At 35.2% G+C, this 60,948-nt stretch overlaps 1 protein-coding gene across 3 annotated transcripts; it reads right to left on the minus strand.

Annotated features, from left to right (window-relative positions):
* Positions 1–33,490: 33,490 nt before the first annotated feature.
* Positions 33,491–54,702, minus strand: ANXA1 (annexin A1). 3 transcript variants are annotated; one of them, XM_063637009.1, is made up of 14 exons: positions 54,562–54,702; positions 53,493–53,555; positions 45,746–45,825; positions 45,544–45,652; positions 44,925–45,019; positions 43,973–44,086; positions 43,453–43,543; positions 41,336–41,415; positions 40,665–40,721; positions 38,515–38,608; positions 37,539–37,634; positions 36,171–36,229; positions 34,731–34,853; positions 33,491–33,833 (listed from the first exon to the last, which is right to left on the minus strand). In XM_063637009.1, the coding sequence occupies exons 2-14, from the start codon at positions 53,524–53,526 to the stop codon at positions 33,777–33,779; spliced, it is 1,089 nt and encodes a 362-aa protein (XP_063493079.1). In that variant the 5' UTR covers positions 53,527–53,555; positions 54,562–54,702; the 3' UTR covers positions 33,491–33,776. The 3 variants fall into 3 exon arrangements, with proteins under 3 accessions (XP_063493079.1, XP_063493078.1, XP_055128220.1); XM_063637008.1 differs by lacking the exon at positions 54,562–54,702 and having other exon boundaries at positions 53,493–53,593; XM_055272245.2 differs by lacking the exons at positions 53,493–53,555; positions 54,562–54,702 and adding an exon at positions 52,316–52,440.
* Positions 54,703–60,948: the final 6,246 nt, after the last annotated feature.

Raw genomic sequence — 60,948 nt, forward strand, 5'->3', positions numbered from 1 at the left:
TGTTTTTAAAAACTCATAGTCTCCAGAAGAGAAAGACTTATGAACTGGTGACTGATGATATACAGTAAATGCTTAAAAACTCTCAATAAGTAGTTTCTGATTACTCAAATAAATTAGCATCCTCCCTGTCCCCATAACCATTTTCACTTTTTCCCTACGCCCTTCTCTCTCTTTATACAGCATTGTTAGAATACAGCATGAGCAGTGGGTACGGGTCAGAAGTTACATGTTGGGGCAGTTCTCCCTTGTCATCTTTGCAGTGAGAGTAGGGGCTATTTGGTCCACTTGTTTAGCATAATGTATTTGAGACCAAGATTAAAAGTCTCACTTTGGGAAGACACATGGAAAAGACAATACAAAAGAATTAGCTCAAATCCATAATCACTGCTAAGAAAACAGCTTAAAATTGGTGTTCCACGTGTGGTGGGAGAATAGCATCAAACTTATTAGTAAGGGAGATTGATTTATGAAAGAAATGACATGAAAATCTTCCCTTTTTTTCTAACTCATCTTCACTCATTAATAATAAAGGTGTCTAGGGAAAGTCCTCTTCAGCAATCAGGGATCAGGAAAGTGCTATCTATGTCCATATGCATTAAAGTGAGTCCCTTGCCAGATTAGCCCTGGTTCTTCATATGTGATTAAGTTAAATAACTAGACAGATAGACACACAGATGTGGAGATATATATAGAAAGATATAATGAACTCATAACTATTTGCCTACCATCAACAACAAAAATAAAATAAGAATTACTTTTAAACAACTAGGAATTATTTCCAATTTAGCTATATTTTACCAAAGGTCTATGGTAGGTCTTGTGAAGGGAACAGAGGGAAAATAATTATACTATTGCACGTAGTGTTGTAAGACCATTAATAATGTGGCCATGATTACAGCTAATGATTGTAATTTAAAGACATCTCATGCTAGGAACCAGGTAGAAGGGGGGGAAAGTGGCTGCCACTGTTAGCTTGAAAGAAATGTCATATTTTCCCTGAACAGCTTAATATTCTGTTGGTCAGATATAAACCACAATTTGTGCCCTGGGGAGTAAGAGCTGGAGGAGAGAAAATTTAAAACTACTAGGAGTTTCTTGAATGGATAAGGACATATTGTGCTTATATGGTTATGGTTACCACATTGCCATGGAAGTCCTCTCTAAATAAGTGACATGGACAACAAGAAAATCATCATTGCTCCCCCATTTTATTCAACTTCAGACAGCAAGAAAAATAAGTTATCTACACCTATGAACATATTTACTCACACACAAATATACATACACACATACACACACAGACATAAGCAAGAAGATTTTAAACTTCTGTACAAGGCCATATGTGGTACCTATGTCCCTGACAGTTTTCAAAGCCAGCCACTGATAAAAGACAGGGAATTTATGAATAAAGTTGAATTACAATATATTCAACTTCTACGCATCATTGCCAAAGACAAAAGGATGAGAATCAATTCAGAAAATAATGTTTTAATTTTTCCTTTCATTATTTGTAACAACCTTTTAAAAAGTAGCAATAAAATAACCTTCCCATTCACCCATTTGTTAGGCTCAATGTACCAAACTCACAAACACTACACATTTTCCATGTTGTAGTATCTTCTGGCAGTATCTTTAAAAGGAAAGAAGTTTAGAGTTTTATGTGTTTGTATAATTTCGAGGATTTTAATTGTGTTGAGGCAGGGGAAAATAAGTAAGAGCTTTAGCAAATTCCCCTATTTTGAACTAAAAGGGAAGTAGTCTAAATTAATACGTTGAAGTCAAAGCTATCTTTTTCTCTCCTGAGTATGTTCAGTACCTCACACTAGGCTAATAAAATGTTGCTAGAAGCAGTCATTAGAGAAACTACTTTACTAAATAAGAATGTAAATAAGAATGAGTCACAATTTGTAGTGTATCGATTGTTTTAAGGGGATAGTTCAAAGTACAGTTTACATAAACCAGTTGAAGACAATCCCAACAAACTTGTTTACATGGTAAAATCCAGCCATAGGCTTCTTTAACTAGAGAGCTAAGAGTCTAAAAGTTTACAGACACTTACATAGCAAACCTAATACAAATGTTTCATTGCAATAAACACTACACATTCAATTCTGATAATATTTCTATTTTACCTGTATTAACCAGATAAAAGAAGCATTGGTAATTTTCTACACACAGATACTACTACCCTTTGTTAATATTTAGCACAGAATAAATAAATACCTCTTGTGTAATTTTGTTCCTGCTATCTAGGCCTATAAGAATATCATAAAGAGTGAGAAGTAGAACTTCCTCTGAAAAAAAAAAAAAGATCAACATGGTGATCACAAATAAATGGTCCTTCTGGAAATAAAGCAAAACAAAATAACAACAAAAATCATCTCTTTGCCTTCTAAGGAATAAATCTAAATATATTTTTGTTTTTAAGGTATAAAAATCATGACCTCAGAGACAACAACAACAACAAAATCTGTTGCAGTTGTAGTTATGATCAAGTGTCTATGAATCAATTCATGGTAGGATAGAGATGCGAGGGAATTAAGACAGCACCTCTCATAACACGATTCTACTAATCAAACTAAGAGACCAGGTGGCCAGCAAATGCCAAGAATAAGGGCCTGATGTCTGCCCTTTTTAGGACATTTGTGTTAAAAAGCAAGGTAATTTTTAAAATTTAGAACACAGCTGTGCCTAGTCAAAGCAGAGCATTTAAGGTGTGCAATGAAAAATTTCCCTTGACAGGCATGGATAGTAAATACTGTTACCAGATCGATTCAGGATAACTTACAACTAATTCTACAAAAGTAATTTTCAAACTCATACAAAAAATGTGAATTATTTTTGTTATATATTTTTAAAAACACAAATTCCCTCTACTTTGGTGTCTTTTTCATTTTAATTTGAATTTCAGAGGATGTTATACAGCATCCAGGCTAACACCAAAGAAACAAGAGGTGAAATGATTTGCTTAGTCTTACAAATATTTGGGAGCCAAACTGGGCTATCCTGATTTCATCTCTAAAATAACTTAGTCTAGTGACTTTTTGTTTTTGTTTTTGTTTGGTGCAGAGATAGAACAATAGCTAACACAAATAGCAGCTTACATTTCCATTTTTTTTCTCATCAGTGTCACAGAATCATCAACAATTAAATGTCCTAGTATAAATTAAATTAAAATAAACAGCAAGCCAACAAAATGAGTCTTTTACTAAATTGGAGAGAGTCTGAAGAGTGTATTTTGAGCATTTAAGTGTAGTCTTTGGCCTTCTCTACTAGAATGGGAAGGGAGAGTCAGGCTACATAAATGTCAACTCTGGTAAAATTGCCAGTGACATGGGCACTTCAGTTGTTGAGAAGTGTACTGAGTCTACCAGTTCTTTTTAAACCAATATTTAACAAAGCTTTCTGAAAATATTACGTATGGCATGTATCCGCCTATGACATGTGGCTAATAACAACAGATATAAATTTAACTTGGGAAATTAGGTATGAAGGGCATACTACCCATTAATAATTTGTATTATTCAACTCTAGCAACAATACACAAGTAATTAGGCATGACATAGTCAGTAGACAGTTTTGACCACCACTGCTGTCACAGTCAGTGGTGCAATGCAAGAATTTACAGGGAGGAAGGTGAAAGTGTACCTTTTGAGATGTTGTTGAAGTGCTGGACAGAGATCTTCCAAGGGCCTTGATATTGAAAGGAAGCTCTCGTGCATACAGGTCGTTACATAGGAATGAAGATGGTGGTAGCAAGGAAGATATAGAACTGCATTATTGCTGAGAGAGATATTTTCATTAGAGAAAAAGGTCAACAGTGGTTGGGTAACATTACTGAGGAAGTATAAGGTTGTCATCTACTAGAACTGGTTATTATCAGTGGACAACAGCCCAGCAGTTGATAATATTGAGGGAGTGCATAGAAGTAACGATGACAGTCCTCTCATCAAGAAACTTATATTCAACATGAAACATCCACAAACAAGAGTCAATAATAAATACTAGTATACATGGATATAGTTACAAAAATTGTGCTGAAGATAATTATCATTATTGTTTAGAAAAGAAGTTTAACATTAACAAGAGAATAATTAGAATGAGTTGGCCAAATAGATTTCAAAATGATATTCAAACGAGGGAAGTGTATCTAAATTGTTAGGTACAAGTATGTATAGGCAGGAATGATCACAGTTCACAGTCTTTTAGAGGGATTTTGAATAGATTAGCCTAAGCATTACATTCTAGACTGTGAACTGTTTGATTGCCATGTTAAAATTGACGTTATTCTCTGGCACATTATGCTGCCCAATAGAACTTTCTGTGATGCGGAAAAGGCTTTATATCTGAACTGTTCAACATTGTAGACACACACAGCTATGGAGCACTTGAATGAGTAGTACAACTGAGAAAGTGAATTTTAATTTCATTTAATTTTAATTAATTAAAATTTAAATTTAAGTAGCCACGTGACGCTAGTACCATCAGTATTAAATAGCAGAGCTCTAAAGACTAGGAAGTCACTATAGGTTTTAAGCAGAGAATAACAAGAGAAAGACAGTGTTTTAGGCAGATTAATTTGGCAGATGTGTTTAGGCAAGTCTGGGGGATGAGGGAATGAGAAGTACTCCTGAGATTGTATTGAATTTATGAATGATCTGAAAGAATTGACATTTTTAAAACAAGTCTTTCAGTGATGAACGTGATGTATTGCTCCATTTACTGAAGTTTTTAAATATCTCTCAACAAGGTTTTATAAACTTGTAGCAACGTAGTTCATAATAATAAAAATACCAAAGCAACCTAAATGTTTATCAGAAATATAATGTATATAAAAATTATATTTTAGAAAAGGTGAACTATAGCTGTATGCAACATGATTAATCATATTAGATAAATGAAGTAAGACACAAAATGATACATACAGTATTACTCAATTCAAAAAAGATACAATAACAGGTGAAACAAAAATGTATTGCTTATATACATAGTAAAACCATACAGCAAAACAAAGAATGGCTTATTATAAAAGTCAAGATGATAGATTCCTTTGCATGGAAGGGATGGAGTTATAACAGGATTATTATTAACCTGATTACTTCTTGATCTGGGTGGTGTTACTGCAGGCGTTCACTTTATAACTATGACTTAATCTGTAAATATATGTTATGTACTTCCTAGTTATGTGTATCACAGTAACCCAAAAAAAGAAGTTGAAATAAATGTAAGAAAAAAGTAAAGCAAAATTAAAATAATAACAATAAGGCAGAGACAATAGGTGGCAATCTCTTGTAGCTCTTCCCATTCAAGAGGAAGAATACTCTATTACCCTACCCTTTGATTCGAGGCTGGTTTTGTGATTTACTTTGGCCAATGGGACATTAGCAAATGTGACACAAGCAAAGGCTTGAAAAAGGTTTTCACATTGGAGTTTGCCTTTTCTTGTTGATTTTGAACCCCAGCTGCCACTTGACAAGGCTTGTCTACTAGATGTTTGTAGACACATGGCTTGATATTTCTTTCATCTCAGCCAACCATTAGACATGTGAGTGAAGCCATCTGGGACCACAGCCCCAATTGTCCTACTAGCTGATTGCAGCTGTATGAGGGAATCAAGGTCAGACAAGGGGAGGAACTGCTGACTGAACATTGCCAAATTTCCAAACCATAGAATTGTGAACTAAAAATGAACCTTTTAAGTCACTAAGTTTTGGGTGGCATGCTTTCTGTTATGAATGCAGCAGAATATTTAGATATTCCCCGGTATCAAAACAGAGCACTGTAGTACAGTTGGTCAGTGATTCTGAATCTAAGCATTTTCACAGTAAAGGGGAAAGAGAAAACACACTAAAATGCATAGTTTTCATTTTCTGATCAACATGCACCAACAAAAGGCAAGGTACATTTTTTATGCTGTACAAAGTTATCAGTTTTCTTTAATGTTATGTACAATGATGTCAAAGGCTATAGATAACTTGCTTATATATTAAAATCATGGGGGTTATGAAAATTTGCTATACATTGGTTGTAATTTGTGCTTCTTGACAGTCTTTCATTATCCTATTTCACACATGCATAATTTCATATGGATGATGAGTCTGCTCTTATTGGTTGGTATCAAAATTTCCAGTATTGAGAAGATTCTGAAATTAGATGAGCTTGCTAAAGCAAAAGTAATAATAACTGCAGAACGTCTGACCCTGATCAGTAAAGGAAATCTCCCACCTCTCCCCAAAAAACCTCACAAAAAATAATAAGACTTCAAAATAGATACATGTGTTAAAAACAAAAGGAGTGCTAACTTGAGTCAGAGTTCAAAGTTCCAGGTATTTTATCAATTTCCAAAGAATATCGTCCCATGTGAAATTAACATTGGCATACACAACCTAGATGTCTTAGGAAATAGTATAGCAATTAAAAGAAAGATTAAGATTTTTCAGGGTTATAGACTTTGAATACAAGAAACTCTAGGGGCAGATAGAGGATTTAGAAGAGAAATCTTGCCTGCACTTTCTGCAGCTTTCCTATATTTGCTATTTATTAACTTCCTGAATCCTTTTAAGTGCTTTTCAGCGAAAGACTCAAAAAAGACTGTTCTATAGGATTGTTTTGGGAGTAACCAGAATGAGGGGATACGAAAGCTGCCGCATCTTGGGAGAGAAAAAGATAGGATCCTGAGGAAATGGGGAGAGTGTGATCTGTGGCAACTATAGAAAGAAAATAGAAACATTCTGAATATGAGAGGCCTGGGCAAAGGTAACCTTGGGGAGCTCTTCTAGACCTGAAAAGGGAATGTAGGGCTGAGAAGTTGTGTGCAACTTCCTGACATGTTAGAAAACTTCAATGAGAGCCCATAAAATAATTAACCATAAATGCTGAGAAATATGTACACCACAGTACCTGTATCTTTGCTTTATTCTAGTTTCTGAATCAGTCCACAGTCAACAAAAATATATTACTCTTAAGTTAGTAACACTGAGCACACACCCCAGATGTTTAGCTAACTTCTGTTTATTTACCTATGAGTATGTCACATGCATCATTGCATAGTTAAAAAAATCTTACCCTTACCTGTTTAAATAATATTTTTACAAGAATCCATATTGTCCCCTGATTAATTTCTCTATCACCATTAATAAATTAAAATTATATTTATAAAGACTCTGTGGTGTAAAACTTAAGCACCAGAGAATGGTGTAGGTAGGCCTTCTTTGAAATCTCTTTTCTTCCCCTGCCCCCACTAATGGATTTAAGATGATTAAATTGCAAAAAGCACGACAGAAAGGTGATGTTTTGACAAAATGAGCTGGGTTGTTTGGAAGCAGCCCTGAAGCAGTAGCTTGGAATTGGGGGCCTTATGGATTTCTCCATAATGCAGATAGAACTTCATGATATATTTAAATCCTTTTCCGCAAACATTTCCCTGATTTGTTGCCAAGCCGTCACTGAATTTAGTAATCCAGACAGATTACCATAGGGGTCCTATTTTTAGGGTCCTTCTGTTGCTGTGGCAGTTGCAGCTGATCGGATTACGGTTCTATCCTAGCCATGTAAAATGCTTTGATGCTTCAAGAGAAACCTGCACTCAACTCTCGTAATTACAATGTCAGACTCATAGCTGGAAATTTCACTCTGAATTTTTTTTGTAGCTCCATTGCGGCCAATCCATTATTAACTCATGAGATGGCGTGTTGTCTTTTAGTTTTGCTCTGTGTCTTTCAAACTAGCTCACTATTATGTGTATGTGTGTGTTGGAAGGGAGGGTGGGTGATAGTAAATGCACACAGTGGGTCACAGAGGACATATATAATTTCTGATTCTGAGTGCAAAAAAAAAAAAAAAAACACAACCCAGACATTACTGTCTCCTATAAATGGCAATATCTCCATCTAGTGGTGAAAATTACCTTAATTGTCTTTACTGTCAGATGAGAAAAAGCTACAAATTTGTCTCAGAACATAATTTGTATTTTACCTTCACAATACAAATGTTTTCCCAAGAAGAACAGATGTTCGTCAAATCAAATTGGACCCATCCCATGGCCTTTGCAAGGGAAAAAGTAATTCTATTTACCTCAAAGGAAGTTTGTCTTCCACTGTCACCTGATACCTGGGTACACAGAATTTGTCCATAATTTTTTTCATGGTTTTTTCTTTTACAAGATATTGGGAGGGAAGTAGTGACAAAGTGTAATGAAACAACAAGCTGAATGAATTTTATATGGATTCTTGTATTTGATCTAAGAAGTAAATTACTCAGCCAATTTCTCATCTCTCATAAAACTATTTTTTCATCAATTGTATAGCAATTATGCCACAGTAAACTAGTATACATTTTTCACGTATATACAAAGAAATAATATTTTTTCTTTGAAAAAATAAAAGCTAAAGCAGAATGTTCAGGTTTTCCCTATTTTATAACTTATTGCAACCTCAACCAAAAAAAGCTCTTGCAACATGAAACCAGTTATTTAAGGCTTTTACGAATGCTCTTGATTGCATTTTCGTTATTGTTAATGCAAGTGGGAAATTGTTTTAACTAATATTCCTACTCATCTCCAATTATACAGCTTGTACTCACACATTTATTTAGGTAAATATAAATATGGAGTCACCAGGTAGAAAACCAGGAGAGTGAAGGCGGCCTCTGGGCACACAGCAGAGCCCGTTAGGTGGCAGCACGCACACAGTCTCAGCTTGTTTCAAATCCTGCTGCTTGTACTTGGAGCCCCTGAACCCCAGGTTTGTTTGTGTGCCATGGCAGTTTGGTATCTCCAGAGGGACTGAGTCCAGTAACTCGATGCAACAGAGTCAGATCTTTCAATCCAGAATGCCAACTGATTAGTGTAAAATTGAATGTATTTTTTTTTTTTTTTCTGATTTGTTAATATTGGAACGTCTTACCCAAAGAACCTGATGTCAGGGTATCTAAGAATTTGAACGCGTTTGTGGCCTGGACAAGTGTTTTATCCAGCTTATGTCAAAATCCAGTGACTTTTTTCTGTCCAATACTTTCTTCCCTCCCTCTTTCCCCATCTCCTTCCTTCTCTTCCTCCTCCTCTTTCCCCTTTCCTTTTTCCTTCCATTTTTCTTTTTTTCCTTCCTTTTTCTTTTCCTTCTTTCTTTCCTTCCTTTCTTTTTTCCTTCTTTCTTTCTATACTCCTTCTTTCCTTTGATCTTTCCATCCTCCCTCTCAATGCCCTTCCCTGGCTTCTTTCTCTTAATAATAACACTAATAAGATTAATAGCAACAAATAAAAGGGAAAAATATGTTTGTATGTGCCAGTCTCTGTCGTAAGAACTTTACTGACATTATCTAATTTAATCCTTTTAACCTTAACTATTCTAACCTATACATACAGTAGGAGTAAACTGAGGGATGCTTTCATTGAGTAAATTGTTCAATTTATTAATTCAGAATATATTTTTTGGACACTATGTAATCAGGATGCAACAGTGATCAAATCATATAGATGTTCTCAAAGAGTCTGCATGCTGGACAGAAAATGAACAGTTTAACAAAAAATACTATGGCTTGTGATGTGTCATGAAGCAAATGAAAGGAGTGCCATGATGAGACAAAGATTAGAGCTCTCTTTTTTAATAAGGTAGTACATATGAATTGTACATTTCATATACATATGTACAAATCTAGGTTATAAAGTAACTGTATTCTCAAGATCTGGAGTCTTGCTTATGTGGACAGGTTTTGAGCCTGGCAGTTTTAGACTTCTTGGACATTATACTTTTTCTTATGCATTATAGCCCTTATGTTTATATTTTCCTCATCTTTCCTTACTTTATGAAAAGATTAGGCTGTAGTTACCTTAAATAAAATATAGCAATCATACTTTCTTGAACTACACCCCTATTGAACAATATGGTTCTTCAGTGACATATTCACAGATGATATCTCACTTACTTGTATAGATGACTAATCTCATCCATTATGTATTAATTTATACCTTAATTTTAAGTTATGAGGACTTTCCTATATTTCTCCATACCTAACATTTATGTGTCTATGCACACACACATTATATTTTAAGAAGAAAAAATTGAGTTTAAAAAATGGATTTATAGCCACCTGAGAAAATATACAATGTCAAATATAACCATTTTGCTAATTTTTTGTAGTTTAAAATATTTGTTATATTATTTTGTTTCAAAAAATTAACCCTTTGGTGCCCCAAATTCACTATCCTCAATTGACATGATACAGAAGAAATAAGCAGTAAGCATTATAAATGTGAGGGTATTGAAAATAGTGATGAAAGAAGGAAAGTGTAGAATCCAGGTTGAAAATAGCAATATTTAAACTGCATGAAAGAATATCATTTTTTATTGTAGCATGGTTAAAACTTTAAAGATATTCTTCAAAAGAGATTCACAGCTTTAAAATAGTCAATGCTTTCATTTATTTTCTGCACCACTAAAGCTTAAGAATGCCTGTCATATTAAAATTTCTTGGTAAAGGGACCACACACAGTGGCTCATACCTGTAGTCTCAGCACTTTGAGAGGCTGAGGTAGGCAGATCACTTGAGCCCAGGAGTTTGAGACCAGCCTGGGTAACATAGCAAAATCTTGTCTCTACAAGAAAATTTAAAAATTAGCTGGGCATGGTGGCTCATGTCTGAAGTCCCAGCTACTTAGGAGGCTGAAGTGGGAGGATCACTTGACATGGAAGATCAAGGCTGCAGTAAGCCAGGATTGCACCAGTGCACTCCAGCCTGGGTGACAGAGCAAGACCCTGCCAAAAAAAAAAAAAAAGAAGAAGAAAGAAAGAGAGAAAGGGAGAGAGGGAGAAGAAAGAAAGGGAGAAAGGGAGAAAGAAAGGGAGAAAGGGAGGAAGGGAAGGGAAGGGAAGGGGAGGGGAGGGGAGGGGAGGGGAGGGAAGGGAAGGGGAAGGGAAAGGGGAAGGGAAAGGGGAAAAGAAAGGAAAAAATTTCTTAATAAATAAAAAATAATATTTCACATATCATCACACCATTAAAGGATTATTAGGGACAGTCAAATTATATAAAATAGAGTGTTTGATGTGCATTACAGAGAAACCATAAGGATAGCATTACCTAAGAATCAATGGATTTTCTGACCCCATAGTGTCTAGTGAGTAATAGCTGTTAAATACATATTTCTTGAATGTGTTAATAAATAAATGGAAATTAAAATTTCTCATGTAGATACAGTTATAATAGTCTCAGAAAAGGAAATATTCATATCCAGTGTATTCATTCAGCAATATTTATAAATACAGGTATAAATTATATAGATAACAAATATATAATATCAAAAGCATAATAAATGAGAATATAAAAATAAACATAAAATATACAAAATATGTGTGTATAAATATATATTAAATATACATATGTGTATATTGTATATATTGAATACACAATATATAAATATCTGTGTATATATACACATCTATACATATATTCTATATACATACATATATTAAATATATATATATTCAACATATATATTATACATATATATGTACTGCTCTTTCTAACTTCTAGGAGCTATATAGAATCTCAAGTTTTAGTTTTAAGAAACAGGGCTTTCATTTTAATGGAGAAGACATATTAATAACTTACTACAAATTAAACAGTTTAATTTTAATTATCATAAGCTCCAAGAAGAATTTCAAGAAACTAGAAGAATATAGTAACAAGGGTGATTCACTGTTGGCAATCATTGGTCTAAAGTAATAAAAAGCTAATGAGTTATCAAAGACATAAAATGTTTTTAACAGCCTCCAAGAATCAATTTAAGCCCTAGCCCTAGCTCTAGGGGCTCAGATTTTCAGGACATGTTTATTCCTGTTTTATATTCATATAAAAGCAAAAAGTAAAGTTCAAATTGGTAAAATAATCTAATAATGCTATGGCAATCAAAAAGACTGTACTCTCTCCTCTTGTCTGAATAGTATTAGAATTAAATATTTTAGATTCTACTATAAAGTAGGCAAGCAAATTAGATAGCAGTATTGGGTTAATGTAAATTTCCTGATTTTGATAATTTTACTATGATTTTGTAAGAAAACATGGTGTTTTCAGAAAACACACGTTTAAGTTTTCAGTGGCACAGAGGCATCATGCCTAAAAGTTACTTTTCAATAGGTCAAAAATGTGTGTGTGCGTGTATGTTGTGTGTGTGTGTAAAAAGGACAGAAAAGGAGTAAAATATTAAAATTTGAGGATCTGTGTAAAAGCTATCTCAGAATTCTTTGTTCTATTTTTACAACATTTCTGTAAGTCTGAAATTCTTCAAAATAAAAAAAAAATACAAACAGTGTTTGAAAAATCATACTGAGCATGGTTCCTGGCACATAAATTCTTCATGAGTGTCAAGCTTAGATTCATAGTTTTCACTGAAATTATGAATTCACCACTTACGTTTTAGTTCTTACATTGCTATAAAGAAATACCTGCAACTAGGTAATTTTTAAAGAAAAGAGGTTTAATTGGCTTACGCAGTTCCACAGGCTGTACAGGAAGCATGGCGCTGGCATCTGCTTAGTGTCTGGAGAGCATTCGGGGAACTTACAACGATGGCAGAAGGCGAAGGAGAAGCAGGCACGTCTTACATGGCAGGAGCAAGAGGGAGTGAAGGAGGAGGTGCCACACATTTCTAAATGACCAGATCTCACGAGAACTCACACACTGTCATGAGGATGGTACCAAAAGGATGGTGCTAAACCATTTATGAGAAATCACCCCCATGATCCAATCACCTCCCACCAGGCCCTGCCTCCAACACTGGGGATTACAATTTGACAAGCAATTTTGTGGGGATACAGATCCAAACCATATCAACTTGATATGACAAAAAAAAGTAAATAAATCTCTGCCATTCAACTTTTAATTCACAAGGTAAATTTTTAATTCACAAAGTAACAAGAAAAATAACTGTGTGTTATATTTAGGTTAGAAAAGACACTTAGAAAAGACACTTCACGGTGATGCTTATAAACTTTTAGTGTTTTAGTTTTTTAAAAACTGACCTGAATACAGTTTTCCTTCCCTTCTTATTACATACCCAAGAAGAATAAATTATTCACAATGATAAAGGCAAGAAAATATACCATCAACCGGCCACTTAAATGTTAAATTTCTATAATATGGAAAGCTGATAAAGTCCTACTGATGGATAAATTAGAATTTAGAAAACAACAGGAAACATGTGCTTGAGAAGGCAGAAAAAAAAGATGAGAGCAGGGGTTACTGTCAGAGTAGTAAGTAAAAGGCTGAACACAGAATGCATTAGCCTCCATGTTTGCAGCTGGCTGCGATATATACACCCAAATAATGGGATGGAAGGAGAAGGTAGACTTATAGATGTCTATTCAGCCATAGAAGGGAAGGCTAAGAGATTGCAAAGTTCCTGTCCAGGGGCCTTGATGTTATTAAGCCTATTGGTCAACCCTACAACCATGCACCTCTAGATCTCTTGCTGTGAATGGCAAATAAATTCTTACCTACTTAAGCCATAATGATAATCAAGTTTTCTTTTATCTGGAACCAAAAATATTCCAGAACTGACCCAACTTTTGGATGTGTAAATGCAATTATCAGAAAAATTCAAAATAACTATGTAATTAACAAATAGTTGTAGGAGTAAGTAGGGCCAGAAAGATTGAGTAAGAAAGATACTATCTTCATCTTTTGCAATAGGGCTCTTAATATATATTTTTAAAAGTTAATGAATTAAGAAAGAAATTTACATGTTTGCAGTAAGAATTACTGAGTTGAGCTACCTATAAAAGTAAAAATACGGATTTTTCAAATGGATTTACCTGGGACCGTGGTACTTTCTCAGGTAATGTAAAAATGAATTAGAAAAAAATGACATATGCATTTCAAATAAAATAATACAAATGATATATGTTGAGACTATGAGATGAGGGAAGATATCATAGAATATGGTATCTGATATCATTTTCTTAATTTAGTAACATGTTTATATTTATTTGTACATATATTTCCTTATGGCATTTATAAAGAAGGGAAGGCTAAGAGATTGCAAAGTTGCTGTCCATACTAGAAAATATTTTCTAGTATGTGTTTTGCAATTTTTTCTCAAGAATAGACCAAAGAAAATCAAAAAGTTTTTTTCTTCACACAGCTGACAAAGAATAAAATGTTCACAATGGAAAGAAAATACATAGTCTTTGGGAGCAGATTTTTTAAATCCCTGGAAATAAGTAACTAAATAATTGTCTGATTTCATATGCTATTAATAGGTGATTTTTCCCATCTGCCTTACATTTCCATTTGTAGTTATCTTTTTTCATGTCTTCTGACGGTGTCAGGTTCACACCCTCAATTTGATGTTAGTGATTTTAAACAATTGAAAATCACCCTTGAGCGTGTGACCTGGCTTTGGACAATCTGCAATAAATCCGAGAGTCACAGCACCAGGAGACAAGCAGCGAAGAGTATTGTATTTAAAAGCAAGAATCATTCATCTAGGGACTGCGATTTGCCAGACTTTTCTCTTAAAATTACTGAGTTCTAAATGAAGTTATTCATTCTTATTGATAGTCTCTATAGTTAAAAGCCAGCAAAATGATCCTGCCAGTAAACATCACTGTTTTCTTTTGTTTGTTTCCATCCCCAATGATCAGCACTGGCAGCAATCAGTGCCCTCACTACATTTTCATTTATTACCAGTGCAGATGATGATTCTGTTAAGAGGTTGTCATGCTTTGTCCATTTCTCATAGGCACATTCACTTTTCCAATAGGCACAAAATTCACTTTGGGATAGAAAAGGAGGCAGGATGAGCTTTAGTTCCCCAGGGACAAGCAAGGGTTCAACAGGTCACTAGATGTGCAGGGCTAGGCGTCTGAGAAGCCACTGCTCACACATTAGATTTGAAGGACATAAATGCAAATGAAAGATTAAAACATACATGTGGATGATATCATGTGGCCATTAGTAAAGCAAATAGACCACCCCATACAGTATCAATAAGACAGTAATCAAAGGAAGCAGAACACATGAACCCATGTAATATGAGTAATGACCAGAGAACTAGAAGAGAATCAGAGGATAGAAGTCACTGAAGGAAGAGAAGACATAAGAGATCCTGTCAAATATAGTAAAAAAAATTTTTTTAATGATTATTTTCTTAATTGATAAGGTCATTGATGATTGGCCAATATTATTTCAGCAGAGTAATGAGGAGTAAACAGGAGTGAAGTGGAATTGGTCACTGAGATGTACTCTTTTAGGAAGTATGAAAGAGAAGAGTAACATCGTTTGGCTCTCTGTCCCCACCCAAATCTCATGTAAAATTGTAATTCCCAATGTTAGGGGAGGGAACTGGTTGGAGGTGATTGGATCACGGGAGTGGATTTCTCCTCACTGTTCTCGTGATAGTGAGTGAGTTCTAATGAGATCTAGTTGTTTAAAAATGTGTAGCACTTCCTCCTTTGCTTTCTTTCTCTCCAGCTCTGCCATGTGAACAAGGTACTTGCTTCCCCTTTCCCCTTCTGCCATGATTGTAAATTTCCTGGGGCCTCCCCAACCATGCTTCCTGTGCAGCCTGCAGATCCGTGAGTCAATTAAACCTCTTTTTTTCATAAATTACCTAGTCTCAGGTAGTTCTTTGTAGGAGTGTGAGAATGAACTAATATAAAGACACAAGAATTATTTGTGTGATTTTTTAAATTCTATGCTCTATTAATATTTTAATTGATGTATAATAATTATACATATTTATGGGGTATCTGTAATATTTTGATAATATAGACAATGTGTAATAAGCAAATAAGGCTGTTTAGGATATGCATCACCTCAAATATTTATCAGTGTGTGTGTGCGTGTGTGTGTTGGGAACATTTCAAATATTCTAGCTATTTTGAAATGTACAGTACATTGTTGTTAACTATAGTCACTCTACTTATGCTATCAAACACTAGAACTTATTTCTTCTAGCTAACTGAATGTTCATACCAATTTAACCAACTTCTTTTCACCCCGCCCACCCTTCCCAGATTCTGATAACTATTATTCTACTCTCTATCCAAGTGAGATCCACTATTTAGCTCCCACATATGAGTGAGAACATGTGATATTTATTTGTCCTTCTGTGGTTGGCTTATTTTACTTAACATGATGACTTCTAGTTCTATCCACGTTGCTGCAAATGAGAAGATTTTATCTTCTATTAGGAATAGTATTCAATTATGTTTTTATCTATTTATCTATTGATCACATTTTTATCCATCATCCATTAATGAACACTTAGATTGATTTCATGTCTCGGCTATTATGAATAAACTGCAATAAACACGGGAGTGTAGGTAATTCTTTGATTTACTAGTTTCCTTTCCTTTGGAATAAATACCCTGTAGTAAGGTTGCTGGATCATATGATAATTTTACTTTCAGTTTTCTGGGAAATATCCATACTGTTTTTCGTAATGGCTATACTAATTTACATTCTCACCAACAGTGTATAAGTGTTTCCTTTACTTTGGATCATCTCTAGAATTTGTTAATTTTTTGTCTTTTTGATAATAGCCATTTTAACTGGAGTGAGAAGATATCTCACTGTGATTTTGATTTGCATCTCCCTGATGATTGGTGATGTTGAACATTTTTTTCAAATATCTGTTGATCATTTGTATATCTTCTTTGAAAATTGCCTATTAAAATTCTTTGCCCAATTATTTAAAAATTATTTGGTTTTTTATTTGCTGTTGAGTTGTTTTAGTTCCTTTTCTATTCTGGATAATATTTCCTTGTGAAATAAATAGTTTGCAAATATTTTGTCCTATTCCACAGCTTCTCTCTTCACTCTGTCAATTGCTTCCTTTGCTATGCAGAAGCTTCTTAGTTTAATGTAGTCTATTTATCTATTTTTGTTTTTGTTTCCTGTGCTTGTGAAGTCTTGGCCATAAAAACTTTGACTTGAACAATTTCCTAAGCATTTCCCCTATGCTCTCTTTTAGTAGTTTTATAGTTTTAGATCTTATGCTTAAACTTTGTTTCATTTTGAGTTGATTTTTATATAAGGTGAGAGATAAGAGTCTAGTTTTATCCCTCTGCATATAGAAATCCAGTTTTTCCACTGTGAAGAACTGAAGAAAGTGTCTTTTCCCCAGTAAATGTTCTTGGCACCTTTGTAAAGAATGAGTTTGCTGTAAATACATGAATTTATTTATGGGTTCCCTATTCTGTTTATTGTTCTATGTGTCTGATTTTAGACCAATATCATGCTGTTTTGGTTACTATAGCTTTGTAGTATATTTAGAAGTCAGGTAGTGTGATGCCTCCAGCTTTGTTCTTTTTGCTCAGCATTGCTGGGTCTATTCAGGGTATTTTGTAATTCTATACAAATTGTAGGAATTTTTTTCATTTCTGTGAAGAATGACACTGGCATTATGATAGGAATTGCAATGAATCTGTAGATTGCTTTATATAATATGGCTATTTTAACAACATTAGTTCTTCTGATCTATAAGTGTGGCATGTTTTTCCATTTATTTGTGTCCTCTTCAATTTCTTTCATTAAATAATTGAATGGAAATTTTACAGTTTTTCTTTTTTTATTTTTATTTTTTTAAGTTCTTTTTTTTTCTTTTTTTTCTTTTTTATTATTATACTTTAGGTTTTAGGGTACATGTGCACAATGTGCAGGTTTGTTACATATGTATCCATGTGCCATGTTGTTTTGCTGCACCCATTAACTCGTCATTTAGCATTAGGTATACCTCCTAATGCTGTCCCTCTCCCCTCCCCCCACCCCACAGCAATCCCCGGAGTGTGATGTTCCCCTTCCTGTGTCCATGAGTTCTCATTGTTCAATACCCACCTATGAGTGAGAACATGCGGTGTTTGGTTTTTTGTCCTTGCGATAGTTTACTGAGAATGATGTTTTCCAGTTTCATCCATGTCCCTACAAAGGACATGAACTCATCATTTTTTATGGCTGCATAGTATTCCATAGTGTATATGTGCCACATTTTCTTAATCCAGTCTATCGTTGTTGGACATTTGGGTAGGTTCCAAGTCTTTGCTATTGTGAATAGTGCCGCAATAAACATACGTGTGCATGTGTCTTTATAGCACCATGATTTATAGTCCTTTGGGTATATACCCAGTAATGGCATGGCTGGGTCAAATGGTATTTCTAGTTCTAGATCCCTGAGGAATCGCCACACTGACTTCCACAATGGTTGAACTAGTTTACAGTCCCACCAACAGTGTAAAAGTGTTCCTATTTCTCCAAATCCTCTCCAGCACCTGTTGTTTCCTGACTTTTTAATGATGGCCATTCTAACTGGTGTGAGATGGTATCTCACTGTGGTTTTGATTTGCATTTCTCTGATGGCCAGTGATGATGAGCATTTTTTCATGTGTTTTTTGGCTGCATAAATGTCTTCTTTTGAGAATTGTCTGTTCATGTCCTTTGCCCACTTTTTGATGGGGTTGTTTGTTTTTTTCTTGTAAATTTGTTTGAGTTCATTGTAGATTCTGGATATTAGCCCTTTGTCAGGTGAGTAGGTTGCAAAAATTTTCTCCCATTCTGTAGGTTGCCTGTTCACTCTGATGGTAGTTTCTTTTGCTGTGCAGAAGCGCTTTAGTTTAATGAGATCCCATTTGTCAATTTTGGCTTTTGTTGCCATTGCTTTTGGTGTTTTAGACATGAAGTCCTTGCCCACGCCAATGTCCTGAATGGTATTGCCTAGGTTTTCTTTTAGGATTTTAATGGTTTTAGGTCTAACATTTAAGTCTTTAATCCATCTTTAGACTTCATGTCTAAAACACCAAAAGCAATGGCAACAAAAGCCAAAATTGACAAATGGGATCTCATTAAACTAAGCTATGGGTTTGCTATATATAGCCTTTATTATGTTGAGGTATATTCCTACTATGCACACTTCTGATCTCTTTGTCCTGGGGCAGCCTCCCTAGTGTGCCTCACCACACATTCCCTGGGATGTAGGACACTATGTTGGCTAAAATGCTGGAAACCCTGTCTCACTGCCTGCTCTAACCAACATTGTGCTGCTGCAGCCCTCTAGGTGAATGCGGAGGGATGTCAGTGGTTCTCCAGAGATGTGGGGATGGATGGGACTGTTGGGCCTGAGGGAAGAAATGCAGTCTAGTGGGAGCTGAGTTCTCAAACTGATGCCATGGTGCCAACTTCCTGGGTCTCAGTGGGTGAGTGTGACTCAGCATTAATTCCCTCTTTGGAGTAATGCCATTGTATGGACTCCATATGAATTCCAATGTTCTCTTTTAGATGTTCTATTCGATGGGTGTGCGGTTATGTACTGCATTGGTTGTTCTTTGTAGAGGAGACGAGTGCCAGGCACCTTTATTCAGCCATATTGAAGCCCCCTCCCATCCATTAATACTATGCAAGGTAAATCCGAATTATCCTTCTAATGCTTTATTACAAATAAATATTATAAATATATTATATAACATAATTCTATATTTCCACAGTGTATATATGTGTATGTGTATATACGCTATATATATAGACATATATATAATATATACTTCTTACCCATTGTTGACAATTTATTTTATATTCTTTAAATTTTTTTCCCAATATTTTTCATGCCTAGGGCTTATGTGTCCTAGGTTAGATTTCAGACCTTGTGAAGCAGCAGAACATGCTTTTACATTTTACTTTTACATTTTATAATACAGTACTTTTTCATTTTTTAATTATTTGCATACACTTAGAAGGAAGTTTTAAAACATTACCACTAGATGGCAGAAAAGATCAAAAGTTGGATGAAACCAGAGGCAAAAATTTTCATGAGTGATCATTTAAAATAAATATTTATTTTTATCTTTTATTATAAATTGAACAATCTATGATTATATAAATTTATGGAGTACAAAGTGGTGTTATAATTTATGAATACAGTGTGGTATAATTAAATTAAGCTAATTTATATATCCATTACCTCAAACAATATTTTTTTGTGGTGAGAACATATGCAATTTAAATTTTAAAATGTACAATTCTGTATTATTAACTATATTTCTCATTCTATGTCATAAAACTCAAAAGAATGTTTTCTCTTTTCTGAGATGTTGTACCATTTGACCATCATCTTCCCATTCTTCCCACTCCCTGGTCTCTGTAACCACCATTCTGCTCTCTGCTTCTATGAGTTAAATTGTTTTGGGCTCCACACGTAAGTTAGAACATGTGGTATTTGTCTTTGTTTCTGGCTTATTTCACTTAGCATAGTGTTCTCCGATTTCATCTATGTTGCCACACATGAGAAAATATCTTTCTTTTTTAAGGTTGAATAGTACTTGATTGTGCATATGTACCACATTTTCTTTATCCACCCACCTGTGCCTGGTCACTGAGGTTGATTCAAAAACTTGGCTATTGTGAACAGTGCTGCAATGAACATAGGAGTGTAGACATCTCTTTAACAAACTGACTTCAATTTTTGGGGGTGCATACCCAGAAGTGAAATTTTCGGATGATATGGTAATTCTTGTTTTTGAGGAACCTCCACCAGTTTTTTACAATACCTTTATTAATTTAAATTTCCATCAACAGTGTACGAGAGTTGAAATTGTACGTTTAAAATCATTATAAATTATATTGCCACGTACTATAGCTAATGCATATCAAAAAATATGCTGACATACTTGGGAAATCTATGGAAATACTGAAGTCAACAGATTAAAAATTTCAGCCTAGTAACGCTATGCCTGTTTCTATCACAGTTGTGTCTTTTACAGCTCCCTAGAGAAAAACTTACAGGCTTTGTACAGGATATGAGAATCATGTTGAAAATATTATAGTTCATTTCTGTTCTTTCTGTCAGAAAATATGTTCTCCAAAAAGTGCAATAGATAAATTTCTTTATTTAGTATTCTAACATTCTTTATTCCAACACTTTCCTCATTTTTCTAGAATAATTGGCTAATATCAAACAGTATTAAGACAGTACATCATCATTCTATAGTAAATATATTTACTAGCTGAGTTTTTTTATTTAACATAATTTCATGGTTCTTTGTTTTTGTGCCACCATTTTATTGGAGAAAGGTTATACTGTTCTTTACTGTCAAATATGAGTAGTTGTGATAGGATATTTTAGTTATTAAGGCTTTGCACTCTGAACAACACCATTTAGGCCCTTTAATCAAAACTCAAAGGATACTTTTAGCGCCCACATAGACATATTCACCTCCTACCACAGAAGTAGGATAGTTTGGTCAAGAACCCAGTGAATCAGAAATTCCTCCTCTCAGCTCTGTTTTGATGTTATTTTTCACTAAACAACCCTCATGATGATTTACCCATTGTTTCACTGAAGTGGGTAATGCTGTCCTTAGCTTATGGTGGCAGCAGAAGCCATGGGCATATATTAGATTAGATGCTATTTATTTTTGTTTTTATTTTTTTGCAGATGGAAAATTCTTAAATGTTTTAAAAGAAGGCCAAAGAGAACCAGTAAAGGAAGATTTAAAGTATGAAGGAGCAATAATATGCCCCCACCAATGTCTTTTCCTACTAAACTCATCAAAACAAGTCACAGAGAAACAATAGGCAAAATGTATTCAGTTTTAAAAAATCTTCACTTAATACATGGTTTTATTGCAGTGTTCTTTTATATAGGAAGTCAAATTTGTAACTTTTAAAAATAAATGAGATTTTTGTTTTATTTGTTGTCTCAAAAATTTTTACAAAACTCACTGAAAGCATAAATACAGATTTTTTTGTACATTTAAAATAATTTCAGAAAAACTATCATATATGGCTAGGACATGCATTTACTATGAATCACAGCTTATATGTACAGCAAATGTACAATCCTTTTAATTTGTCTTTGGTTAATCTGGCCTTTCTAATCTCCCTAGTTTTCATACACTAGAAATAAAAATAACTTTGTGTCTTACCTTATTTAAGATCTGATGATGACTGTCCTTCTTGGAATAATAGCAGTCTCTCACATGCCAGTTAACCAGCTACAGACTTTGGCCTCCAATATCAAGGATCCCCCAAGTGGAGAAGAGATGTTAACAAGCAAACAGTAGAGTCAGAAGACACTGGGCCAGAGATGTCAACCCTTAAACTCTACAATGATATCCGTCCCCCTGTACACACTTCCCAGCCAGGGAAGGGAGAGGTGGAAGAGAAATTGAAAACTAAGCTTTATTTTTCTAAACAGATGAAATTGAAAACTAAGCTTTGTTTTACTACACAAATTGAGAAATAATAAAAGATAAATTAACAGAGCTGACATGGTGGTGCATACCTGTAACTCCAGCTATTCAGGAGCCTGAGGTGGGAAGATCACTGGGACCCAGGAGTTTGAGACCAGCCTGGGCAACATAGTGAGTCCCTATCTCTACCAAAAAAATTAAAAATTATCTGGGCATGATGGTGCATACCTGTAGTTCCAAATACTCAGGAGGTTAAGGTGGAAGGACTGCTTGAGCCCAGGAGTTTGAGGCTGCAGTGAGTTATCATTGTGCCACTGCCCTCCAGCCTGGATGACAGAGCAAGACCCAATCTTAAATATGTAAATAAATAAATAGTAAATGATCAGATCAGACTAAAAGTCATACTAGATGACAATAGAAGTTAATGTCTCCCCTCCTTGAGTGTCAGTACTCATTAAGGAGAATAGATTATTTTTAAGCAAAAAAAGAAACTATATTCAAGGCCATCTTCATGGATGTAAAATCTGCACACACTCACAGGGTCCTATGCTCAGAAGAGCCCCACATTTGATTTAATAATCTACTCTCATCTTCTTGAAATTAGTAATTTTTTATAGGGGCCCCCATATTTTTATTTTGCATTGTCCCCACATGTCATGTAGCCATGTTTGACTATATTTTCTTGTTTATTTTTCTTGCTTTTTTCAAATTATGATGTGAGTTCAAATTGTTATCCCACTACACACAAGCCAAAACCTTGTATTCTTTCTACCTCCCTTTCTTCTTTCTTTTTCTCTTGAGAATTAACATACAATTTAGTTTTCTCTATGTAGACAGATTTTGTGTGTGCTTCTTTGATAATTTTCTTCTATAGTAATACATTTAGAAAGACTAATCTAAAAGAAAGATACACAGATGATAGATAAAACAGGATAAAGATAGCTAAAGTATAAAGTTGAGGCATTTGAAATCAACAGCTGGTTTGCATTCTGCCAACATGGAGTTTCCAGTGGTCACAATCTCCATGAAAATGGAATGACAATAATCATTTCCAGTTAGACCCCAGAGACTAAAAGTGTATTTCCATTAGTCTAGCCAAAACCAGTCTGCTCTCCAGATGGGTTGTTTGGTTGATGACTCAGCTTAGGGCTAAACCTGAGTTTTTTATAGACTCCATGGCTGGGGCCTAAAAAAAAATAGTAAAATTATTAATATGCAGATATATGAACAACATTTTCATTTCCTTTCTTTTCTCTCATATCTAATTTTTTGCATTCTACTCTTTTTAATAGACACATTCTTTACTCCTACATTGGAGTCATTTGTAGTTCCATTATGCAGAAAAGAACAGCCTATAAATAAGCTTTCTACTACTTAAAAGATTAACTTTTTTATTATACTTTAAGTTCTAGGGTACATGTGCACAACGTGCAGGTTTGTTACATATGTAAACTTTAATCTGCAGTGAGACAAGAATATAATGCATATAACCCATAACTGAGTTTACTGCATGTGAAAAATCTCATTACATTTTTCTTTGCAATAGCTGGAAATGATCTAATGTTTCAAATAATATAGGATATTTCATAATGCATTAACTTGTTAAAGGAAAGTTTCTTGGTTGGAAATGCATTATAAGCTTCTTACAGTAGCAGCACCTACTATGTATTAATATTTACAGAGTGCTTTCTGTGTGCTAGATGTGGACTATCTAATTTAGTTTTGATCATGACCATCAATATCCTGATTTTACGTATGAGCAACCTGAGTTACATAATCTGGCCAAGCTCCACAGCCAGTGAGGAGTCGGGCTGGGATTTGAATCACATAGCCTAATTCTGAGTTAGGGCTGTGAAGACACTGAACTCCTCTGAGTCAGTCTTCAGGGTCAAAAAAGTAAGCAATGATAATAATTGTAAGAAGGCATGTTGTTTACACATCAAAGTCAAAGAAAGGATTTAGCAGGTGGGTCACTTGACTACTGAGTCAACCTCCCACATCTTTACCATTGAAGTTAAGAAAAAAGGATCATTTCCACATGACTGCATTTTGGGTTGCCAGTTACTAAAAGCCCTTTCTCTTCCTGTATTTCTGGTACAGGCTGTAGCTGGTACACAAACTCCAGTCCAAAAATTCCTTCTCAGATCATTCTGTCTTCTGTACAGCAGTTGGTAGCAGTAGTAGTAGTATTTCACTGATGAGAAACTATCACTTAAAAGAGGCAATTACTGTCTTTGAGGTCACTTAATCAATAAGTGGTGGAGGCTTGATTCAAACTCAGATCTCTCTGACTCCCAAGTCACTATCCACTCTGCTCCCATACTATAATGAATCCTTAGCAAATACATACAAATGTTTTTTCCTTCTTATTGGCTAGCAGTGTTTCATGGCTTTTGCAAAAGAAAATAATCATGATTAATCTCAATCTTCATTTACTGAGTATAATCTTCAGCACAATGTAGCTAATACATTGAACATGGCTTGTCAGCATCCCCCAAAAAATATTGCCCAAGGCGATTATTTCTTGTGTTAAAATAATAAGAATATGAGAACCATGGCTTTCTTTTTTAAAGTAACTATGATCTACGAATTTTCATAGCCACTCTATGGAAGATAGTGCAAATGAAGTACAAAGAATGTGATTAAATATATTATTGTCCTTTATACAGGGATAATAGTGTTTCCTCTAAATGGTTGCAATGATCTCTCTGTTCTTCTCCAAATCGTCTAGGACTTCACTACTCACCCTTTGAGAGGTGGAGTCTAATTACTGTTGCTTCGAAACTGAGCCTGTAACTTGCTTGTAACCAAAAGAATGTGACACAAATCATTTGTGATTTATGAGACTAGGTGGTAGAAGATGGTGTAGCATCTGCCTCGGTAGCTGGAACACTTGTAATGAAGCCCTAGGCTGCTGCCTCAGTGGGCTTACTTCCCTGAGACTGTCATGCAGGGAGGACACTGAATCTAGTCTCCTTGGACAAGCCCGGAGATTATTACATAAAGAAAGAGATGCCTGGCCAGCCCTCAGCTGCTCCATCCTCCGTTTTCAGCTTCAGCCACCATTTGACTGCAATTGTAAGTGATTCCTTTAGCCAGAACCACCTGTCAGGAAGAGATAGATTTGGATATATTTCCCTGCAGAGGTCTTGGTGACAGCAGAGTGGTGGTCTCCTGATTAGGATGTGTGAGCAGTGAGAAAGTGGCTGTATGTTTGTTTCCCTCTGCTTCGTGTACTTCGTAACTCCTAAATTTCTTGCCTAATTCTCAACCTGGGCTTCCAATCCTTCACCCACTCTGAGTCCTTTACTCCAACACTCTTATATGTTTCTATAAGTTCTTCTTTCATAAGTCCGCTCATCAGTTTCTCTTGCTTGCAACCAAGGACTCAACTGCTACTCCTCACAGTTAAGCTTTTAGAGGCCTATTGATTCGTATCAGCATACTCACATAATCACCTAGTTTTTTTCTGAGTAAAAGGATTAGTTTAAGGAGCCACTTAGTCATCCCTTTTAGAACTGTATAAAATTTTTGGCTAAGTACATAAATTATTTTCTCAAATTATCAGATGTCCTATAAGAAAGCATTTTGAGTGTTTTCATAAAAGTATTCATGTTTCTATAAATTAAAAGACAATACAGGTTGCAATTAGGTGTCACTAGATTAAAAAAAACAAAAGACAAAATTCATTCAACAAATAGATGGTGAAACAGCTTTGCTTAGTTAACATTTGTTCCCAGAGCTCTTTGTGTGTCACAATGAATACATAAATAACAATACAACTTTCAATTTACAGAAAGTCAAGAAAGCCTAATCTTTGGTTTGTGAATGTGGAAGAATGAAGGAACGGAGACCAAACAGCAGATATAGGTAACACATATATTATTGAAGGAGTTGTAGAAATAGTAGCGTTAGATTAGTGATTCTTTAAACCCAGTGTTCAACTGAATGTAAAAGGGACATTCCAGGGGACCAGAAGAAAGCTGTGTCCATGGTGCTTTCCTGATCTTTCAGGCCCTATTTTGCTCTCAATCTGTCTCACATCAGTCTGGATGTTGTCTATGCTCAAACCTTCAATACAGTTTAGCAATGATGTTCATTCAGCTCATCTTATGATTAGCAAAAAAACAAAATGCTGAAAACAAATGCTTCCTGTCAATTGGGGCTATTTTGAAATGGTAGAACCACTCCATCCCTAAGGGATCTTACAGAAGCATGCTAGTCCTTGATGTAAAGCAACTTTCCTGCTGCAGTTTTGGCCCTGGTGGCTTCTCTAGAATGGGTCTTTTTCCCAACATATTGGACTAACCAAGAAAAGAGAGCTAGAGAGAACATATAACACAGAAGTGCTCTAGTCTTGTATACTTGGTATTTGAGTATAATTCTTGATGTCCACCAAATGCCTTAGCATAAAGAATAAGCACTTTGAGCTAACATGTAATAGCACAAACTATCATTTTTTGTCATAATTTTACTAAGTGCTAGCTATTGTACCAGCCAATAGCAATACAATAAAAGGCAAAAAAAGAAGAAAAGAAATAGTCTATGCAAACAACCTGTTTGTATTCTAGAAGAGGTGACAAATATTAACTAAATAATAGCTTAAATATAAAATTACAACTCTGGCATTTAATATAGTACAGAGATATGTAGTGTTAAAAGGGTCTATGAGATATTTGAGCTGATATTTGAAGAATTAGCAAAATTAACAAGAATGAAATGAGAAAAATATAGTGTTTAGGCTGGAGAAGTCCAAAGCCCTTGAGGCAGGAGGAAGCATAGACAGAGTAAGGCTTGTAGAAAGCCAGTGCAGGGGAATACAGAAAGTGCTGAAAAGTATGCTGCCCAAAGAAGATGGACAGCTGGGTGGAAGCCATGCCGTACTGGCACTAAGCTGAGTAACCAGTGAGACTGGCATTTTGTGGAACCACAAACAAAAGCTTCTCAGTATTGTAAGGTGCCACCCAAGGGGTTGCATGGGGTAACCACATTAACATTTGCCATCTGGGCAGAGCAAAATACCTGTGACAAAACATAGACATTAGTCACTCAGCTTAGTGCCCGTATTGAACTGGCAAGGCTCACACTTGCCCCTGGTAAGGCTCTGTCATCTTTAATCCATTCAAAGTGGATTAAAGAGGTTTCAACATGTGGTCTCTGGGAAAGATGGCTGCCCTTAGTAAAAGAAAAGATAGGAAAGGGAAAGGAGAGAAAGAGAGAGAAGAGCATAGCCTGTAATGAGGTAGAGAAGGCAAGTAGCTCAGGAGGGCCAGAGAAAGACCCACCCATTGTAGCAACACTGAATCAAAAGTTCAGGTGGTCGCTTGTCAGTTGTGAAGGTATCTTTTCCAGGGGTCCTATCAGCTCTCAAGTTTCCCCCTTTGGGGAGGAAAAAGCCCCCCATGTCCCATGATCCTGTACACGCCTAATCCTTTCACCCATAGCCATCAGCAAACAGTGCAAGGCAGATTAATCCGCAGAGAATAGTGGTTAACATCCCATAGTGCCAAATCCATTTTTAACAAAGAGAGACTTTACTGAGAGGGGCCTCTAACCCCCTACATTTTAGGAAGCACTCTAACCTTCCTATGCTGGTCCTCAAACCCAAGTTTGGTCAAGTGTCCTTGCCTTTTATTCACACCTGTAATCCCAGCACTTTGGGAGCCCGAGGTGGGTGGATCACTTGAGGTCAGGAGTTCCACCAGCCTGACCAACCTGGTGAAGCCCCGTCTCTACTAAAAAATACAAAAATTAGGGTGTGGTAGCACATGCCTGTAATCCCAGCTACTCAGGAGGCTGAAGCATGAGAATGGCTTGAACCCGGGAGGCAGAGGTTGCACAGCCTGGACAACAAGAGTGAAACTCCGTCTCAAAAAAAAAAAAGGGGGGGGGGTGGGGGGACTTTTAACCTTCTTTGTCTTAGGAGAGACTCTCCTAAGTTGGGCCTCTAACCCAATCCCATCCTTTACTGGAGTAAAATGTACCCCACCACTTACTCAAAGTTGGTGCTGCAATCTATTTCCTTCAGGTCGGGGGTATCTTCAGTATAGTCCCTTCGTGGTCACCAGGAAGATGTTACCAGAAAAGGGTCCTGATCCAGACCCCAAGAGAGGGTTCTTGGATCTCACGCAAGAAAGAATTTGGGGCAAGTCCACAGAGTAAAGTGAAAGCAAGTTCATTAAGAAAGTAAAGAAACAAAGAATGGCTACTCCATAGGCAGAGCAGCCTTTTCTCCTAAATCTTGACAATAAATATATTTCTTTCTAATATTTGACATTTACAACTCTCAAGTATTTTTTCTTTAAACCTAACCATTTAAAGGGAATATGATATCAAAAAAAGTAGAAAATATGCAATTGCCTTTCATGGCCTTGTTTGATTTGCCAAAAAAAAAATTCGCTGTATCTATAAGCAAAGACAATATTTCTATTTTTTACTTTTTAGGTAAAAAAGTACTTATTATTATATATGCTTCCTAGATTTTTATATATTTGAAAATATTATTACCATTTTGTTTAAGAGATTCTTCACCGATTGTACAGAGTTTCCACTACTCCATGCCAAAACCAACTTCTTTTATAATAGTATCTTGTAACAAGACCTGGCATCTGAAGCAGGTTCTCATTTGGTTTCATTTCTTCCTCATACCTATGGTCTTTCTTCTCATAATTTTCTTCCTGTAACTTTAGTGAAATGGATCCATAGTCAGAAAGCCTGTGTTCAAATTTGTGTTTATTCATTCACCTACTGTATTAACTCGGACAAGTCAAGAGAAATCTGGAAACTTTGATTTCTTCATTTGTAGAAAGCAGATAACACCTCCCTCCCAGGTTTATTTGAACACTGAATAATATTTTTGTAAAAATGCATCTAATTATAGTTCTTAGGTCTTAATTCTCAATACAAAAGATAATTAATTCATTCAGGAATATGAAATGCCACTAGCCATTCAGGTTTTTGCTATTTTGTAGCCTTTCCTTATTCCATTACTCTCTCTTGATTTACCAAAGCGCTTGCTATGTGCCTATATATTACCCTTAATACATTATACCATCATCTTTTGCATAGTTTTTTTCTCCCTGGCTATATTACGAGCTTTACAATTAGATAGCTATTTTTAATAGACTTTATTTTTATAGAGCAGTTTTAGGTTTACAGAAAAATTGCACAGAAATTAGAGTCTCCATACACCCTTTCTACCTTTCCCTTATTTTTCCCTTGATACATTATTAACCAATATCCATAGTTTACATAAGATTCATTCATTCTTTGCATTGTACAGTTCTACACGTTCTTGGAAATGTGTAACTGTCATATGTCTACCATTATAGTATCATACAGAGTAGTTTCATTGCCTTAAAACTGTTCTGTGCTCCACCTATTTATCCCTCCCCCCTTCAACCTAACCCCTGGAAATCATTGATCTTTTTACTGTCTCCACAGTTTTGTCTTTTTCAGTATTTTCAGTATTTATATAGTTAGAATCATGTAGTATGTAGACTTTCAGACTGGCCTCTTTCACTCAGCAGTATGTGTTTAAGATTCTTCCATGTCTTTTGCTTGATAGCTCATTTCCTTATATTATTAAATAGTATTCTACTGTTTGAATGTACCCAGTTTGTTTATTCACTCACCTTTTGAAAGGCATCTTGGTTGCTTTTAAGTTTTGGAAATGACAAGTAACCCTACTATAATCATTTGTGTGCAGGTTTCTTGCTTGTGGACATAAATTTTCAACTTGTTTGCATAAATACCTAGGAGCATGATTGCTGGATGATGTAAGACTGTGTTTAGCTTTGTAAAAAAAAAAAATAAATAAAAATGAAAAAAGCCAAATTGTTTTCCAAAGCGGCTGTGCCATTTTGCATTCACACCAGGAATGAAAGACAGTTTCTATTGCTTGACGTGGAATGGATTTTAGTTATTCTAATAGGAGTGTAGCAGTGTCTCATTGTTTTAATTTGCAATTCCTTAATGATATATGATGTTGAGCATATTTTCATATGCTTATTTACCATCTTTATATCTTCTTTAGTGAGGTACCTGTTCAGATCTTTTGCTTATTTTTTTAAATTTTTTAACTTCTTTTATTGTTCAGTCTTTAGAGGTTTTTTTTATATTTTTGTATATCAGTTCTCTATCAGATATTTGTCTTGCAAAAATTTTCTCCAAGTCTGTAGTTTATCTTTTTAGTCTCATAATAGTGTATTTGCAAAGAAGAAGTATTTAATTTTAGTGAAATTCACCTTACCATTTTTTTCCATGGATTATGGAAAGCTATATATTTTTATTTTCTAAAATTTTGCTTTTTACTACTACTTACTGAGGTGGCTCTCCTATTCATTTGTGTATCCACTTACCTGTCACCTTGTCTAGAATTTATTCAGGAGCCTTCCAAGTAGTTTTGATAAAGTAAGTAAGTTTAGCACTTTCGGAAGGTATATCAGACAGAGCCCTAGAAGGAAATGGCTAGTATAACAAGCTGGACATCTGAGGATTGTTTTAATTACGGGAGTACTGAGGTGTACTTCCTTAGAGGTGTGGGCAAGTTAAGAGAACCCACATGCAATATAGCAGTATCCACGGACCAGCAGCAGCAGGAATCCCAAGTCTAAAGGGCAAGGAGAGGAAATAGTTGAGAGCGAGAGCCTCAGACAAGGTGATACCTGATGGAAGTTGTGACTGTAGAAGAACACAAATGTTAATAAGTCTCCAGAATCAGGGAGGGAGCAGGAGTACCTCCGCCTCATCTCCCAGCTCCTGCCAGGTTCTTCCATAAGCTGAATTCAGCCAGAAATCAGAAGGCAAGAGAACCTGCATGATAAAGTCTTCAGAATCACATATCAGAGCAGAACAGAAAAGAGCAAATGATGGGCAGGGAGGGAAAGAGGGCAAAGAGAGAGTAAACAGCTCAGGCAGTTTCTTTAAAATTAATTGGAAGTAGGAAGATGTGGGGATGCAGTCTGAACAAGGTAGCTCTCTTACTGACTGGCAAAAATTTTGGCCAGGCGCAGTGGCTCATGCCTGTAATCCCAGCACTTTGGGAGGCTGAGGCGGACAGATCACCTGAGGTCAGGAGTTCAAGACCAGCCTGATCAACATGGTGAAACCTCATCTCTACTAAACATACAAAAATTAGCCAGGTGTGGTGGTTTTTGCCTGTAATCCCAGCTACCCTGGAGCTGGGGCAAGAGAATCAATTCAGCCTGGGAGGCGGAGGTTGCAGTGAGCTAAGATCACACCGTTGCACTCCAGCCTGGGTGACAAGAGCAAGACTCCATCCCAAAAACAAAAAAACAAACAAAAAACACCTGGCGCCGATTATTAGAATAGTGCTGACAAAAGTATCTTGATAACTTCATCCTGCCTTGTTATAACAGCTCCAGGTTCCCTCCGATTTCCCACATAGGTACTTCTTCCAAATCAAGCATACAAAGGCAATATGGTATATAATAAAATCCAGAGGCCATAAGAGGCATCATATCTGTCAACCCATTTGCCAATATGCTGTGCACCAAGTAGTCGTGACTATAACACCTGATACGCGGGACAGGTGTGTGTAGAAGAAAGTTAAGGTCAGTGATCAAGACAAGCTACAACCAGGTGAAGGAGGGTTAACTCTGAGTGCAGCTCCAGGTGATCAGAATATCCCATGGCCAACCCAAGTCTTCTTTTTTTTTTTTCTTTTCTTTTGAAATGGAGTCTTGCTTTGTTGCCCAGACTGGAATACAGTGGTGCGATCTTGGCTCACTGCAAGCTCTGCCTCTCACAACCCAAGTCTTTTGAGGATGAATAAATTGTTACTACCTTTATCCAGTTCTACCTAGTAAGAAGACGCTCACGGGAAAGTAATTCTTCCCATTGCCTTTTTGAAAAAAGAGCTTATACCATGGCTGATGCTCTCCTTGAAATAAAGAGCTTAACTAAATTGATATCTATCATCTATTCATAGAGAATGAGAAATTGCAAGGTTTTATATTTTCATTAAATATAAATATCAAAAATTAAAGACCAACACAAATGTGTCCAATTGTTTTTGACAAAAGTGCAAAGGCAAGTTAACAAAGGGCAACCTTTTCAACCAACAACAAATGGTGCAGGTGCAATTGAACATTTATAACGACGCCAACAGAAAAAGAACCACAACCTAAGTCTCTCCTTTTATACAAAAATCAATTCAAAATGGATCACAAATTTACATGTAAAATGTAAAGTCATAAAATTTTTAGCAAAAAACATGAACAATTCTTAAGGCCAAGGGTTAGATAAAGAGCTTGTAGACATGATATCAAAAGTACAACTATAAAAGAAAAATAAATAATAAATTGGATCTCATTAAAATTGAAAATTTTTACTTTGTAAAAGAACCTGCTAAGATGATGAAAAGACAAGCTATAGACTACAACAGAATATTTGCAAACCACATATCTGATGAAGGACTAATATCTAGAATGTATAAAGAATTTTCAAGATTCAACAATAAATAAAAAATAAGCGGCTGGGCACGGTGGCTCATGCTTGTAATCCCAGCACTTTGGGAGGCCGTGGTGGGTGGTTCACCTGAGGTCAGGAGTTAAGGCCAGCCTGGCCAACATGGCGAAACCACATTTCTATTAAAAATGCAAAAAAAAAAAAATTAGCTGGGCGTGGTGGTGGGTGCCTGTAATCCCAACTACTCGGGAGGCTGAGGCAGGAGATTCACTTGAACCTGGGAGGTGGAGGTTGCAGTGAGCTGAGATCACACCAATGCACTCCAGCCTGGGCAACAAAGCGAGGCTCTGTCACAAAAATAAATAAATAAATAAATAAATAAATAAATAAATAAATAAATAATAAGCAATGCTAAAAATACAAAATAGTGACAACTTCAAATGCTGGCAAGGATGTGGAGAAACTGAACCACTGTTAGATTTATGGTGGTAAAGTGGAATAGTATTACCACTCTGGAAAACAATGTAGCAGTTTCTTAGAAAAAGTAAACGTAAAATTACCATGGAACAAACATGAGAACTTTTTACAAGTATTGCCATTTCATCTTTATACTAGTTAATGAAATATGTAATATATCAAGTTGTTATAATGCTAGTGCAATAAATTTATTATACAGAGACACAATCTCAATAGTCTGTACACATACTATAAAATGTAGTATCCCTTTTCAAAAGCTGTTAAGTATTTTCTTCAATTCAGAATATGAACTCTATTTCATTAAATAATTATAATCTAGGATTCAGGCTTCTATCCCTTAATGTCAAATTAAACCACTGAATTACACGTAAAAGAAAATCAAAATAGAAGAGTCAATGACACACCAATTGTCTTGTGACGTCATTTTATTTTCACCTGCATAGACATCTTTCTCATGTATTGTTACTAGAACAACTTGTATAGGGTTTTATGGTTTGGGGTAAACATTTTTAAAAAATGAACTTATCTCTATTATACAGAGTTATAATATAAAAATGATTTAAAGACTATATTTTTCAGCATGTAGGTAGCTACACTGTAATCCTGTTGAAGAAACTTTCCTATTTAAGCTTATAGGATGAAAATATATAATTAAAGTCTTCTGATCATAGCTTGAGACCATCAAGGGAATGTTTAGTTTCCTCCACAAAGAGCCACCAGGATTTTTTCATAATCTCCTTTGGTTTCATCCTGTTGATTAAAAATAAGTATACTTAATGTTACTCGAAACCATAATTCTCTAATTTTTTTTACTTATAGAAGAATTATTTTTAGACTTAGCCGTAGATGAGATTACACATTACCAATCACTTAATTAAACAGTATGTAGAACAGATAACGGATTCTTTTTATCATTGCATAAAAAAGCAATAGCGTTCAAGACTGAGATTACAAACTTTTCTGAATTAATTTTGTTTTATATTAGTGCCATTATTTTCTATGAATGAAATATCACACAGAATTAAATAAGTATAACACAAAATAATCTCATATCCTATATGAGGAAATACCTGATTCACTCACCAGAAGAAGAGAAACATATAGTGCCTGTAATTTTCTCACGTTTTCTGGGTAGATTTTAGTTATCCAACATAACTAATTAATTAAATTTAAATAGTTATCTACCTTTCAGTAAGTCCAAAACCCTTGACTGTTCTTTGTCTTGTTATTTTAACATTCTTATGAGACAACATGAACATAAATTTTAAACATTTTACATGTGATAAAATTAAGATAAATATTTTGAATAGGAGTTTCTAATCCTCCGACCAATATTAATGGCAAAATAAACCGTAATGTCTATCTACCCTAGGGGGAACACTAGAATATTTTGCTTGCTGAATTTATGCGTGGGAAACGAAATGTTTCCATGACTTTGGTTGAAAAATGTACCTAGTATTTCAGTAGAGAACTCACTACTAGATTTTACCAGTGAAAGTTCAATTTACTCATGAAGTATACACCATAATATATTAAATTAATCTTACATATTGAATTTATAGATACAATAAGTCAACTCTTCTCTTTGAAGATCTTGCAAAAATAGCTTTCATTTGTTGGGATGGCATTAGAGGAATCACAACATACCAGGATGGCTTGGCAAAGGGAGATACCATACATCTTCTGATAGAATGCTTTGATATCATTCATGTCAATTTCAGAACGGGAAACCATAATCCTGATCAATGCCTTATGGCGAGTTCCAGCACCCTGGCCAAAACAAATGAGGGTGTCTCTTATATTCAGAAAATACTCTCATTAAAGAACATGAATTTTAAAGTGATGCCTTCTTACTCTTCCATATAATTTCTATAGAGAAAGTAGCTATACACACACACACACACGCACACACACACCTTACACAAATGGTAATGAAATTAAAATAAATAATCCTCCACATTAGCAGTAGGTATAGAGAGCTGTCACAACTTCCTAATTCATCTCTCACCATCTGGTCTCTACACTATCCAATAATTACAAAAAAAGGGAACTTCTAAACTGCAAATCTAATAATCTAGTCTATCTATTTAAAACACCGTCAGTGATCTTCTGTTGCTCTTAGGATAGAATCTAATCAGGGCTTATGATATCCTGCCTAATTCTTTTCAAGGCTTACAATATCCTGCCTAATTCTACCATCTCTTCCACTGTGCACCATCACTCTATACTTACTGTCTTGAGAAGGTTCTGTTACCTTTTGCCTTCAAGCCTGTGTGTGGGTTACTTCCTCCTCTTGGACCACCCTTGCTTTATCCCCATCTCTTCCACTCTTGCCCTCATCTGGCTCATTTCTATTCAAACTTCAGGTCTTAGTTTAGCTGACAGCAATGCTACATGGATTTCCAGAGTCTGGAGTATATGTCCCACTTTTCTCTTCCATGGCACCAGGTATTCATCATTACCCAACGAAATATCACACTAGACTATCACAGAAAGGGGGCAGCAACTATGCTAACCACTACAGAGCAGTACCTAGCATGTCTATCATTTCATAGATGCTCCTTCATATTATTCAAATAGTTAGAACTTTCTCTGTCTCTCTCTCTGAAAACCTCTTTATTTTGGAGCTGCAAAGAAAAAAACGAAGATAACTTCGTAACTATTCATTTGTGGGCGCAAAATATCAGTACAGAAGAGGTGCCTTGTATAATACCATGCATGTCAGAGAGTAAAGTTAAAGTGACATAGTTGATCTCAAATACGTCATTCTACATCCTTAATCATAGAATGACATTTCGAAAGCTTCAACTATTAATCTGTGGCATGAAAGACAGAATAATAAAAATGACAAATCAGACTCATAAATCACTTACAGGCTCACTTTACAATCTCACCTGTAAAAAAAGGCACAGAATCTAACAAGTTTATTCTAAGAAGGTAGTGTATTACCTCTTCCATCAAATAGAACAATGATTCTCATTAATGGGAAGATATTAAATGTGTGATTGTCAAACAATATGAGGTTTTCTGTTCTTTCTACAAATAATTCTTCCTCTAAGCAGGACATATAAGTAGAATGGTACATACTTTCATGGCTTGATGAAGCTTCTCTGCAAAGAAAGCTGGTTTGCTTGTGGCACACTTCACTGTAAGAGAAGAAAATTTTAGTTGATGTATTTACCATGAAAAAAATGAAATATGCATATGAAAGAAACAGGAAATACAGAATTTTGCCAGCAGTATTCTATCCCTCATCATCATTCTTCACCTCTCATCTCCCAATATAGGGCAGTTAACTTCTGAGAAGGTATTTGTGACTCTCTAGATGGTGGTTTTGAATATTCTTTCCCCTGACGATCAATTTTTTTATTACCTTAAATACATCTCAAGAGCAACTTCAGTAGTTAGCGCTATCCTACATATATTCTCCTTGGGAATGGAGAAACCACTAGGTGTTCAAGGCTATATAAATACTTTATTTATGTTACTATAAGAACATTTTAAAAGAATACCCTGTGAACAACAGACATTGCAGACTACTAGAGAGGGCAGGGAGAGAGGGGGCATGGGTCAAAAAGCTACTTATTGGGTACTATGCTCACTACCTGAGTGCAGTACACCCATAGAACAAACCTGCACCTGTACCTCTGTGTCTAAAATAAGAGTTGCACAAACAAATAAGTAAAAATCAATCAATCAATCAATCAATCAATAAAACACTCTGGGATAGGATGGGCTTAAATATAAAGCAGAATCCAAATAATACTAGCACATGCCAGTTCATAGTGTTCTTCATCTTGTTGAGATCTATGGACCAACAGCATTGGCATCAATGGGGAGCTTGTTAGAACAGCAGAATCTAAGCTCCACTCCAGACCCGGGGAATCAGAATCTGCATTATAACAAGCTTTCCAGAGGATTCAAGTGCATAGTAATGTGTGAGAAACACTGCTTGAGAACATAGGCTCCCCAACCCTGACGGTTGTCTGAATAACCTGGAAGATCTTTAAAAAGTACTGATTTTTAGAAGCCAAATCAGACCCATTGAATCAGACTCTCCTGGACCTGCCCAAGATTGTACAATTAACAAGCAGTAGACCAGGACTTGAAGTTACATTTATCCAGATGTTACATTTATTCCAGATCCCATGCTCTCAATGACCATTCCGAATTGCCTCTGTGGTGTGCCCAGCCTGGTACATTGTTTGATATAAGTAAGTGCTCAATAAGTATAGTCTATCTCTCTATATTTTTGAAAAGGGGAATAATATCTATTGTTATTAAGGTTATAGTACTTTGCCAATCTTTTATGTTGCTTCAGTGGAAACAGATGCACTACTTCTGATTGTTTTTCGTTTTCTTTTATTGGTTTTGTTGCTGTTGTTGTTAAGTATAGGATAGCATTGAAAATACAATTTCTAGTTAGAAAACTCTTCCAACTGCCAGACTACATACCGATAGCTGTGAGGCATTTCTCAATGTCACCTTTCAACTCCAGGTCCAGAACTTTGTTCATGTCATGCTTACTGTACTTGGTGTATTTCTGAAACACTGAATATTAAATTTAAACTAAGATACATACAAAACATCCTTTTCTTTAGAAAGCTTTAGCAAAATCAAGGCAACTGACTCAAAGAATTTTTTAGAATAACAACTTTGGCTACATCTTTTAAAGCAATATACCCAATTAATCATAACATGAATACTTCATCCTCTCCTAGGAATGTAACTCACATGGCCATTTTGGTATTCCTGTATATTTTGGGGAAATGTTTGCAAATGTTGACAGTTATTAGAAATGGCACGTGACTGACAACAATAGCACTTCCTACAGCAGTTCTAAGAGCCATAGCAAATAGATCTTCCCTTATGTAAAGACCTGTACACCAAATTTCTGTTACATTTAACAGTAGAAATCAGTATACTGTTATAAAATGATGAACTTTGGTAATCGTCATAACTTTTCCATTGCCTTCACTTCCAAGAGGCCCAGATCTTGCACTCAAAGGCCAGGTCTTTTTCTGAGTTTTGTCTTGTTGTTGTTTTTCCAAAGCACCTGCATATTTCTTTCTTCATTCAGCTCTGAGGGTTTTTTGTTTTGTTTTGTTTTTCTTCATTCTAATTTCATTTGTTCTGTTATGCATGTCTTTTCCCACACATATTCCAAATCTTTTAGGGGAGTAAAAGCAGTGGAAATAACAAAATTATGTTCCACATGCCCAAGTCACAAAATGTATTAAATATTATAAAGTAGTGGCTCTACAAAATCGGCCAAATTGACAAATAACAACAATGGGTCAGGAACACGATATCTGTTTGATACGGGAGAGATATTGAAAAAGGGTTCTGTTTTTATTTTCCCTTATTTGTCATCAAAAAAGAAAATTGCATCTTCCGTAAACAGATTCCAGAAAAAAAAATTTATTGTTACCTCTGCGAAGTTGTGGATAGCTTCTGGTGGTAAGGATGGTATTGAACACGTTTACGTCTGTCCCCTTTCTCCTTTCTCCTGCTTCGTACAAGGCCTGTCAAGAAACACAAAAGTAAACACTTTACTATCTGCTGAAATGATATCTGCACAATAATGTTAGACCTTGTCAAAGATTATATAGGCAATCGCTTTGTGCCCAATACAAAGTAGTCAACAATAAGATTGCAAGTTCTTTAAAGATAGGGACCTTATTTTGTTTGTCAAATATCTTCCACAGTTTCTCTCAAGGTGCCTTGTAAACACTAGAGTCTGAATATATGTTTGCAGAATAAATGTTTGCTGAACTAAATTGCTTTAAGATTATGCTCTATAGTAAGACAACTCCAAGGGGATCTCTAAAAAGATTTTTTACTCTGTGTTATTCAAAGTAATTATCAGCAAATGTTACTTATAAATCAATAATTCAACCACAACCTGGACCTTGCATTTTGATGTTAGAATTTCTGGATTCAAATTCTGACTCTGCAATTTCAAAGCCATATAATCTTAGACAAATATTTCAACCTTACTAAATGACAGATTTTTTTTTCTTTTATATATTAAAAATGTAATCCCTGCCCTATTGTCACAAGCAGTCTTTATTAACTTTGAAATGTTAACTACCATCATTCTCTTGGGTCACACTGATCCATGTAGCCTCCATAAATATATATTAAGAACCCTGATAGTCTTAAAATGGAAAGCAAATTCAGAAATGTCAAAAGCAAATAAGAATTTTTTATTATGGGCAATTATTCAAATGCTAACTCTTGTTCCTTAATATGCTTGAACAATTTCTATTAAACTGATAAAACCTCCAATGTATGTAAAAATTATTTTGCACTTTTCAAGCAAATTGATCTGATATGTATGCATTTATTGAACAAACAGTTTATGAGTGCCTATTATGTGCATGATAATGTACTAGTATAGCAGAAGTGGATGGGGGTGCACAAAGAAATCTCTATCCTTAGTGAAGCAGTAATGAATTCTCTAGAGAATACTCTTCCATGAGAAGGCATAATGCAAATATTAGTTGTTTGTTTGTTTTAAATGGAAATTCCAGGCTTTAAAATGGTATGATTTTTCTTATGTTGCCAGTGGTTTGGCATATAAATAACCAGCAATGTCACTGAAACTATATAAAACAATATGTTAGAAAGTATATATTATTATAATTTATCCTATACTCTTATTATATCATTGCAGTAATATTTTGACAATATAAATTGACATCTATAAACCATTCCAAAGTTCTCTGTTAAAAATAACGTTAAATATGCTTACTCTTTCCATTGCACATCATAAAAAAATTACATTTCCCCTTCTTATACCTAGTACAATGAAAGGTCAGAGTTTTTTTTAACAAACAATTCTTGGGAATGACAAATCAAATTTGTATTGTCATTCTTCAGTTCTCTCTGGTTTTATGAATAATGAGAGATATTGAAAACTTACAAAGACTACATTTTTTCTCTTTTGGGCTACAGAAAGACATGCCTCATTCAGAATGAACATTAAGAAGCCATTGGTCTCTCAGAAGATCTTAGATTTGCTTTCACAGGGCATCATGTGGTAGCCCCACCTAAGGTAGGAAGATGAACTACAGCAGTATTTTTTTTTCTTATTTAATATATTTTCTTTTATTATTATACTTTAAGTTTTAGGGTACATGTGCACAATGTGCAGGTTTGTTACATATGTATCCATGTGCCATGCTGGTGTGCTGCACCCATTAACTCGTCATTTAGCATTAGGTATATCTCCTAATGCTATCCCTCTCCCATGCCCCCACCCCACAACAGTCCCCAGAGTGTGATGTTCCCCTTCCTGTGTCCATGTGCTCTCATTGTTCAATTCCCACCTATGAGTGAGAACATGCAGTGTTTGTTTTTTTGTCCTTGCGATAGTTTACTGAGAATGATGGTTTCCAGTTTCATCCATGTCCCTACAAAAGACATGAATTCATCATTTTTTATGGCTGCATAGTATTCCATGGTGTATATGTGCCACATTTTCTTAATCCAGTCTATCGTTGTTGGACATTTGGGTTGGTTCCAAGTCTTTGCTATTGTGAATAGTATAGCAGTATTTTGTAAGCGCTTCCTTACCCTGGCATCTGAATCAGCCAAGTCTTCATTCACACCAAAGTCCTCAGATCGGTCACCCTGAAAGAAATCCCATTCTCTTGTAAGCTCTTCTCTAGCATGTAATTGCATGATTTACTTAATTCTCTTAAACTCAGATAAATAATATTTTTTGAGAAAAAGATATTCTATTACTCATTTCTAGAAGGAGCTCAGATCCAAGATTTTACCTGCGATGGTTTTAGATGTTCTTCCCCTCCAAACCTCATGTTGAAACTTGATCCCCAGTGTTAAAGGTGGGGCCTAGAGGGAGGTATTTGGGTCCTGGGGCTGATCTCTCATGAAGAGATTAATGCCATCACTGGGAATGAGTTCTTGCTCATGAGAAGCACGAGAGTTGGTTGTTAACGAGGCTGGCACCTCCCCATTCTCTCTCTTGCTTCTTTTCTTGCCATGTGGTCTCTGCACACCCCAGCTCCCTTTCCTCTTCTGTCAGGAGTGGAAGCAGCCTGAGGCTGTCACCAGACATAGATGCCCAATCTTGAATTCATCAACCATCAGAATCCTGAGCCAAATAAACCTTTTTATTTTTAAAAATTACCTAGCCTCAGATATTCCCTTATAGCAACACAAAATGGACTAAGAAATTAGTCTTTATAAAACAAGAGGCGTTTCCTAAAGTATCTGAGTTGTACCTTAGCGAGAGAAAGCAAAGCGTTCCGAAAATCTCCAGATGTGTCTGAGGTTATGTCTTTGGCCAGATCTCTCTTCAGTTCTGAGAAAAAAGAAAAATAGATTTTATAGTAAACCAGTGATTAATAGTAATAAGAATATCTGACATCTCTAAGTTGGTTGAAAATTCACAGTGCCACAGTGTTCAATGACTTATGGAACACGTTTCAAAATATTATCATTTTTAAATAAGAAGAGAAAAATTAAAGCAGGTAAATTTTTGGATCATTGAATTTATTTCATATGAAGCAATGGGAGCAATTTAGATAATACTGTGATTGAAAACTCACAGTCATAAAGCTTTTGTTAAGAATAAATTGTGGAGATACACCTAATACTAAATGACGAGTTAATGGGTGCAGGAAATCAACATGGCACATGGATACATATGTAACAAACCTGCACATTGTGCACATGTACCCTAAAACCCTAAAGTATAATAATAAAAAAAAAAAAGAATAAATTGTATAGGTATACATTAGTAATTAATTCTGAAATACAACATGGCAGAATTTAAGCAATAGAATGAAGAAAATAATTGTTTAAAAGAACAAAATGAGGTACTTGCTTGAATGTAAATTATTTATTTAGTTTAAAAACTCTAAATGTCTTGTAAGTAATGCATTTTGATGATTTATGTGTGTGTAAACACTTCTGCTTAACTACATAAAATAATACTGTAATAGGAAAAATTAATTGAATTTATAATTGACTAGTGCTACGGTTTTCATATTGTTTGTTTGGCCTTGCCAAGTCTCATGTTGCAATTTATTCTCCATTGTTGAAGGTGGGGCCTGTTGGGAGATGTTTGGATAATGGGGGCAGATCCCTCATGAATGGCTTGGAGTGAGTTCTCATTCATAGTTTCTTTAAGAACTGGCTGTTGAAAAGAGCCTGGCACCTCCTTTTCTCTTTCTCCCTCTCTGCACACATCTGCTTCTGTCTGCTTTCTGCCATGAGTAGAAGTAGTATGAGGCCTTCATCAAAAGCAGACACTGGTCCCATACTTCTTGTACAGTATTTCCTTTCTTTTTACATTACTTGGTCTCAGATATTTCTTTATAGCAACACAAACGGACTAAAACAACTTGAAACTGGGCAATGTAATGAACTATCACTGGCCTATATCTTGGCCATATGAAAAATATATAAACACTTATTTTTATAAACTATGTTTTATCAAACAAAAAATAATCATTATTATTATCACTGATACATGGATCTAACATAAACATTGGTAATTAAATAAGAATCTCAGAAAATGAGGTTTAAAAGCTTCCTTATTTTTATTCTTTTATTAAATTCCTCTGAAAACGATATGCAAAAGCTATTGTATTCTCCATGCTTGGTATGAGAATCAAGCAGAAAGATCTTCTATATGCCATATATTAGATTGGGAAAGCAAAAAAGCCAGCAGCTCAGGGAAATGAGAGAAGGAAAATGGTAAGAGACTTGCAATTACCCTCTTTTGAGTGTTGAGCACATCATTTAAATGAGATGCTTCACTGGAGAGATAACATAAGCTAAGACTAGTCTTTTATTCTTTGAATTTAACTAGAGATAAAGAGTGAGTCGCTTATATTCATAACGATAAAGTTAAGGTTTCCAACAGAGAATTATAAGCACCTAATTCTTTACTTTTTCAAGGACAAATGAAGAACATTTTCTTAGAAGATTTTTTTGTTATTATATAGTCTTTTCAAAGTAAATGACATTGGGACATTTTTATAAAATACATTCCAGAATAATAGAAAAGTGTTTTTCAGAAATTTTTAAAAATTCAGTGCTCTGAATTGAGGTTTCCATTATAATCGTATGTGGCCATTTATCCTAGAGGAACATTTTCTATTAAAACGCAAGCTTGATGCAGATTGAGACACCATCTCCCTTGTCAGCAACCTAGCAACTCAAGCGTTGCCTGGTAACAGCATTTAATAGACATGTGCCAAACAATAAAGAAACATTTTGATATGTAGTGATCCTAAAGCTGCCATAATTAACATACACATTCAATTTTAAGAAAGTATATTAGATTTCCTTTTCAACTAAGGCATTTGGACTGTTGGACATTACAACTTACCCTCTCTGTAGACCCTGTTGATGTCTCTGATTTCTTTGTTAGTTCTTGATGCCAAAATCTCAATTAGAGTATCTTCATCAGTTCCAAGGCCCTAAATTTGAAGAGAAGAAAAGGATAAATGTAGAAAAAAATCTTCATGCAAGAGGATCAACTAGTTTTTGGTGTTCCAAAATTTGTTTGACTCTGTCATTTAGTAAATTTCACCCACAACATTTAACAATTACAATAAGCTCTATTACATTGCCCTAAAACAAAACAAGTTTATCATCAATATTTTGGGTAAAAATAAAAATGAAAATATATGACTCATATAGTGACATGACATGGAAGGTGTTAGTGCCAACATTTATGTTTTCATGTATATATTAATTCCTTCATTGAGTTATTAATTTATGTATTCTTCAAACTCCCACTGATTGACAGGCACTGTACTAGATTTTGAAAATAATAACATAAGCATAAGTGACTTGCCCAATACATCCTCTTGTGGAAAGGAGTTTGCTTAAATTGGGTGATTTACCTTCATGGCAGCACGAAGTTCATCAGCATCAAATTGCGCTGGAGTTTTTAGCAGAGCTAAAACAACCTCCTCAAGGTGACCTGTAAGGGCTTTCTTCAGTGTTTCATCCAGGGGCTACAAAAAAAAGATTAGAATCAGGGCTTCCAATAAGTAACATGCTAGGTTAAAAAATGTGGTGTTACCTGACTTTAGGTCATCGTACAACTCATCCCTAAACCCAACCATCTTTTAGAGCTTCTTCCCTTCACATACAAAGTGTACCAAATATTTTGAAACATTATCTTACTCTTCTAGATCTAGAGGGATTAGAATAAAATTTACTGAGTTCATCGATAACTTCTTAAAGCATAGGGTTAGTAATCTTATATACAGGGGAGAAATCACAAAGATCAAAACACAGAGGACTGTGTGCTGACAGAAAATAGAAGGAAAATTACTTTTAAAATAATATATTCACGTTCCCAAACTTTGAGGTTTGTACTTCTCAAATAATAAGCAGTATAATCAGATATTGAAATTATATAGTTTTCTAATTTCATTGCTTTAGAAAACTACTCGTATTTGGTATAAAAGACATAAGGCTTATTTTTAAAGTAGAATTATATAAAAACTTTAGGCATTAAACAGCTCAGTTTAAATATTAGTACATTTCAATCAGACCATATTCTTTATTGACAACAGCAATCTTGATGTTTACGTTCAGATTAAAAATTTGTCCCCAGAGCACCACATCTGCAAACAATATACACCGAGATGACTAATGTATAAAAATAGGAAATTTGATAAAATGGATTAAATTACAACAAAGTGGATAAACACTGCAAGCCCAATCATAGATGTAATGAAAAAACAGTGATTAGAAACTTAGTGAACTAGGTAACTGTGCTTCCGAATCCGTGGTTAAGTATAAATATGCTGAAATTAAATATCTAAATGTACCACTCTAACTTACCTTTCCTGTTTCCTGGAGATATGCTGCTTTGATCTGTTGACGCTGGGCATTGTTTCGCTTAGTTAGAATGTCAATGATGGTTGCTTCATCCACACCTGGAAATAAAGGGCCAACAGCCTTTAACATCAATTTTCTTCATCATCAATTGACATAAAATAATTCATTATCGAGATGCTCCAAAAGAACTTCTTAACAAATTAAGAAATATAAATTATATATCAGCCTAGAAAATCGATGCTATACTACATATGAAGGAAGCACTTGGGAGAATGACATTTCATTCGAGTGAGAAAGGAAGAGACAATTAACTTTTCCTGGCCTCAGTGTTGCAGTGTTTGATCCTAGTTGCAACTCTATATGTGAACAGAGGTTTTAATTTCAGCATGGAATTTCTGCTAGAAATGAGCCAGTAATATCTGCTGTAACAGCAGAGATTCCACTGATTTGAACACAATTTCCTCAGTGTTAAGTAAATAATTATATCTTCATTTGGCAAAGAAATTTTTTTATCTTCAAAATGAAACAGATTCTTTCCATTGCACATGTCTGTTTTTTGATAGTCATTCAAATAGCCGTTCTGAAATGTCCAGGAGGGAACTGTTTTGAGGAAACACGTTACCTTTAACCATTATGGCCTTGTGCAAGGCAGCGACATCCGAGGATGGATTGAAGGTAGGATAGGGGCTCACTGCTGATCCGGGACCACCTTTGGATGACTTCACAGTTTGCTAAGAATGAGAGAGAAATAAATTAATGGCCATTTACTTATATTCATTTTTATTTCAATATTATAATCATAATTTTATTATCACTCTACTTACAACATATTCCTGCTCTTCATTTTCAATAAACCAGGCCTGCTTGAGGAATTCTGATACCATTGCCATTTTTGGAAAAGTGTCTAGAGAGAAAACAGGTAGATGCTTTTACAAAACAAATGCACCACACACAACCTCTCCTTCCTCACCTCTTACATACATAAGAGGTAGCATTAGAGAGTAGCCTTGCTCTTACTTTCCAGGATTAATTACACTTAGGAGCATAACAAAATGTAAGACATAATTTTTTTTAAAAAGAAGATTTTATACTTAAAATGAAACGATACCCTCCTCTCTGAAACTGAACTCTTTTTTGGCATATTCAGTTCTAAACTTTAGAGATCAGACAAGTACTACAAGTAAGCACACAGGCTGAAGAGAGGAGTTTGTGGTTCACTGCATTGTTCTAAATTTATAGACCACCCACCATATGCCAAGCACTAAGAGTACAAAAACATTGAAATATCATCTTAAGTACCCTCAGGACTTAAAGCTAGTGTGTGCTCTCCATAGGAAAACATAAAGGCTAAAGAAACTTCTTAGAGTAGGCCCTGGCTGACCCAAGCCTCTCTTTCAATGAGTCAAGATTAACCTGGCAGAAAAGTTAAAGAAGCAGCTTGTCATATTTGGGAAGCAGAAGAAAGTTTGCTGGAGCAAGAAATGTTGGCAGAAGCTGAAACAAGAAGTTTAAATGTGTCCACAAAGCTTTGGGAAAACATTAATGGGTTTCTTTCTGTTTGCTTGTTTTTTTAAAGCAGCATGGTTTCATTTATGTTTCCGAAAGACCATTCATCCTTTATCATGGAGAATGGCTAAGAGGTAGACAAGATGGAGGATTAGAACACTATTTAGAAGACCATTAGACCATCTACGTGGAATTAATGAGAGCCTGTACAAAAGTAATGGCTAGATGAAAAGCTTAATGATTGCTTTTTTTTTTTTTTTTTTTTTTTTTTTTTTTTTTTTTTTTGAGATTTAGTCTTGCTCTGTCTCCCAGGCTGGAGTGCAGTGGTGTGATCTCGACTCACTGCAACCTCCATCTCCTGGATTCAAGCAATTCTCCTGCCTCAGCCTCCTGAGTAGCTGGGATTACAGGCACCGGCCACCACGCCTGGCTAATTTTTGTATTTTTGGTAAAGAGAGGTTTTCACCATGTTGGCTAGGCTGATCTTGAACTCATGACCCCAGGTGATCTGCCCGCCTCGGCCTCCCAAAGTGCTGGAATTACAGGTGTGAGCTACCACTCCCAGCCAATGATTACATTTATAAGGTAAAATAATTTGTGCCAATCTGTACCAGTGAATTCAGATTTAAAATTTTACTTGTAAAAAGATATCCAGGTGATATTTCTCTCTGAATAATTTAGTTTCCTTTTCTATTTCTTGATATAAAATTACTCAGCATTGAAGTAATTGCTATCTTCACATTTCTTCCTATTTGAGCTGTCTAAAGAGTAGTCCTACATATTTTTCCACCCAACACAAAAAACCCAGAAAAGGATTATTTTATACTGGATTTTTTTGTTGTAACAGGAAGCCTAGAGGTGAAATTGTAACATGCATGTTCTTTTGGCAAACTCTATCTTAAAGGAAATTTCTTGAATTGCTACATGACTTGGCAATATTTTTATTTAATGAGACATATTTTTAAGATCTTAAGTATATTGAAAATTAATGTGTTCTCTGTTTTGGCCACACACACACAAAATGCCATCACAGATCCTTTTAGTCTGGGGATGTTTTTCAGAGGCCTTGCTCAAGGTCTACACTGATCTGTCTGTCTATACCATTCTGTTTCACCCCTCTAGAGACTACTCTCATGAATGTTTGTGAGAGAGGTTGGGAGAATAATCTTGGCAGTTTTAAATTCTTGATATGAAGATAAATGACTCATGAGGTATAAACTGATTCCTCAACAGCATGTTCAGACAAACTGTTTCAATTTTCACCTGCTAAAAAGTAACTGGAATTGCAAGTAATAACACTGAATGCATGAAGAAAATAATATCCAAAGCAGAAATCATCCCCACTTAATTCGCATGGGATTGCTTTTATTACTATTCTGTCATCTGTGAGAAGAACCAATACTTTTTCCATTCATTTAAAGCAGCCTCTTTCCTAAATTTAATTGATATATTTAAAATTGTTTCCTGATAAAGTAACACCCTGCAATTTTGCACAAGGTTTTAGTTCCCATTACAGTCTAGTCTGATGCAATTGCGGTTGCCACATGGAGTTTCGTATTCCAACTTCTTAATTGGCACACCCAATACTTTAAAAGCAATTCTAGCAGCTTCAGGCACTCAAAATTTCCATTTTCATCATCTCATCCAAGCCTTCGATAAAGAAGAATCATCAAAATGAGTGTTATAATTCGTCACTTGGCAAAGTACTACTCCATCACTTATAAAAACATGTTCATTAATTCCATTCTTTTCAATTAGCAAATAAAAACTTCAAAAGAAAGCAAAAGAAAGACTAAAGATATTGTCCAGTCTAATGTTAAAGGTGTATCTGACAACTTCAAAATAAACTTTATAAAAACTTCAATGTACTAGTTTTTTTTTTTTACTTCTAAAAGCCAGAGAAAGCCTAGGAAAAGGTAATATTAATTACATAACACAAGATAACAAAAGTAAGTGGTTTAAGTCACTTATTTGAAAGAGAGAGCATCCCTAGAGGAGACAGCTTTGTGATTTCTATCTTCTAAGTTCCTACGTTCTAGCCTGAAGTGTTTGGATAGACTAAAAGCATAATCTAGGAAAGAAAAGCAGCCAATAGAGAATTTTCTTCAAGAAATCAATTAGAGAAAAATGGAATCTGAATTCAGCCAAATTCACCACTAGCTCTTAGCAAAGATTAAGACAGGAGCATCAAGGCAGGATATAAGAAATTGCTCTAAAGGAAACAGATTTTATCACATGCAGCTGGTTAAGGGTCCAAAGCCAACTGCACATATTAACTGAACTTCTGAATAATTATAATACAACTAACAAATACCAAATATATATTTTTTAATATATTGGCCAAATTCTATCCGTAAGCCATTCTGACTCTTCAATACCTACACTCTGCATGAAAACCTGCCTGAGCCAATGAGTTCATGAAAGGTTTGCTTTTTTCTATCTTTTTGTTTGTAGTGTATAAAGCCTGCAATAGATTTTAAAGAGCCTGTTCTATCAACTTACAGATTTCAACTAACTCAATACAGATTTCAACTAACCAAACATAAGCTCTAAAACTAAGTTTATTTCAGTACTTAGCATGAGCTCATTGAAGGTGAAATTGGCCATTTATACATAGGATAATCTATAAGGAAATTAACAATATTTCACATTTCTTCTAATTAGTGGTCTTTTTGTGAACATGCACTGCCTACCAATGTCAGCTTATCTGTGATTTGAATGTATAGCTTTCTAAAGAGTAGCAATTTTTTTGCATATTTATGTGTCCTAAGAGAGAACCCCCTTCATTTTTCCATCTCTCAGCCTCATGAAAGTCTACCTCTAGAATTTGTGACAGAGGAAGCTGAGTTTTGTGGTTGATTATATCTTCCTGGTTACAATCTAGAACTATCAGAGTTTTGCAATGATAGTAACAGCAATGACTAACCCTTGCTTGGAAAACTAGCCTTTAATCATTATCCTCAGTTTCTATCTGGGAAAACTGAGTATTATTTTCAAGCAGTCTTCCTGCTGGTAGTGGCAAGAATGGAGGCATAAATCCATCCCTTTTGATTCCAAAGTGTTATATATTTTGGCTGGGCATGGTGGCTCACACCTGTAATCCCAGCAATTTAGGAGGCCAAGGTGGGCAGATTACTTGAGGCCAGGAGTTCAAGACCAGCCTGGCGAACATGGCGAAACCCCATCTCTACCAAAAGTACAAAAATGAGCCAGGCATGGTGGTGTGCGCCTGTAGTCCCATCTACTCAGAAGGCTGAGGCAGGAGAATCACTTGAACCCAGGAAGGGGTGGAGGCTGCAGTGAGCCGAGATCGTAGCACTACACTCCATCCTGGGCGACATAGCAAGACTCTGTCAGGAAGAAAGAAAGAAAAAAGAAAAGAAAAAAAAAGAATGAGAAGGGAGGGAGGGAGGGAGGGAGGGAATTAGTGACCAAAAAGAAACTGACATGATCAGTGTTCTTTTTAATCACTCACACCTGACAATCAAATTCATTAACAGTCAACTTGCGCAGACCGTGGCAGGTTTCACCCCAGCCTTAGGGAGTTTATTTTTAAATGCATTGCCTTGTGCATAGTTTTTCCTCAAATATATATTTCACAAGTCCTTCCCACACCTTCCCTGGTGAGAGAAAGCAATTAAGACTACACAATGGCATGACTTACAGAAAGCAATTTATGAAAGGTAACCTCATTAATGTTTTGCTTCTAGGCTTTTCGATAGGGTGTTCTTCTTGCCTGGAATGCTTGTTCCTCCTCCACATTCACTTCCCTTTGCCTAATTAATTGCTACTTCTAAGTGAGGCATCAGCACTGATCTCATCACATTCTTCAGAAACCCTTCATTAGTTCCTCAGCTCTGGATTCGGTGACCTTCCATGCTCTCCCAAAGCATCCTAACTTCACCCCTACACCAGCCCCACCATTCTGTATTATCACTTTCCATTGGCTTATTTATATTCCCCAGCAGCAGGCCATGAGGCCTGCGCTAACATACAAATAATAATATTCATTATGTATATACTTCCAATCCCTAGCAAAATGCCTGGAATTTAGGATGTTAATAAGTATTATTGAATGAATATCATGTATCATTGCTAATATTTTAAAAAACGTATCTACATTAATTTAACAAACATTTTCTACCCACAACTCTAGGATATAAAATACAAATTGAAGTATACTGGTTCTTGATTATCTGGCGATCTGACCTCAAGAAAAACATTTAGCTTCTCAAGAGGGTTTTCATTTATAAAATAAGAATGTTGAAGTAATTAGCATCTAAGATCCATTTACAGCTCTGAAGTGCCAATCTTAAATATTACTTCAAGTAGATGAAGATGAAGAAAATTAGCATAATGAAGGAAGGCATTGTATAAATTGGATTGTTCTGAGCTTCCTGATGAAATTCTGTCCAATTTTAAAGGAAAAGGAAATAGTTGATTTCAAAAAACTGTTTTTAGTTTATCATTGAAAAAAATAGGTTCACTGGTTTAGCTCTGATTTTAAATGTCATAAATTAATAGGTCTAGAGAGAGCTAACATCATATTCAGAAATCAAACTTTGCTGACTTTCTGGTTGAAAAAGTATTTAATAAGCATGAAACTCTGACTGGTTCCTTAATAATGTTATTATTAACTATTTTGTCAACATCTGTTAAATGTTGGCTATGTGCCAGATGCAGTTGAGCTTGGAGCTAGGGTGGTAATGTCACTTTTGGGGAAGAGGCCATTTCAGAATTATGAAACCAACATTTTACCACATTTGAGTCATTTGCAATGTGCATTCTCTTACAGCTACCAAAATACTCCTGTGGAAAGAGGGCAACATTGCTTTCTCAAAGTTTATACAATCTTTTAGATATAAGCAAGGCAAGAAAAATTCCATCCTTGTTAATTAGCTAGCAGTGAACATAAGAAATCAGAACAGTTAATAAACATTTAAAACGAATGAACAGAAAAATCCTTGAAGGAACATGTTTAAGAAAAAAATATCCAGATATATGATTTGTAATCTCACTTTTACAAATATATCCAACACCAGTAAATACTCTAGTTTTGCTTTGTGCTTTTCTAAGAAGTTTTATGGCCATTAGCTCATGCAACAATCAAGTGGAATAGCTGTTAGAGGGCCTCACTGACATTCCCCTAGGATAATGTATCTGACACTACCCAGAAAGTATTTCCCTTCTTCTTAGGTTTTCCACCAGCACTTGAAAAGCCTGTATATGACACAGAGCCTACAAGAAAAGGAATGTGGCCACACCCTCTTTAAATGAAACAAGTAATAAGCGAACCTTCTTATTTTAAATAGCATGAGCAAATATAACATGTATTTTTAAATGTTTATTACAAAGAGCATAATTACCACTTTGAGGTCTGACTCTATCTTGTTTTCCTTACAAAAGAAGAAAATAAATTATGAAAGTTCTACTGTTTTGAAACAGTTCCCTGCAACCCACTCCTGTCACTTTTGTTCTTGCCCCCAAAAAGCAGCCCCCATCACAATTTCTCTGTAAAACACACACAGCTCTTGGGAAGAAATATTTCAAGGGGAAGGAAAGGAAAAACACATTCTTTTAAGGCTACCAGAGGAAAAGCACATTCTTTCCTTCTTTCTCATGGTAACTTACCAAGAGTACAATGAGCCAGTATTAAGCAAACTTATCATATTTTTACTTGTATTTGCTAACTAAGTAGAACAAAAACATTGTAATTTGCGATTCCTAAAATATAAATATCCAATGTAATTCTACAGAAAGATTTATGAATGACTTATCATGTTAAATGCAACTAACCTTAAATCCTGTAGAAGCAGTAACATTTAACATAGTGATGAGAAAAGTTTTCAAAACAACCAAAACTAACTAAAAGGAAAACCAAGACTTACCTTTATCTCTACCTTCTTGCAAAGAACTAAAGAGAAATTCTTCTCTGAAGATTTCACGCTAGCAGTGGAGACTTGGGCTTCTGATTTTATAGGATTTTAAAGGAAGCCACACCTAGCAACCAGAAGTTAGTAATTGGCTGCCTTCTGTTTGAAGTACATGGCTCAGCTATGTCCAAAAACAAAGGGAAACAAGTCTTGCAAAACTACTCACTAAACCAACTCAGCTGGCATTACAAAGGAAAAGAAATGGAAGGACTGATTTTCCCCCCTCTTTATTTCGCACTTTTATTTCCAGATGGGATATTTATTTTGCACTTTTATTTTCAGAGTATACATCTGCCCCAGTCCTAATACCAGTGATTGGCACACTTTTATAGTTAAGTAGGTTGTAGACTAAAAAGTATGTTACCTTCAAAACTAAACAAAAAAACAAACAAAATCTTACATTTCAATTCCACCTCCATCACTTATTATTCTGTGACTTTAGGGACATATTTAATTTTAATGAACCTGTTTTTACTTTTGTTTTGTTGTCTTTCCCCCCACTTTTTGTGGAGAATGGGGTCTCATTATATTGCCCAGGCAGGTCTCAAACTCCTGGGCTCAGGCTATCCTCCTGCCTCTGTCTCCCTAAGAGTTGGAATCACAGGCGTCAGCCACCATGCCTAGCTGTTTTTACTTTTGTATATAGGAGCATTATCTAAGTTGTCTACCCACTAGAATTCTTGTGACAATGGAGAAATAACATATATTGGTAAATTTTAACATTACGCAGTACCAAATGATTTTCTATTTATATTTTTCTTGCCTTAAAAAATAAAAGACTTTTGTTCCTAGATATAGCTTGTTGTTATAAATAAGAAATATAGAAGTAATAAAGTTCCAGATTGGCTCAAAATTTTGAACAAAGGTAATGCCAAAAATTTGATCATTATGACGTTCAATAAAAGCATTGACATCACAAGGCCTACCTACATTAATTCTTGTAAATAGAGTCAGTTACATAGAACTATATATATAAATTGTAATATAGATCACTTATATATACATTTTGATCCACATAGATCTTTGACATTGTAGACTAGTTGAACAACAAAACAAGGAACTAGACCTATAAAATGAAAGGATTAATGGAGCAGCAACTATTACAGAACACATTCCATAAGAAATTTCCCACCTGATGAAGGAAAATTGGTTCTGGTAACTTCCATAGTGGTTCATTTTCATTCTTCTTGAAACACTACAAAGTATTATATGATGTTTCCATTAAAGTGCGGAAGTGTAAAATCTCATAGCATTGTGGCTCAATTTATGCTGCATTTAGTGGTTTGTTCTTTTTCCTCTTTTCCTCATAGATATTTCAGGTAAAAAACAACAAGTTTAGGAAGTTAATGAAAATACTTTCTAAAGATTGGCAGTATTTTATAATACATTCTAAGTTCTTGATGCCAGTATCAATGAAGTCAACATATCCTGAAGCAGGACAATCATCTAATCTAAATATTTAAGAAAATGTCAATATATGTTTTTACTATCATATGTGTAAGTGGAAAATTAATTAGTTATCTGCTAACAAGTTAATTTAATTGATATTATTGCAAATTGATCTTGACAGATGTAGACTAACTTTCTAATACCATATTTATGTCATCAGGTGAGAAGGAATAGGATGATTATACAAAATCTAGTTTTTCTTTTTTTCTTTAATTTGCATTTGTATTCCCAACTCTGGTAATGGAACTATTGGAACAGTCCTGCACAGTGATGCTTTTGTGAAATGAAAAAAGTCTACTTACTTTTTATAAAATATAACAACCTAGAAAACATATATAGTCTCATTTTGTTTTGTTGCTGCTATTACCAGTGCCATAAACTGAATGGAATTATTTTATATGTTTGGATTTGTAATACATAAGCAAACCTAAAATATCAACAATAAACATGGTAATTGTAGCAGAATTAAGAAAAAAAAGTGAAAAGAATGTTTTTCCAAAATTAACTTCCAGCTGTAATACTAAAGGCAAGTGAAACTCCCAAACATAACAGAAAAAGAAAGCCACTAATCATCTAGATATATTGCTGTGAATAATCTGTCAGAATCTTTTTCTCCACACAATAATAATGTCGAGTAGATTTATGGAAATAAAAGAACAAGTAAAATATGTTATCATTAACAGTGAGGGGATAATCATGGGTTAAATGCTTTCTGTGGGTGAAACGCCACATACTCCAGAGAAATGACTCACCACTCTTGCTGCTTCTAGAAGATGATGAGTCATTGGCTCCACTTACTTTACAAACAGAGAAAATAAAGAAAGAGAAAGAAAGAAAAAAGACAGTTAAAATCAATCTCTATATGTTACGTTTTTCACAGCATGTTTATTTTCACTCATTTGGTTTAGAATCTGATAGTGAAGAGGAAACGAAACAAAACAAGGGGAGGAAATATGGAGTCTCTCACATACATCTCATTGTGCATAAGACTCTTGCAAAATATCTGATCTTAGTAAGCTGTCCCCTCATCCTTTACATTTAACTCTATCTAAGCATTACTTGTTATATGGAAGAAATAGTATATTCTGAATGATCAAGAACAGCATTTCACAGATATTCCAAAATCTCCCCACAGCTTCCTCATACCCCCTATCCACAGCCAACAAAAATCATTATTTTAGTGTGTGTTTCTCATGTGTCCCCAGGTCAAAGCATTTTGAGAGCTAGTATTCTAAATGTTTTCCCTTTGCCTCTAAACATGGCAAATAATTATCACACACACATTGAGTTCCTGAGATTATTATTATTATTCCTCAGTTATTCACATGAATTAAAGACAGAATATTTTTTCAAATTTTACTCTTTAAGGTTAATGAAGTAGTCATGTGGGTAGCTAAAGCCAAAGGGAGGTACCTTTGTTGGACTTCACTTAGGGAAAAAGATCTTACCTCCCTGCCTCTCTATATTTCCTTTTGTGGGTGGAAAATCTTAGAGAAGATAAAAACTCAAATTCAGTGATGGCTTAGTATCTATTACTGTGTGACTTAGGAAAAGTCAGTGGATGACTTGGTGATTCAACTAGTATACTTCCAACATCAGGATCATGCTAGGATTAGTAATTTTGTATTTCACAAGTTATTTTTTTAATCCCTGAGTATAGTATCCATATCCCTCTCTATATTATTCTAAAGTAAGAGAATAAGACCTTGTCACATTCACTATAATGACAAATTTTACTTCAACACATTTTTAAGAAGTTTTACAGAAGGAAAATGAAGATATGTGTTAAGGTCAAAAGGTCAAACTCTGCTTTCTAGGTTCCAGCTGTTTTAAAATAAGTCCGGCAGTTTCTTACAAAGATAAACAGAGCCTTACAATGCAATCCAGCAGTTGTGCTCCTAGATATTTACCCAAATGAGTTAGGAAACATGTTTACACAAAAACCTGCACATGTATGCTTATAGCAGTTTATTTATAATTACCAAAAATTGGAAGAAGTTGAGATATTTTTCAAGAGGTAAATGAATACATAGATTATAGTACGTTTATATAATGGACTATTACTCAATGATAAAAAGCAATGCTTTTAAACCAGGAAAAGAAATGAAGGACTCGTAAATGAGTATCACTAAGTAAAGGAAGCCAGTATGAAAAGGCTATGTCTGTTTCATTCCAATGAGATGCATTCTGGAGAAGGCAAACTATAGAGAAAGTAAAAAGATCAATGGTTGCCAGGAGTTGGTGGCAGAGAGGAGTAATAAATAAGAAATTTTTAGGGAAGTGGGCTGGGAGTGGTGGCTAACACCTGTAATCCCAGCACTTTGGGAGGCCTAGGCCGCAGATCATCAGGTCAGGAGTTCAAGACCAGCCTGACCAACATGATGAAACCCCGTCTACTAAAAATACAAAAAAAAATTAGCTGAGCGTGGTGGTGCATGCCTGTGGTCCCAGCTACTCAGGAGGCTGAGCAGGAGAATCACTTGAACCTGGGAGGCAGAGGTTGAAGTGAGCCAAGATTGCACCACTGTATTCCAGCCTGGGTGACAGAGCGAGACTATGTCTCAAAAAATAAAAGAGATTTTTAGAGAAGTGAAACTATTCTGTATGATACTGTAATGGTGTATGGATACATTATGGATTTGGCAAAACACATGGAAATGTATAACATGAAGAGTAGGCCCTAATACAAACTATGGCAATTACCTAATAGTAATATATCAATATTGGTTCACCAATATAACAAATGGACTACATCAATCCAAAATGTTAGTAACAGGGGAAACTAAGAGCAGGGGGAAATTGAGTATATGAGAATTCTCTGTACTTTCTGCTCAATTTTTCTGTAAACCTAAAATTTCTCTAAAAACTAGAGTCTATTAATGAAAAAAAGAAAGTTCATTTGATTATATACTTTCTAAGACATACTAGGACCATATAATTTCTAATATAATAATTCAAAAATTGTTATGTAATCAGAACACAAAAAATACAGCAAGTCTTTACATAATCATTGCCAGCTCCCTGGATTTATGACATGAACCAAAGATTCGTATCCTTAAATTTAATAATGATTTTTTTCAATTTCTATTTTAACTCAATAGGTTTAAAAAGTGATTTAAAACAATTCTTTAAACTAGGATAGTTAAACAAAAACTGGATCCTTATACTATATTAAAAAATAAAAAAACATGGATCTGGATGGATCTAGAATTAAAATGGGAGTAAATATATAAAACAAACAATAAACTTTACAAGATATTCTGTAAATATCTTGTAGCTTAATTTGTAATGAAAGGTTTCCAGACCAAGCCACAATAAATGTTTGCTTTGCATTGGGGTGATTTTGGTTAACTTTATCATAAATAGATTATTATCCAATAGAAAAATGAAATTTTCTTTCAAAGAGAAACTTGATAAATCCTAAATCTCATTTTCTCATTTACAAGTCAAATATGATTATACTTTGTTAAAAGTAACTTGCAAAAGATCACCATTCGGGATGATCTATTCTGAGAATAACATATGTAATCTCTGTGGTGGGAGACTAATCTGTGGCTTAAAACCTGCTATTATAAAAGAAATGACAGGTGTTTTTAATATAGGCAAATAAAAATCCTCAAGTGGAAAAAATAAGCAAAATCAGTGGATTCTTACAAAAACTTCAAATTTCTTTACATGCACTGACAAAGTGTTACTATCTACAGTGTACCAGGAGCTCTTATAAATTGTAAAGCAAGCAATCCAAACAACAACAAAAATGGATGAAACCTGAGTACAGTCAAATGCCTCCGAGTCAGCAGATATGCAAATCCAAATTGCCAAACAAACAGTAAAAGTTGTTCAAATTTACAGTGGTGAGGGAAATACTGTTTCAGGATATGGATATATACCCATCAGGCTTGTGATGACCTCAAATTTTCTGTAACACCTTTACCAGCAATAAATGGTATTAGAAAAGGATACACTCATATATTGCTGGTGCTCGTTTGCTTGTTGGTTTGAAAGTCATTTGGCAGCAACTATTAAACTAAAAAACACACGGAATAAGATAATTAAGGGGGCAGAAAGCAAGCCAAGAGAATGTAATCCTGATGACGCAACTGCAGGTGAAAGTGTCAGGAAGAAAGCTGTGAAAAACACTGTGAAAGGATACAAAATGGTCACTTAGAAAGAGGCTCCAAAAGGAAGTCATTTAGAAATGGCTCTTGTACTTGGAAATTAAGAAAGAGGTGGTGGTCTTAAGGATAAGGAGTTTTGGAAACACAGTGGAGAGAAATTGGTTTGAGAAGACCATAGGAGCTGAGGATATGGAGTTAAGTGTAGGCAACTCTTAGACATACACGCTTTCACTAAATGGTGGAAAACCGAAAGAGAGTAACAAGATATTAATTGTGAGGTAGCATTGGGAAATCTGAACGTGTTCTCAGGTAGACCATGAGGAGCTATAGAAGAGTGAAGCCACAGGAAACAAACAAACAAACAAACAAAAAAAACAGCATAGTTGATGGAATAAGCTTCCAGAATATTTGGGAGAACAGGTGAACCAGTACAAGGAAAGAGTTACTAGCCTTTGAGATGAGGGCCATTCCTCGCACTGAGGATCTCCTCATATCTTCCTTTCCTGGTTGAAGATTTAATAGGAGGAAAGAGATGAACCCCTAGTCCTCTAGTGGGACAAATACAGTCATGCTGAGGGGCAGAGACTAAGAAACAGCACTGGCAAGAATTTTCAAAGGGAAGATGATGTGAAGACATAGGGAGAAGACAGCCATCCAGAGCCAAGGAGAGAGGCCTGGGGCAGATACTTCCCTCATGGCCTCAAAAGGAACCAACCCTGCTAACTCCCTGATAATGGACTCGTAGCTTCCAGAACTGTGAGGAAATAAATTTCTGTGAATTAAGCCACCCGGTCTGTGCAGAGTTGGGTCTACACACTCGTGTAGTCTTAAGGGAGGCAATGGATGGGCCAGAATGTCTCTTTCATGAAGTAGCAGTGCACCTACAAATCTAAAGATCACCAAAATGTCCCTTGATGTGCACCTCCAAGAACATGCAGAATTGGTTATAGTTGAAGTGAAAAGACACCTTTATTGCACTATTTTGGACAGTAAGTGCACAGTAGAATAATCCTTTGACTGATTTTTGTTCTTGATGTCTTAAAGTATTGATTATTATAAAGAATTTTGCAAGTAGTTGCCTGTGCTGGTCCAAGTACACTGGTGTTTACAACTAATTAATCACAGTCAGTTACAGATTTCTTTGTTCCTTCTCCACTCCCATTGCTTCACGTGACTAGCCTAAAATAAAACAAAATAAATAAAATAAAATAAGACTTCGCCAAGAGTATATGGTTATCTCTGATTTTGACAAGGCCCCAAAGCAACTTATTTCACTTTAATGTTGCAAGACAGATGTAACCATAGCTTAAAGGTAACAATGCTTAAATTTTGCAACAACACATCTTTTTTTTTCTACATGTATAATGATAGCAAGGGATATAAGACAAATTTTAATAACCAAATAATTTAAAATGTCTTGCAATGTCACAATTGTACAGAAATATTAGAAGTGACACTTGTGTAGCTAGTTAGTATACAAAAATCATTCTCTTAACTTTTCAAGTACTTGTATTTTTTATATATCTATACAATTTTGGAAGGCCACAAAACTGCCATAAAAACGGGTAAAAACGTAACATAAGAAGGGGGATAACCTGCACACTTTACATAACTATGATCATCTTTAAGCTCAAAGCCAAACATGCAAATTCTAACATTTTCCCTAAATCTGATACATAACCAGGAGTCCTTTGGAGAGACTAAAAATAAGCAAAATGTGAAAAAGAAACAATTCTAAATTCCACATGTAATAGCCAGATTCAGAAGAACTCCAAGAAATTTAAATTCAGCTAATGGGTTTACAGTGGTCAATCCAGAGAATTAAAGATTCTTAGTCTCCATCAAAAACTCCTTTTCCTATTTGAAACTGTATCCTGTTGCCTGGTTAAGGTTTGGCATTTTTTAAGAGGCTGTGGCAGGTGCTTATAATATGCACATTGCAGTTTTATTTCCATCTGGGTGAACAAGAAGTCAGCTGCCTGGAGCTGAGACTTATTTGCTTATGGACACAGGTAAATTTGCTTAAAGTGTTCTAAATGTAAAGAGAATAAGGCTTAGTTGGGTGAAGGGGGAGCACCAAAAACTCACTGGGATTAGAAATGATGGGTTAGGCAAATATTTTCATAGTATTTGATATTTGCAATATGGAAATGAAATGCAGATCAGAACTGCCTCATGGACTTCTTAAAATACAGTGTTTCCTAAACTTCCTTTAAACTGAAACATCTAAGTTACATTTCTATGCAGCTTGAATGTACTAAATTTAATATAACTATGAAATATTTTTTAAAACTCTATAGACAGAGTTTTGTTAAAAATAAGTACTGCATTGAGGAGAACTATTGTATAGTGAATGTCATTAACAGAAAAAAAGTGTTTCTGGGAAAATTAATGAAGAACCCATTTTGCAAACAAAGTTACTTTTGCAGAAGAAGTTTCAAGAGTTCAGGATACCTAACTGTGGTTTGATGAATCATGACTTTAGAATTTGCCCCGAAGTGGGGAATTAGGGGAGAAAGATTTTCAGGGGATTGCATAATCCTCTCTGAAACTAAGTAATGGGAAGATAGTACCATTTTTTTCCTTAAAATACCTGTATATTTTTAAACAGGCAGTTCAACTTTAACTTGGCAAATGCTTTAAATTGAAATATGAGCTCTTTAGGAAAAGAAGAAAACAAAAGAGGTGTTTTCAAAGTACTCATTTCACTTTAAAAAAAATGGTAGAAAAACCACATTTTTCCCAAAGGAGGGGACACTTAGAATTGCTTAAACTACTTGTCTTGAAGATCTTGCATTGCTTAATAAATTAAAGTTATTTCAGCTACTGAGACATTATTTATGCTGGTCTTACAGAGGCTCAGAAGACTTTCAAACTGATTTCTGGGGCAAGGCATTCTCTGAGTTTGAGCTCTCTCTGTTGAAATCCTATTCACATTTTTAAGACCCAGCTCGAAAGCCAGTCCTCTACAGTATAATTTCAAATCTTTATAAAAAGGAGTGGTGCTTCTCTAAAAAGCAT

This window comes from Symphalangus syndactylus, chromosome 3 (assembly GCF_028878055.3).
Source record: "Symphalangus syndactylus isolate Jambi chromosome 3, NHGRI_mSymSyn1-v2.1_pri, whole genome shotgun sequence".
NCBI classification, from domain to species: domain Eukaryota; kingdom Metazoa; phylum Chordata; class Mammalia; order Primates; family Hylobatidae; genus Symphalangus; species Symphalangus syndactylus.

What these genes read in the sequence shown, in the direction of transcription:
- ANXA1 (XM_063637009.1), bottom strand. Translation starts at nt 53,526, where the DNA reads ATGGAAGTTACCAGAACCAATTTTCCTTCATCAG. An exon ending in CAACAGGGTCTACAGAGAGG is followed by an intron (nt 41,416 to 43,452) that starts GTAAGTTGTAAT and finishes CTTTTTTCTCAG; the next exon opens with AACTGAAGAGAGATCTGGCC. An exon ending in CTTTGCTTTCTCTCGCTAAG is followed by an intron (nt 40,722 to 41,335) that starts GTACAACTCAGA and finishes GATTTCTTTCAG; the next exon opens with GGTGACCGATCTGAGGACTT.